Genomic DNA, 70762 nt, shown 5'->3' on the forward strand with positions numbered 1-70762 from the left:
GTGGCCCCACCAAATTTAAAATCCCGGCTACTGCCCTGTCTCCAAGCCAAGCCAGTGAAACAAAGCGCATATACAGGCACCAGTGTCAAGCATGCGGGTTCAATGACGAGTCGAATTTGATACAAAGACTACGTTTATTGATAGACCGATACTTTCTGTATAACAGGTTCTTGCAAGTAATACTGCCAATACATTGATACAATACTTTTAAGGCTTACTTCAAAAGGATTCCAAAGGAGGGGGTGCGGGGTAGCACTCACACATAAACTATCATAAATGTCTACATTCCCATAGTGTTATCAGGACTCTGTCCTTGCTTCCCCAGATGTCCTGTACTCCCTTACAAGAATGTATGGGAAGGTGCTGATTACTTCTTCTCATGTTTAGTTTCAGTTCTCATTAATTCTACTCTCAAGCAATAAAGCAAGACGGCGGGTGGGGGGGGGGAAGGAAAGAATAACAACGCTAACAGAGTTGGATCCTCCATGATACTTCACAGATCAGGTTTAGGCAGGATCCTATAACAATCAATTATCAATGGAATTTCACCATGCTTGACAACCAGATTTGGAATCTCTGATGTAAATCATCCTCTGAAACCTTTTTTGGCGAAACAGAGTGCAAATGCAGCAAATAAATAAATAAATATCTTTAAGGGGGCACCATCAACGTAGCTCAGTCAACGGCCCTTCTGCTTAGAGAAGCATCCCGTTTCCTTTTGCAGCCAAGTTCTGACCCTATTCCCGTTACAAGCAGGATGCTGGCAGTAAACTTCCGACCGAGCGCCCCGTTCACGTCAGTTCCTTCCAAAGAAGCCTTGACCTGTTTGCGGCACCGTCTTCCCGTAGTTACGCAGGTCCTCTCCTCAGCATTCCAAAAAGGAAGCCCAAATTGGCTTTGATATTCGGAAACGAACGCAATACTCCCTTGAGCAAAAGGGAAACAGCCAGGCGCTGAAATACCAGGTGGCTTCCTCAAGTCAAGCATCCTCCTCTCCCTCGCTCAGGTGCACATTCTGAACTCTGCAATGTGGAAATAATATCAAACTGCTTTACCGGTTGGTTGTGGAGAAATGGAAACGTGCGCAGAACTCCCCCACTCACTGGCTGATGAGACGGTTCCGGGGTTGCCATGTCCAGTTCAAGAAATAACTGGGGATTTTGGGGGTGGAGCCAGGAGACACTGGGGGTGGAGCCAGGTGCAAGGGTGTAACAAGCATCACTGAACTCCAAAGGGAGCTCTGGCTGGCCATCACACACCTTTTTAAATGCCTTTCTTTTTTTGGGACTCATACAATTGGACCCCCCCCCCCGGTCAAATCTTTTTGAAACTTGGAGGGTATTTTGGGGAGAGGCACTGGATGCTATGCTGAAAATATGGTGCCTCTACCTTAAAAAACAACCCCCCTAGAGCCCCAGATACCCACAGATAAATTCTCCATTATTTCCTATAGGAATAAGCTACCATAGGGAATTATAGAAAAAGAAGAAAAAGAAGATATTGAATTTATATCCCGCCCTCCACTCTGAAGAGCCTCAGAGCGGCTCACAATCTCCTTTACCTTCCTCCCCCACAACAGACACCCTGTGAGGTAGATGAAGATATTGGATTTATATCCCACCCTCCACTCCAAAGAGTCTCAGAGCGGCTCACAATCTCCTTTACCTTCCTCCCCCACAACAGACACCCTGTGAGGTAGATGAAGATATTGGATTTATATCCCGCCCTCCACTCCGAAGAGTCTCAGAGCGGCTCACAATCTCCTTTTCCTTCCTCCCCCACAACAGACACCCTGTGAGGTAGATGAAGATATTGGATTTATATCCCGCCCTCCACTCCGAAGAGTCTCAGAGCGGCTCACAACCTCCTTTCCCTTCCTCCCCCACAACAGACACCCTGTGAGGTAGATGAAGATATTGGATTTGTATCCCGCCCTCCACTCTGAAGAGTTTCAGAGTGGCTCACAATCTCCTTTACCTTCCCCCTCCCACAACAGACACTCTGTGAGGCAGAAGAAGATATTGGATTTATATCCCACTCTCCACTTTGAAGAGTCTCAGAGTGGGTCACAATCTCCTTTCCCTTCCTCCCCCACAACAGACACCCTGTGAGGTAGGCGGGGCTGAGAGAGCTCTCCCAGAAGCTGCCCTTTCAAGGACAGAGGCTCAGAGTGGCCTACAATCTCCTTTACCTTCCTCCCCCACAACAGACACCCTGTGAGGTGGGGGGGGGGGGCTGAGAGGGCTCTCACAGCAGCTGACCTTTCAAGGACAACCTCTGCCAGAGCTATGGCTGACCCAAGACCATGCTAGCAGCTGCAAGTGGAGGAGTGGGGAATCAAACCTGGTTCTCTCAGATAAGAGAGCTCTGGCTGACCCAAGGCCATTCCAGCAGCTGCAAGTGGAGGAGTGGGGAATCAAACCCAGTTCTCCCAGATAAGAGAGCTCTGGCTGACCCAAGGCCATTCCAGCGGCTGCAAGTGGAGGAGGGGGGAATCAGACCCGGTTCTCCCAGATAAGAGAGCTCTGGCTGACCCAAGGCCATTCCAGCGGCTGCAAGTGGAGGAGGGGGGAATCAGACCCGGTTCTCCCAGATAAGGGAGCTCTGGCTGACCCAAGGCCATTCCAGCAGCTGCAAGTGGAGGAGGGGGGAATCAAACCTGGTTCTCATAGATAAGAGAGCTCTGGCTGACCCAAGGCCATTCCAGCCGCTGCAAGTGGAGGAGTGGGGAATCAAACCCGGTTCTCCCAGATAAGAGAGCTCTGGCTGACCCAAGGCCATTCCACCGGCTGCAAGTGGAAGAATGGGGAATCAAACCCGGTTCTCCCAGATAAGAGAGCTCTGGCTGACCCAAGACCATTCCAGCGGCTGCAAGTGGAGGAGGGGGGAATCAGACCCGGTTCTCCCAGATAAGAGAGCTCTGGCTGACCCAAGGCCATTCCAGCAGCTGCAAGTGGAGGAGGGGGGAATCAAACCCGGTTCTCCCAGATAAGAGAGCTGTGGCTGACCCAAGGCCATTCCAGCAGCTGCAAGTGGAGGAGTGGGGAATCAGACCCGGTTCTCCCAGATAAGGGAGCTCTGGCTGACCCAAGGCCATTCCAGCAGCTGCAAGTGGAGGAGGGGGGAATCAAACCCGGTTCTCCCAGATAAGAGAGCTCTGGCTGACCCAAGGCCATTCCAGCCGCTGCAAGTGGAGGAGTGGGGAATCAAACCCGGTTCTCCCAGATAAGAGAGCTCTGGCTGACCCAAGGCCATTCCAGCAGGTGCAAGTGGAGGAGTGGGGGAATCAAACCCGGTTCTCCCAGATAAGAGGGCTATGGCTGACCCAAGGCCATTCCAGCCGCTGCAAGTGGAGGAGTGGGGAATCAAACCCGGTTCTCCCAGATAAGAGAGCTCTGGCTGACCCAAGGCCATTCCAGCAGGTGCAAGTGGAGGAGTGGGGGAATCCAACCCGGTTCTCCCAGATAAGAGAGCTCTGGCTGACCCAAGGCCATTCCAGCAGGTGCAAGTGGAGGAGTGGGGGAATCAAACCCGGTTCTCCCAGATAAGAGAGCTCTGGCTGACCCAAGGCCATTCCAGCAGGTGCAAGTGGAGGAGTGGGGAATCAAACCCGGTTCTCCCAGATAAGAGGGCTATGGCTGACCCAAGGCCATTCCAGCAGTTGCAAGTGGAGGAGTGGGGGAATCAAACCCGGTTCTACCAGATGTGAGCTATGGCTGACCCAAGGCCATTCCAGCAGCTGTAAGCTGAGGAGTGGGGAATCAAGTCCGGTTCTCCCAGATTAGAGTCCGCGCACTTAAGCACTACACAAAACTGGCTCTCCACACCAAACTGAGAGAGAAATGCCTTCCCCAACATGGCCGGTGGGGTGGGGTGGGATGGGGGCTTCAAGACCCACATATGGCTCCCAAGCCACAGTTTGGCCACCGCTGCTCTGGAGCCACCTCTGAATGTCGCCTCCCTGTTAAACCCCGATGGGCTGTATTTGTGAAATCTTTACACGTGCTCCTCCCCAAAGGTCCCTTGCGCAATTCAAGCTCTCCGTTTCTCCAAGGGGAGCCTTTGGCTAGTAAAAAAAGGACACCCACCAGTCTTTCCAGATCCTGAGCCATGCTGGAAGGCAGGGAAGGGGTAGCCTTTTTCGTCATCCGCCCAGTTTGACATAGTGCATTACATTTCTTTACTGATACTTCCGGACGTTCGGTCCTGTAAAAAGATTTACGGTCTTTTGATTCCTGCCCTTTTTTAACTAGTGAGAAAGTAAACAAAGGATGAGAAAGAGGTCAGGGCTTGTTCTCCGTCTCTTGCCAGGGACATGCAGATGGCAGGGTCTTCTCAGGTTGTTTTGGTGCCGGACGCGGGAATGCCAGATCTTGCAAATTAACATGGGGCTCAATCCACTGAGAAACTTGGACAAGCTTCTGAGACGTGAACAGAAGCTGCCATAGTGCTCTGATTTCGGCAGGGCGCGGGCAGGACAACGACGCCCCTTTGGTACACTACACCACGACGCAGACACCCTGTGAGGTAGGTGGGGCTGAGAGAGTTCTCCCGGAAGCTGCCCCTTCAAGGACAACTCTGCCAGAGCTATGGCTGACCCAAGGCCGTTCCAGCAGCTGCAATTCTACCAGAGAAGAGTCCTCGTCCTTAAAACCAAACTGGCGTAGCGGTTTTTTAAGTATGCAGACTCTTATCTGGGAGAATTGCAGCTGCTGCAATGGACTTGGGTCAGCCAGAGCTCTCGCAGAGTTGTCCTTAAATGGGTGAGCTTCTGGGAGAGCTCTCTCAGCCCCGCCCACCTCACAGGGTGTCTGTTGTGGGGGAGGAAGAGAAAGGAGACTGCAAGCCGCTGAGACTCTGAAATTCGAAATGGAGAGCAGGATATGAATCCAATATCTTATTAGGAGAGCCTGTCTGGTGTAGTGGTTAAGTGTGCGGACTCTTATCTGGGAGAACCGGGTTTGATTCCCCACTCCTCCACTTGCAGCTGCTGGAATGGCCTTGGGTCAGCCACAGCTCTCTTATCTGGGAGAACTGGGTTTGATTCCCCCACTTGCAGCTGCTGGAATGGCCTTGGGTCAGCCAGAGCTCTCACAGAACTGTCCTTGAAAGGCCAGCTTCTGTCAGAGCTCTCTCAGCCCCACCCACCTCACAGGGTGTCTGTTATGGGGGAGGAAGGGAAAGGAGACTGCAAGCCGCTCTGAGACTCTGAGTCAGAAAGAAGGGCAGGGAATAAATCTATAGTCTTCTTATTGGATCGATTGCACCCCTTAGGAGAAATCGCTGCTCTGCAAACTACAGCCTCGTTTAGCAACATATTTCCCCCACAATGTTATGCATCACAAGGGAGAGGTTTCCTGTTAGCGTTGCCAATCCCCAGGTGGGGGCAGGGGATCATCCGGTTTAGAGGCCCTCCCCCCGCTTCAAGGTCGTCAGAAAGCGGGGGGAGAGGAGGGAAATGCCTGCTGGGAACTCTATTATTCCCTATGGAGATTTATTCCCATAGAAAATCATGGAGAATTGATCCGGGGGTATCTAGGGATCTGGGGGGGGGCTGTTTTTTTGGGGGTAGAGGCACCAAATTTTCAGTATAGCATCTAGTGCTTCCCCCCAAAATACCCCCCAATTTTCAAAAAGATTGGACCAGGGGGTCCAATTCTATGAGCCCCAAAAGAAGGCGCCCCTATCCTTCATTATTTCCTATGGAAGGAAGGAATTGAAATGGTGTACCGTCCCTTTAAATATGATGGCCAGAGCTCCCTTTGGAGTTCAATTATGCATGTCACAGCCTTGATCTTGGCTCCACCCCTAATGTCTCCTGGCTCCACCCCCAAAGTCCCCAGATATTTCTTGAATTGGACTTGGCAACCCTATTTCCTGTACCGACACAGGAGTAAAATCTAAAGAATGATCTGACCCCAGTTACTTTCGGCCGATAGGTGAGATCATCAAATGAAGCCCTTTTCTGCGTATTCCCAGCCTCAGAGGTGAGAAGGGCAAGTACAGCAGCCAGGGCCTTTTTGGTGTTGGCTTCCAATTTCTAGAATCGTCTCTCCAGAGATTCACCTTCCACGTAATCTTTCGCATTTTAAGTACCAGGCAAGGATGTTCCTTTTCCTCACCAGGCTTTTAGATGGCTTTAGTGTTCCGGCTGACCTCACTGGGTATGTTTTTTTATACATTGTCTTTTCATGAAATCACATTCAGGTCGTGGAATGGAATGTTTACAGGGTGCGGTTTTGATGGTTGATATTTTATGACAGATGGCGTTTAGTAATTCTTTTTATGGCTGTTCTTAGACCATTTTATATTGCTGTAATTTTTGAAGATCTTTCTAGGCTGAGCGCGTGAGAACATCAGAAGAGCCCTGCTGGATCAGACCAGAAGTCCATCTGGTCCAGCTTCCTGTCTCACACAGTGGCCAACCAGTTCCTCTGGAGGGCCAACAACAGGGCAGAGACACTGAGGCCTTCCCCTGAGAAGAACCTCAGAAGAGCCCTGTTGGATCAGACCAGGGAAGGTCCATCTAGCCCAGCCTCCTGTCTCACACAGAGGCCAACCAATTCCTCTGGAGGGCCAACAACAGGGCAGAGACACTGAGGCCTTCCCCTGAGAAGAACCTCAGAAGAGCCCTGTTGGATCAGACCAGGGAAGGTCCATCTAGCCCAGCCTCCTGTCTCACACAGAGGCCAACCAATTCCTCTGGAGGGCCAACAACAGGGCAGAGACACTGAGGCCTTCCCCTGAGAAGAACCTCAGAAGAGCCCTGTTGGATCAGACCAGGGAAGGTCCATCTAGCCCAGCCTCCTGTCTCACACAGAGGCCAACCAATTCCTCTGGAGGGCCAACAACAGGGCAGAGACACTGAGGCCTTCCCCTGAGAAGAACCTCAGAAGAGCCCTGTTGGATCAGACCAGGGAGGGTCCATCTAGCCCAGCCTCCTGTCTCACACAGGGGCCAACCAATTCCTCTGGAGGGCCAACAACGGGGCAGAAACACTGAGGCCTTCCCCTGAGAAGAACCTCAGAAGAGCCCTGTTGGATCAGACCAGGGAAGGTCCATCTAGTCCAGCCTCCTGTCTCACACAGTGGCCAGCCAGTTCCTCTGGAGGGCCAACAACAGCGTAGAGAGTCTGAGACCTTCATAAGAAGAGCCCTGCTGGATCAGACCAGTGGTCATATGGACATATGGAGCTGCCTTATACTGAATCAGACCCTTGGTCCATCAACGTCAGTATTGTCTACTCAGACTGGCAGCGGCTCTCCAGGGTCTCAAGCTGAGGTTTTTCACACCTATTTGCCTGAACCCTTTTTTGGAGATGCCAGGGATTGAACCTGGGACCTTCTGCTTACCAAGCAGATGCTCTACCACTGAGCCACCGTCCCTCCATCTAGTCCAGCATCCTGTCTCACACAGCGGGCAACCAGTTCCTCTGGAGGGCCAACAACAGGGCAGAGAGGCTGAGTTCTTCATAAGAACATCAGAAGAGCTCTGCTGGATCAGACCAGTGGTCCATCTAGTCCAGCGTCCTGTCTCACACAGTGGCCAAGCAGTTCCTCTGGAGGGCCAACAACAGGGAAGAGAGGCCGAGGCCTTCCCCTGAGAAGAACATCAGAAGAGCCCTGCTGGACCAGACCAGAAGTCCATCTAGTCCAGCTTCCTGTTCCACACAGTGTCCAATCAGTTCCTCTGGAGAGCCAACAACAGAAGAGAGAGGCCGAGGCCTTCAGAAGAACATCAGAAGAGTTTTGCTGGGTGAGACCAGTGGACCATCTAGTCCAGCATCTTGGCCCACACAGCAGCCAACCAGTTCCTCTGGATGGCCCATGACAGGGCAGAGAGGCTGAGGCCTTCATAAGAACATCGGAAGAGCCCTGCTGGATCAGACCAGAGATCCATCTAGTCCAGCATCCTGTCTCACACAGTGGCCAACCAATTCCTCTGGACAGCCAACAGCAGGGCACAGAGGCCTAGGCCTTCCCCTGACAACCCAAGAAGAGCCCTGCTGGGTCAGATCAGTGGTCCATCTAGTCCAGAATCCTGACTCACACAGTGGCCAAGAAACAGGGCACAGAGACCAAGGCCTTCCCCCGATGCTGCCTCTTGGCACTAGGATTCAGAGGTTGACTGCTTCTAAAGAGCTAGTTTGGTGCAGTGGTTAAGTGAGCGGACTCTTACCTGGGAGAACCGGGTTTGATTCCCCACTCCTCCATTTGCCGCTGCTGGAATGGCCTTGGGTCAGTCATAGGTCTCTTATCTGGGAGAACCGGGTTTGATTCCCCCACTCCTCCACTTGCAGCTGCTGGAATGGCCTTGGGTCAGCCAGAGGTTGTCCTTGAAAGGGCAGCTTCTGGGAGAGCCCTCTCAGCCCCACCCACCTCACAGGGTGTCTGTTGTGGGGGAGAAGATATAGGAGATTGCAAGCTGCTCTGAGTCTCTGATTCAGAGAGAAGGGCGGGGTATAAATCTGCAGTCTTCTTCTTCTAAATACAGATGTTCTCGTTAGTCCTTATGGCTGGTAGCCACTGATACTTCACCTCCATGAATCTATGAAAGGTATTGGATTTTGGATTTATATCCCACCCTCCACTCTGAAGAGTCTCTTCGGAGTGGAGGGCAGGATATAAATCCAATATCTTCATCTAACTCACAGGGTGTCTGTTGTGGGGGAGGAAGGGAAAGGAGATTGTGAGCGGCTCTGAGACTCTTCGGAGTGGAGGGCGGGATATAAATCCAATATCTTCATCAACCTCACAGGGTGTCTGTTGTGGGGGAGGAAGGTAAAGGAGATTGTGAGCCGCTCTGAGACTCTTCGGAGTGGAGGGCGGGATATAAATCCAATACCTTCATCTACCTCACAGGGTGTCTGTTGTGGAGGAGGAAGGGAAAGGAGATTGTGAGCCGCTGTGAGACTCTTCGGAGTGGAGGGCGGGATATAAATCCAATACCTTCATCTACCTCACAGGGTGTCTGTTGTGGGGGAGGAAGGGAAAGGAGATTGTGAGCCGCTCTGAGACTCTTCGGAGTGGAGGGCGGGATATAAATCCAATATCTTCATATACCTCACAGGGTGTCTGTTGTGGGGGAGGAAGGTAAAGTTGATTGTGAGCCGCTCTGAGACTCTTCGGAGTGGAGGGTGGGATATAAATCCAATATCTTCATCTACCTCACAGGGTGTCTGTTGTGGGGGAGAAAGGGAAAGGAGATTGTGAGCCGCTCTGAGACTCTTCGGAGTGGAGGGCGGGATATAAATCCAGTAGTTTCATCTACCTCACAGGGTGTCTGTTGTGAGGGAGGATGGTAAAGTAGATTGTGAGCCGCTGAGACTCTTCGGAGTGGAGGGCGGGATATAAATCCAATATCTTCATCTACCTCACAGGGTGTCTGTTGAGGGAGGGAAGGGAAAGGAGATTGTGAGCCGCTCTGAGACTCTTCGGAGTGGAGGGCGGGATATAAATCCAGTAGTTTCATCTACCTCACAGGGTGTCTGTTGTGAGGGAGAATGGTAAAGGAGATTGTGAGCCGCTGAGACTCTTCGGAGTGGAGGGCGGGATATAAATCCAATATCTTCTTCTACCTCACAGGGTGTCTGTTGTGGGGGAGGAAGGGAAAGGAGATTGTGAGCCACTCTGAGACTCTTCGGCGTGGAGGGCGGGATATAAATCCAATATCTTCTTCTTCTTCCCACCTTGTTCATTGAATAGGAGGTGCAGCTGCATAACAACCTCTGGATGAGCTCCACCACCTATTTTTCTACAAAACGACCCCTGGTTAATAGGCTTATATTCCGCCCTTTCCCATAACGGGCTCAGGGCTGATCACAACATAAACTGAGCAATAAAAACCTACAATTCAGATTTAAAACGATACAATAAAAACCAAAGCAGCAGAACGATAAAACAAAAGGTGCATCACGGGCGGAAAAGGCGCCTTTCACAAAATACAACCGTTTTCGGCCCAAGAAGAAGTGATGGTGTTAATGATTATATTCAGCACCACAAGGCTGTCAAGCCTGATGACACAACGGAGGCCGATTGGTGGAATAGTTGTTGGAGCGGGACGCCCGCTGCCTCAACCAAAAGCCAGGCGGAACGGCTCCGTCTTACAGGCCCTACAAAAAGGCAGTAGCTCAGGTAAGGCCTGGGTCTCCACAGGGAGCTGATTCCACCAGGCAGGGGCCAGAGCTGAAAAGGCCTTGGCCCTGGCTGAGGCAAAAGGGTCATTCAAGGCCACCTTTGGGTTCTTCAAAATCCTTTCACACTTTTAAACAAAAAAATGATTAACTTCAATCCAGTTGAAGATTTTTGTTCTCAAAGAACCTCGTCCCGGCTTGGAATACTATAAAGGTTTGTTATAAAAGTGAGCAAACAGACATCCCAGAAGTCATGCGTGGCTTTGACTTTTTGCACAGATCCAGAGATATTGTTTAAATGTCAAGCGCCTCAGCTGGGTTTTGAAAAAGAGAAGAGATTGGATTTAAGACAACCGCCTTTTGCTACCCAAAGAAGTCTCAGCGTGGCTTACACATCTCCTTTCCCTTCCCCTCCCCACAACAGACACCCTGCGGGGTAGGTGGGGCTGAGAGAGCTCTGACAGAAGGTGCCCTTTAAAGGACAACTCCTACAAGAGCTACGGCTGACCCAAGGCCATTCCAGCAGCTACAGGTGGAGGAGTGAGGAATCAAACCCGATTCTCACAGATAAAAGTCTGCGCACTTAACCACTACACCAAACTGGCTCTCACAAGAAGACAGCAGATTTATGTCCCACCGTGTACTCTGAATCAGAGTCTCAGAGCGGTCCCAATCTCCTGTACCTTCCTTCCCCCATCACAACAGATACCCTGTGAGGTGGGTGGGGCTGAGAGAGCTCGGACAGAAGGAGCCCTATCAAGGACAACTCCTACAAGAGCTACGGCTGACCCAAGGCCATTCCAGCAGCTGCAAGTGGAGGAGGGGGGAATCAAACCAGGTTCTCCCAAATAAGAGTCCGCGCACTTAACCACCACACCAAACTGGCTCTCCGCAAAGCACTTTCTAGTCCTCATAACTGCAAAGACAAAACCGGCTTGCAGCATGACTCCCTCACATCGCAACAGAGTTTTCCCCATGTGACTTCAGTCTGCACACTTAGGTATGCAAATAGAGGCCACACCTGCACAGCACAGTAGCTGTGTGGCGCACTACTGGGGCTCTTTGGTCTACCGGCATTGTGTTAAATCAGGGCTTTGGTGTAGAATAGTGGGTGTCCCCCACTGCTCCATCAGCTGGCTTGGAGAAGGCATTTCTCTCTTTCAATGACTTTTCCGAATTCATTGGAGAATGCATTTAAAGTTGCTTTTCTTTCAACCTCTCCCTCCCCCCTCTATTTGCCTTCCTGCCTTGTCTTGCAGCTCTCAAACATCTGACGTCCACGTCTTGTGGCTCACAAACCTCTGACGTTTATTCTATGTGGCTCTTACGTTAAAGCAAGTTTGACCACCCCTTCTGAAGAATACCAGAGTCAAGCCACCCACTTTGCCCAGGCCCCGATCGGGGGGTTCCCCCCACTGCCCCTTCCCTCTGGGCACCAGAAGCCCCCTCTGCTCCTCCCAGCCCCACCTTTTTACTTAGAGTAACTCTGATTTAGGGTTGCCAAGTCCAATTCAAGAAATATCTGGGGACTTTGAGGGTGGAGCCAGGAGACATTGGGGTGGAGCCAGGAGATTTTGGGGGTGGAGCCAGGAGCAAGGTTGTGAGAAGCATAATTGAACTCCAAAGGGGGTATTGGCCATCACACTTTTGAAATGCCTTCCCTCCATTGCAAATAGTGAAGGATAGGGGCACCTTCTTTGGGGGGCTCATAGAATTGGACCCCCTGGTCCAATCCTTTTGAAATTCGGAGGGTGTTTTGAGGAGAGGCAACGGATGCTATGCTGAAAATTTGGTGCCTCTACCCCAAAAAACATCCCCCTAGAACCCCAGATACCCACAGATCAATTCTCCATTATCCCCTATGGGAATCGGTCTTAGGGTTGCCAAAAGTCTGGGGACTTTGGGGGTGGAGCCAGGAGACATTGGGGCGGAGCCAGAAGCCAGGGTGTGACAAGCATAACTGAACTCCAAGGGAGTTCTGGCCATCACATTTAATGGGACAGCACACCTTTTTAAATGCCTTCCTTCCATAGGAAATAATGAAGGACAGGGGCACCTTCTTTTGGGGCTCATAGAATCGGACCCCCAGGTCCAATCGTTTTGAAACTTGGGGAGTATTTTGGGGAGAGGCACTGGATGTTATACTGAAAATGTAGCACCACTACCTCAAAAATCATCCCCCCAGAGCCCCAGATACCCACAGATCAATTCTCCATTATCCCCTATGGGAATCGGTCTTAGGGTTGCTAAGTCCAATTCAAGAAATGTCTGGGGACTTTTGAGGTTGGAGCCAGCAGCAAGGTTGTGACAAGCATCATTGAACTCCCAAGGGAGTTCCGGCCATCACATTTAAAGGGGCAGCACACCTTTTAAAATGCCTTCCTTCCCTAGGAAATAATGAAGGATAGGGGCACCTTCTTTGGGGGCTGACAGAATCGGATCCCCTGGTCCAATCTTTTTGAAACTTGGAGGGGGAGGATGAGAAGAGGCATTGGATGCTATGCTGCAATATGGTGCCTCTACCTCAAAAGGCAGCCTCCCAGAGCCCCCGATACCCGCGGATCAATTCCCCATTATTCCCTATGGGAATCATTTCCCTCTTCATGATGACTCTGGGGGGGGGCTCCAGACCAGGGGATCCCCTGCCCCTACCTGGGGATTGGCAACCCTAACGAGGCTGGCCCCGATCCCTCATAGGGTTGCCAATCCCCAGGTGGGGGCAGGGGGTCCCCCGGTTTGGAGGCCCTCCCCCTGCTTCAAGGTCGTCAGAAAGTGGGGGGAGGGGAGGGAAAGGTCTGCTGGGAACTCTATTATTCCCTATGGAGATTTATTCCCATAGAAAATCATGGAGAATTGATCCGCGGGTATCTGGGGCTCTGGGGGGGGGGCTGTTTTTTGGGGTAGAGGCACCAAATTTTCAGCACAGCATCTAGTGCCTCTCCCCAAAATACCCCCCGAGTTTCAAAAAGATTGGCTCAGGGGGTCCAATTCTATGAGCCCCAAAAGAAGGTGCCCCATCCTTCATGATTTCCTATGGAAGGAAGGCATTGAAAAGGTGTGCGGTCCCTTTAAATGTGATGGCCAGAACTCCCTTTGGAGTTCAATGATGCTTGTCACAGGCTTGATCTTGGCTCCGCCCCTAATGTCTCCCGGCTCCACCTCCCAAGTCTCCTGGCTCCACCCCCAAAGTCTCCTGGCCCCACCCCAAAGTCTCCTAGCCCCACCCCAAAGTCTCCTAGCCCCCCACCCCCGAAATCTGCTGGCTACACCCCCAAAGTCTCCTGACCCCACCCCAAAGTCCTGTCTCCACCCAATGTCTCCTGTCTCCACCCCAAAGTCTCCTGGCCCCACCCCCAATGTCTCCTGGCCCCACCCCCCAAAGTCTCCTGGCCCCACCCCAATGGCCTGGCCCCACCCAATGTCTCCTGGCCCCACCCCCGAAATCTCCTGACCCCACCCCAAAGTCCTGTCTCCACCCAATGTCTCCTGTCTCCACCCCAAAGTCTCCTGGCCCCACCCCCAATGTCTCCTGGCCCCACCCCCGAAATCTCCTGGCTCCACCCCAAAGTCTCGTAGCCCCGCCCCAAAGTCTCCTGGCCCCGCCCCCAACGTCCCCAGACTTGGCGCCTCCCTGGGCGGTGCGGGATGGCGGCGTGTGCGCGGGCGGTGGGGCTGGTGCGGCTGGGGCGGGCGCGCTGGGCGGCGTCGCTGGGGGCGCAGGGGCGCTGCGTGGGGCTGCAGCGGGCCGAGGGGCCGGCGGGGCTGGCGGGGCGGCTGGTGGTGTGGGAGCCGGCGGGCCCGGTGTTCTCGGCGGGGCTGCGGCCGGGGCTGGCGGAGGGCGGCGAGGAGGCGCGGCGGCTGCGGGCCACGGGGGCGGCCCTGGAGCGCGTGCGGCGCGGCGGGCTGCTCACCTTCCACGGGCCCGGCCAGCTGGTGGCCTACCCGGTGCTCGACCTCCGCCGCCTGGCGCCCGCGCCCCTGCCCCTGCGCGCCTACGTGGCCGCCCTCGCCCGCCTCGCCCGCACCGCCGCCGCCGCCCTCGGCCTCCCGCAAGCCCGCGCCCGCCCCCCGCCCCACACCGGCCTCTGGCTCGGCGACAGCAAGCTCTGCGCCATCGGTGAGCTCCCTGCAGGCCGCGCTCTGCAGGCCCTGTAGGCCTCGGCCTCGACTCTCGAGGAGGCCCACTGGGAACAAGGCACGCGATTTCGCAGTTCCTTTACTGGGAACTCGGCCATTATTCCGGAGTAGACCCATTGGGAAGTCGGCCTTTACTCCCGAGTAGGCCCACTGGGAACTCGACCTTTACTCCCGAGTAGGCCCACTGGGAACTCGGCCTTTACTCTGGAGTAGACCCATTGGGAACTCGGCCTTTACTCTGGAGTAGGCCCACTGGGAACTCGGCCTTTACTCCCGAGTAGGCCCACTGGGAACTCGGCCTTTACTCTGGAGTAGACCCATTGGGAACTCGGCCTTTACTCTGGAGTAGGCCCACTGGGAACTCGGCCTTTACTCCCGAGTAGGCCCACTGGGAACTCGGCCTTTACTCCCGAGTAGGCCCACTGGGAACTCGGCCTTTACTCTGCAGTAGACCCATTGGGAACTCGGCCTTTACTCTGGAGTAGGCCCACTGGGAACTCGGCCTTTACTCCCGAGTAGGCCCACTGGGAACTCGGCCTTTACTCTGCAGTAGACCCACTGGGAACTCGGCCTTTACTCTGCAGTAAGCCCCTAGAGAACCAGGCACGCAATTCCGCAGTTCCTTTACTGGGAACTCGGCCTTTACTCCTGAGTAGGCCTACTGGGAACTCGGCCTTTACTCTGCAGTAGACCCACTGGGAACTCAGCCTTTACTCTGGAGTAAGCCCCTAGAGAACCAGGCACGCAATTCCGCAGTTCCTTTACTGGGAACTCAGCCTTTACTCCCGAGTAGGCCCACTGGGAACTCGGCCTTTACTCTGGATTAGACCCATTGGTAACTCGGCCTTTACTCTGGAGTCGGCTCATTGGGAACCAGGCACGGGAGGCCTCGGCCTTTACTCAGAAGTAGGGCCTTTGGGAACCAGGCACGGGAGTGCTCGGCCTTTACTCTGGAGTAGGCCCACTGGGAACTCTGGAGTAGGCCCACTGGGAACTCGGCCTTTACTCTGGAGTAGGCCCACTGGGAACCAGGCACGGGAAGCCTCGGCCTTTACTCAGAAGTAGGACCTTTGAGAACCAGGCACAGGTGCTCTGCAGGCCCTACAGGCCTCGGCCTTTACTTCAGAGGAGGCCCATTAGGAACCAGGCCCAAGAGCCCTGCTGCAGGCTCTAGGGGCCTAGGCCTCTACTCTTGAGTAGGCCCCCTGAGAACCAGGCACGGGAGGCCTCGGCCTTTACTCAGAAGTAGGCCCGTTGGGAACCAGGCACGAGGGTCCTGCTGCAGGCTGTAGAGGCCTTGGCCTCTACTCTCAAGTAGGCCCACTAAGAACCAGGCGCAGGAAGCCTCGGCCATTACTCTGGAGTAGGCCCACAGGGAACTTGGCCTTTACTCTGGAGTAGGCCCGTTGGGAACCAGACACAGGAGTTGCTCCACAGACTCTAGGGTCCCTGCCAACTCCAGCCTGGGGAATTCCTGGAGATTTGGGAAGGGACCTTTTGGAGGGTGGAATTTTGGGAAAGGATTTCACCTAAAAGCTGTGTTATCTCTGAAGCTGTCGTTTTTCTCCAGATCCTTGTAGTCTAGAGAGCAGATGCAGTGCCGGGTGAACTCCAGGCCCCACCTGGAGGTTGGCAACCTTCAGTGAGAATCTGATACGCAACGTACTAGGATTAGGATAACAGTAGTCTGAAACGAAAGTATTCATGCCGAAGCAAAGGCCTGAAATGAACGGGCTGGGGCTGCAGTCACTGGCTGCGTTCACACTATACTAATTGCAACTGGATTTTTACTGCGTAAAAAGAGCAAAAATCCGGTTGCTAATACATGCATTATTTAGTGTAGCGTGAGCACACCCACTGACTCTGCAGAGGATCAGACTGCAGAATTACTGCAGTCTGAGTGATTTCAATAGGCTCGGGCTGTGCACACAATATTCCACGTGTGGCCTGACCAATGCAGTGCACAGCAAGACAAGGGTATCTCGCTTCTTGTGCCTCTGTTGATACACCCCCAAGACGGCATTAGCCTTTCTTGTCACTGCATCATACTGGCTGCTCATCTTTAACTTACTGTCCCCCCATACGCCAAGGTCTTGTTCACACACACTACTACCTATAAGTGTATACCCCATCCAGTATGCATGTTGCTCATTGGGTAAATTAGTCTTGAGAGCATGTGAGTGACCCAGGGTCTCCCAGCAAGCTTTCCTGGCATGAATGGAGATTGCAACCAGGATCTCCCAAATTCTGGGAGAGCCATTGTAGAAGAAGAAGATATTGGATTTTTATCCTGCCCTATACTCTGAATCTCGGAGTCTCAGAGTGGTCACAATCTCCTTTACCTCCCCCCCCCGCCCACAACAGACACCCTGTGAGGTGGGTGGGGCTGAGAGAGCTCTGACAGAAGCTGCCCTTTCAAGGACAGCTCTGTGAGAGCTCTGGCTGATCCAAGGCCATTCCAGCAGCTGCAAGCGGAGGAGCGGGGAATCAAACCCGGTTCTCCCAGATGAGAGTCCCCACACTTACGTTCTTATCATGTGGAATTCACTGCCACAGGAGGTGGTGGTGGCCACAAGCATAGCCACCTTCAAGAAGGGTTTAGATAAAAATATGGAGCAGAGGTCCATCAGTGGCTATTAGCCACAATGTGTGTGTGTGTGTATATATATATATATATATAAATAAATTTTTGGCCACTGTGTGATACAGAGTGTTGGACTGGATGGGCCATTGGCCTGATCTAACATGGCTTCTCTTATGTTCTTACGTTCTTAACCACTAAACCAAACTGTAACATGTCTCTTGTAACTTGCTCTCCAGGTGTCCACTGTGGGCAGCACATAACATCACACGGACTGGCTCTGAACTGCTGCACCGATTTGTCGTGGTTTGACCACATCGTCCCCTGCGGGCTGGAAGGCACGGGGGTCACCTCGCTAAGCCAAGAGCTCGGAAGACATGTCTCCGTGGAAGAAGCCACCGGGCCTTTCTTGGATGCTTTTCAAGAGGAGTTTAACTGCACTTTAACGGACTGCGAAGTGCCTTGAAGCTAGAAAAGATTTCAACAGGCCACATTTCAGAGGAAAAAAACTGGCCTTATGACAGTGCTCAAACTGCTTTTTTCTACAGAAGACACAAAAACTTAAAGGCAACGTATGCATTATGTAGGAGGGTACATTTTTCTGTGTCAGAACATTGGGCCCACTTGCATCCTGGGAACTCTGTGGAGACGGAAGTTTAAGGGACAGAAAATACTGAGTTCCTTCAATAAAACTACAGTTCCCAGGTATCCTTGCCTAACTGCTGAAGACCAGAGGTGGACTATGGATGAAAAGACACTTATTTTTTCATGTTTAATATGTGTAAAAATGAGTCTGTGCACCTTTAAATATAAATTGCATTCAAACACCGCTCCCTTTGTGTGACCTGAATATTGGGAGGTGGGGGGAAACAATGAGGAAAGAGAAATCTTTTGGAGATTGCTTTTGGGGTCCAGGTTTGGAAATAGCTAGAGATTTGGGGGTGGAGAAGAAGAAGAAGACGGCAGATTTATATCCTGCCCTTCTCTCTGAACTCGGAGGCTCAGAGCGGTTTACAATCTCCTATATCTTCTCCCCCCACAACAGACACCCTGTGAGGTGGGTGGGGCTGAGAGAGCTCTTACAGCAGCTGCCCTTTCAAGGACAACTCCTACGAGAGCTCTGGCTGACCCAAGGCCATTCCAGCAGCTGCAACTGGAGGAGTGGGGAATCACATCCGGTTCTCCCAGATAGAGAGCTCTGGCTGACCCAAGGCCATTCCAGCAGGTGCAAGTGGAGGAGTGGGGAATCAAACCCGGTTCTCCCAGATAAGAGAGCTCTGGCTGACCCAAGGCCATTCCAGCAGGTGCAAGTGGAGGAGTGGAAAGTCAAACCCGGTTCTCCCAGATAAGAGCTCTGGCTGACCCAAGGCCATTCCAGCAGCTGCAAGCGGAGGAGTGGGGAATCAAACCCGGTTCTCCCAGATAAGAGAGCTCTGGCTGACCCAAGGCCATTCCAGCAGCTGCAAGCGGAGGAGTGGGGAATCAAACCCGGTTCTCCCAGATAAGAGAGCTATGGCTGACCCAAGGCCATTCCAGCAGCTGCAAGTGGAGGAGTGGGGAATCAAACCTGGTTCTCCCAGATAAGAGAGCTGTGGCTGACCCAAGGCCATTCCAGCAGCTGCAAGTGGAGGAGTGGGGAATCAAACCCCGTTCTCCCAGATAAGAGAGCTATGGCTGACCCAAGGCCATTCCAGCAGCTGCAAGTGGAGGAGTGGGGAATCAAACTCGGTTCTCCCAGATAAGAGAGCTATGGCTGACCCAAGACTGGGCGTCTCTTCTTACAGTGTGCATGCAGCCCAAAGGGGAACACGGGGTGTTCTAGAACAGGAATTCCCAGTGCTGTGCCCACGGACTCCCCAGTGACTGACGGTGCCTCTCCTGCCAAGTCTTTCTGGATCGGGGGTGGGGTCAGTTGAGGTTTTGGCCAGGAAGGCTCCTGTTTGGCCATCAGACATTTGATTGGCTGTGCGGGTTTTTGAAAACGGAGCTATTCTGCCCGGCTTTTGGTTGAGGCAAGCAGATGTCTTTCCATCCTACTATCTGTACCAAGGGTGTCAAACATCTGGCCTCGGGGCTGAATCAGGCCCTCGGAGGGCTCCTATCAAGCCCCTGAGCAACTGGCCGTCATCTGCTCCCTTCTCCCTCTCTCTTGCTGCCTTCTGCATCACAGCTTGCTTTGCCAGGCTTGCTCAATCGCACAGGAGCTACAGAGTGACCCCTCTATTTTCTCCATTGGCTGAGGCTTCTCCCTTGGGGAGGAGGAGGGCGACGGAAGAGCTTGCGTTGCCAGGTTATCACAATCACACAGCACAGCTACTGAGCCAAACTTCCTTCTATTGGCTGAGGCTCCTCCCCCTTTTGTCCCCCCCCCCCCCCCCGGGAAGGAAGGAAAGAGCCAGAGCTTCCTTTGCCCAGTTCCCTGGATCCCATGGGAGAAATACAAAGAATAATAAATGGGAGTGACAGTTTAAAACAGTTTGTGAGAAACCCGATACGTAGGCAAACAATATTCTAATATTAATTATATTATGAAATAATTGAATCCAACGCAGTGGTCTTATAGCCTAGTTCCAAACGAAGGTCCTAGGTGTCGCACAACAGCAGAATACCACCGCTTAAGTTACATACAATTGACATCCTGGATATAAAATAATTGAAGAGCCGTAACCACTGTGGAAGAAAAAATTGAAACAGTAAAAAAAATACCATCAAGCAACTGAAAAGTGGCAAGGCAGCGGGAGTTGATGGAATTCCACCAGAGATCTGGAAGCATGGGGGCACAGTACTACATAGCTCACTTCACAAAGTACTTGTCACCTGCTGGGAACAAGGCAAATTACCACAGGACTTTCGCGATGCAATCATCATCACCCTATACAAGAACAAAGGGGAAAAGTCAGACTGCTCCAACTACCGGGGGATAACCCTGCTCTCCATCGCAGGCAAAATCCTTGCCAGAATACTCCTGAACAGACTGGTGCCCACCATTGCAGAAGAACTCCTCCCAGAGAGCCAGTGCGGCTTCAGAGCTAACAGGAGCACCACCGACATGGTATTTGTTCTCAGGCAGCTCCAAGAGAAATGCAGGGAACAGAACAAGGCTCTGTATGTGACTTTTGTCGACCTTACCAAAGCTTTCAATACCGTTAGCAGGAAAGGCCTGTGGCAAATCTTGGAACGTTTAGGATGTCCCCCAAGGTTCCTCAGCATGATCATCCAGCTACACGAAGACCAGCGAGGCCAAGTCAGACACTGCAACGACCTCTCGGAGCCCTTCCCAATAGGCACAGGTGTAAAGCAAGGCTGCGTTCTCGCGCCAACTCTCTTTACGATCTTTAGCATGATGCTTCAAAGAGCCGCAGTAGATCTAGATGAGGACGATGGTGTCTACATCCGCTATCGCACCGATGGCAGCCTGTTCAACCTGAGGCGACTAAAGGCACACTCCAAGACAATGGAAAAACTCATCCGAGAGCTACTGTTTGCTGATGATGCTGCACTCGTCTCCCACTCGGTATCAGCTCTGCAGCATATGACGTCCTGCTTTGCAGAGGCTGCCAAGCTATTCGGCCTAGAAGTTAGTCTGAAGAAGACAGAAGTTCTCCACCAGCCTGCACCCCAGGAAGATTATCACCCTCCCTGCATCACTGTGGGTGAATCAGTTCTGAAGACAGTCCAGCAGTTCAGCTACCTGGGGTGCATCATCTCCTCAGATGCCAAGATCAACAAGGAGATTGACAACAGGCTGGCAAAGGCAAACCGTGCATTTGGCCGACTGCACAAAAGAGTGTGGAGCAACAAGCATCTGAAAAAAGGCACAAAGATCAATGTTTACAAAGCGGTTGTGATGACAACCCTCATCTACGGCTCCGAATCGTGGGTTTTATACCGTCATCACCTGCGACTCCTTGAGCGCTTTCATCAGCGCTGCCTTCGCACCATCCTCAACATCCACTGGAGTGACTTTGTGACCAACACTGAAGTCCTCAAGCGGGCGGAGGTTACCAGCATCGAGGCACTGCTGTTGAAGACGCAGCTGCGCTGGGCAGGGCATATTTCTAGGATGGAAAACCACCGCCTTCCCAAGATTGCCCTGTATGGCGAACTCTCCACCGGCCATCGAAATAGAGGGGCACCAAAGAAGAGGTACAAGGACTCCTTGAAGAAATCCCTTAGCACCTGTCACATCAACCATCACCAGTGGTCTGACCTAGCCTCAGATCGCAAAGCATGGAGGCACACCATCCACCAGGCTGTCTCTTCCTTTGAGAACGCACGCATAGCTGGTCTTGAGGACAAAAGGAGATTGAGGAAGAATCGCACTGCTACAGGACCAACCCTAAATCAGACTTTTCCCTGCAGCCGCTGTGGCCGGACCTGCCTGTCCCACATTGGTCTTGTCAGCCACCAGCGAGCCTGCAGCAAACGTGGACTATTGCACCCTTCTTAAATCTTCGTTCGCGAAGCCAAGCCGAGAGAGAGAGAGAGAGAGAGAGAGTTAAAACCAAATTCTGTCCCAAATTTCCAGAACAGTGGGGGAGAACCGCCCCCCCGCCCCCCCCAAGGGTCCCTGGTTCAAATTTTGCTCGGGGGGGGGGGGGGGCTGCCGGTCTCTGTCGCGTTCTCAGGGCGCAGGCAAGACACCAAAGCAAAATCGCAAACCGAAATCAGAAGTCAATGTCCAAAAGCCAAAGGGTCAAATATGCATTTAAAATATGCATTTCACTGTTACTTTGTATCAGTTTCAATACCTCGCTCAATAGAAGCAGGTGGATTATCAATAAACCATACTTTGTTTCACCTCAAGGACTGGTTACTTTGAAACCTGCTTGCTTGACACAGGGTGCCAAGGAATTCGAGCAGGTCAGGGTCTGGAATCAGGAAGGAGCGTGGATGCAAGCCAGAGAATAGACTTGTTGCTTCCACAAGGTTACCAGCTCCTGGGTGGGAGTTATATGGGAGCCTCCATCAGCCTGCTCCCTGGGTGGCAGGTATGGTTGCCAAGTCCAATTCAAGAAATATCTGGGGACTTTGGGGGTGGAGCCAGGAGACATTGGGGGCGGAGCCAGGTGCCAGGGTGTGACAAGCATCACTGAACTCCGAAGGGAGTTCTGACCTTCACATTTAAAGGGACGGCACACCTTTTTAAATGCCTTCCTTCCCTAGGAAAGAATGAAGGATAAGGGGCGCCTTCTTTTGGGACTCACAAAATTGGACCCCCTGTTGCAATCGTTTTGAAACTTGGGGTGTGTTTTGGGGAGAGGCACTAGATGCTATGCTGAAACTTTGGTACCTCTACCTCAAAAAACAGCCTCCCCCCGAGCCCCTGATACCCACGGATCAATTCCCCATTATTCCCTATGGGAATCGTTCTCCATAGGGAATAATTGCCCAGTAGACACCTCCCCCCCCCCGTTTTCTGATGACCCTAAAGCTTTCTGATGACCCTAAAGGGGGGAGGGCCTCCAAACCTGGGGATTGGCAACGCTCTTTCTGTCACACACACGCACACACACTTACTGGGTCTGGTTCCTCCACAAGGATGTCTGAAAAGAATAGGGGTTACACTGCTCTCTCTTTCACACACACACTCTCTCTCTTAGTTGCTCTGAAAGGAAAGCAAAACAAACCGAGGAACTGCGTTGCTGACCCTTCCCATGAAGTACTTCCTGCTCAGCTTTAAAGGCACGCACGCATTTTGAAATGGACCTGTTTGCAGGTTTCTAAACCTGCCCAAGATCTAAATCTGCATGGTGGCTGTGGGGACGGGGCTTCCCCCCGCTGGCCAGCTGGCTGGGGGTGGGGGTGGAGAGCCTCTAAAACCGGGGAACCCAGGTCCAACCGGGGAACCGCTTGGACCTGGGGACTGGGAAGCCTAGTGGCAGCGACTCTGCTAGAACTCAGGGCTGAGAGATCTGAAGCCTCAGCGCGCCTCGTGTCTTCGCTCTGAAAGTTCTTTCTGGAGCCTGCTTCGAACTCTTGAGATGGGAGAGGGGGATAGCTTGGAGGAGATGGACTGTCAATAACTGACACTGAATGTAGGGAGAGTGACTGATGGGCCAGCTGCTGGTTGTTTGGCTGAGGAGCTGGCTGGCAACTCTTCCAGGTCTGTTAACCCTTCCAGCTCCCCCTCATCAGGGCTCGTGACAGTCTCCAGGATTTACAATTTATCTCTAGACTTCAGAGATCTGCTCCCCCACAGAAACTGGCTACTTTGTAGGCTGGACTCTGGGGCATTATATCCTCTCCTCTCTAAAGCATGACTTCCCCAGGATCCACCCCCAAATCTCCAGGAATACCCCACTGTCTCACCTGTAGACTTTCTTGCCTATAAGCTCTTGTCTGCAAAACAGCAGTAATAATAACTATGTGTATGTAATTTATGCGGCAGTTTTACAGATTGCAAGAGCCCCAGGGTGCAGAGTGGTAAAGCTGCTGTGCTGCAGTTTGAGCTCTCTTCTCACAACCTGAGTTCGATCCCGGCGGAAGCTGGGTTCAGGTAGCCAGCTCTAGGTTGACTCAGCCTTCCATCCTTCCGAGGTCGGTCAAATGAGTCCCCAGCTTGCTGGGGGGAAAGCGTAGATGACCGGGGAAGGCAATGGCAAACCCGTAAAAAAAAAAATCTGCCGTGAAAACGTTGCGAAAGCAACGTCACCCCAGAGTCGAAAACGACTGGTGCTTGCACAGGGGACGACCTTAACCTTTGCCTTTACAGATTGCAAGAGAATAATTTGTCCTGACAGTTTTTAACCCCACAAGGAATCTACAAACCGTGAGCATTGTTCTGAAAATAGCACACGAAACACAATGTCCCCGAAGCCTGAACAGCTTTTCTCTGGTTCCCTCCAGCCCAACCCACCTCTCCGCAGATGAGTAACCACTGCAAGGGATTTCTAGGCTCGGCTGGAGACCGTCTTGAGACCGTCTATGGGAAACTCCCGCACGCCCTGTGTAATGTGTGTTTGGTAAATGTCGGGAGTCCTTGGAAGCAGGTCTGCACAGAAGCCAATCCCATGCGTGTCCAATATTATTTATTTCATTGATACCCCACTGTTCAGACCTGTCTTCTGTCAGAGCGATACTTTGCTGCCCTGCCTTCCATTGTCTTTCTGAAAACTGACAGGGCTATATTATCTCTTGGGATGGCCCGAAATTTATGACTTCAAGAGATTGAAATCTGAGCGGCTCTGGGTGAGGTCCAGCCCACAGCCAGAACATTCTGCACCCAGTACAGGGCCTAGTCCTTCGCCAACGGACATCTTTTGACCTTTCCTCCCTCAGGAGAGTTCATACACTCCAGGGCTGCCTCCGCTTCTCCTTCCTTGGAACCGTGAACAAGACACAATGCGCCGCTCGATCCCCTTGTGCTGGAAGGCCAGGAGGCCTGGAGAGAGATGAGGGCACCAGCGTTCCCTCTAAGCTGAGTTAGCGTGAGCTAGCTCACAGATTTTTAGCCTCCAGCTCACACATTTTTGTTTTACCTCAGGAAGGATGGCCCCTGACCAGTGTTCCCTCTAAGCTGAGTTAGCGTGAGCCAGCTCACAGATTTTTAGCCTCCAGCTCACACATTTTTGTTTTACCTCAGGAAGGATGGCCCCTGACCAGTGTTCCCTCTAAGCTGAATTAGCGTGAGCTAGCTCACAGATTTTTAGCCTCCAGCTCACACATTTTTGTTTTACCTCACGAAGGATGGTCCCTAACCAGTGTTCCCTCTAAGCTGAGTTAGTGTGAGCCAGCTCACAGATTTTTAGCCTCCAGCTCACACATTTTTGTTTTACCTCAGGAAGGATGGCCGCTGACCAGTGTTCCCTCTAAGCTGAGTTAGCGTGAGCTAGCTCACAGATTTTTAGCCTCCAGCTCACACATTTTTGTTTTACCTCAGGAAGGATGGCCTCAACCAGTGTTCCCTCTAAGCTGAGTTAGCGTGAGCCAGCTCACAGATTTTTAGCCTCCAGCTCACACATTTTTGTTTTACCTCAGGAAGGATGGCCTCTGACCAGTGTTCCCTCTAAGCTGAGTTAGCGTGAGCTAGCTCACAGATTTTTAGCCTCCAGCTCACACATTTTTGTTTTACCTCAGGAAGGATGGCCTCAACCAGTGTTCCCTCTAAGCTGAGTTAGCGTGAGCCAGCTCACAGATTTTTAGCCTCCAGCTCACACATTTTTGTTTTACCTCAGGAAGGATGGCCGCTGACCAGTGTTCCCTCTAAGCTGAGTTAGCGTGAGCTAGCTCACAGATTTTTAGCCTCCAGCTCACACATTTTTGTTTTACCTCAGGAAGGATGGCCTCAACCAGTGTTCCCTCTAAGCTGAGTTAGCGTGAGCCAGCTCACAGATTTTTAGCCTCCAGCTCACACATTTTTGTTTTACCTCAGGAAGGATGGCCTCAACCAGTGTTCCCTCTAAGCTGAGTTAGCGTGAGCCAGCTCACAGATTTTTAGCCTCCAGATCATACATTTTTGTTTTACCTCAGGAAGAATGGTCCCTGACCAGTGTTCCCTCTAAGCTGAGTTAGCGTGAGCTAGCTCACAGATTTTAAGCCTCCAGCTCACACATTTTTGTTTTACCTCAGGAAGGATGGCCCCCGACCAGTGTTCCCTCTAAGCTCAGTTAGCGTGAGCTACCTCACAGATTTTTAGCCTCCAACTCACACATTTTTGTTTTGCCTCAGGAAGGATGGCCCCCGACCAGTGTTCCCTCTAAGCTGAGTTAGCGTGAGCCAGCTCACAGATTTTTAGCCTCCGGCTCACACATTTTTGCCTTCGCTCAGGAAGGATGACCCCAGAGCACGCTCATTGATGCAGTAGCTCACAACTTTAATGCCAGGAGCTCACAAAGTAGAATTTTTGCTCACAAGACTCTGCAGCTGAAAGGAAACATTGGAGGGCACCCATGACATGGCTCACAGAGGCACACAAACTTGTTGATCATGTGGGATTTGGGGATGGAGCCTGGGGAGGTGAGGGACTGATTCCACCAACCAATCCTCCAAGAGCTTACAATAGGACTTGTAAGAAAAGCCCTGTAAGTTTTTGGAAGATTGGCTACATAAGAGGGGTGTGGCCTAATTATTTCTTTCCACCTCTTTCTCCCTCCTCCATCCCCCATTTATTTCCTTCCTTCCTTCCTTCCTTCCTTCCTTCCTTCCTTCCTTCCTTCCTTCCTTCCTTCCTTCCTTCCTTGTGGCTCTCAAACATCTGACATTCATGTCACTCACTCACACAGAAATCTCATAGAAAGGTCAGCTGGCTACAACTGGAGGTTCCACTTTTTCATTGACAGAGCTCCTATGTCTGCAACAACAGTGTGATGAACAGAAAAGTTTCAGATTCCTTTCTCCCCAGAATCAATTCTATTAAATTTATGGAGAAGGGAAGAGATGCCAAGTCATAAAGCAGACTTGACGTCTCTCCTTATATTAGTAGCTAAAATTTTAATAGCGCATCACTGGAAGTCAAAGGTAATGCCTACAAAAAGACAATGGTTCCTGAAGGTCTGGGACATAATAGCAATGGATAAGATAGCAAACACAATTCGGCAATCAGAAGTTTTAGAAAACGGAAAAGACAATGACACGTTTGTGGAAAAATGGTATCATTTCTTTAAGTTTGTACAAGAACAACAAAATGTTTCATGTCAACTGCCAGAAAAATATATAGACTTTGTATTCTATTAAGTCTCTCTACATAATATTGTAAGCATAATGGGATGGCTAAAGTTATAGATATTGTAATAGTTGTATGTGTTGGATTGTTATTGTTATATTAATATTAATAAATTTATTTAAAATTGGAAAAAAAATGGAAAGAAAGAAAGAAAGAAAGAAAGAAAGAAAGAAAGAAAGAAAGAAAGAAAGAAAGAAAGAGAAAGAATGAAATGGAAGGAAAGGAAAAGAAAGACATGGAAAGAAAGAACATAAGAGAAGCCATGTTGGATCAGACCAGTGGACCATCCAGTCCAACACTCTGTGTCACACAGTGGCCAATATAGGTGTGTGTGTGTATATATACACGCAAACACACATACATACATACATATATATATATATACACACACACACACACACACACACACACACACACACAAGGAAAGAAAGAACATAAGAGCATAAGAGAAGCCATGTTGGATCAGACCAGTGGACCATACAGTCCAAAATTCTCTCATACAATGCGCAAAAAGCACCAGAATGTCCACCAGTGGGGCCAGGGCACTAGAAGCCCTCCCGCTGTTGCTTCCCCACCCCAGCACCAAGAATACAGATGGAGCATTCCTTGCAGAAGAAGAAGAAGAAGATATTGGATTTATATCCCGCCCTCCACTCCGAAGAGTCTCAGAGCGGCTCACAATCTCCTTTACCTTCCTCCCCCACAACAAACACCCTGTGAGGTGGGTGGGGCTGGAGAGGGCTCTCACAGCAGCTGCCCTTTCAAGGACAACCTCTGCCAGAGCTATGGCTGACCCAAGGCCATTCCAGCAGGTGCAAGTGGAGGAGTGGGGAATCAAACCCGGTTCTCCCAGATAAGAGTCCACACACTTAACCACTACACCAAACTGGCTCTCCAGATGGAAAAAGAAAGAAGGGGGGACAAAGGGGGAAAAGCCTTACTCACCGTCAGATTACCCCAGCCAGCAACCATTCTGCCCAGGTGTTGTTTGGTAAAAAAAATAGCTACTGGAATGCCCACTCTCCACCCCTCCCAGCTGAAAAAAAACAAACACCCCTCTTTGCCACCCAGGTCTCCCGGGGAAATCTCCCCAAAAGAACATACTGCAAGGCATATGAAAGCTCATACCTTGAAGATCGTTTCATGGATCTAAACTGCCAGTGGATGCCAGCTTTTCTCTCAAACATTGGGAAAGGGGGAGAACGAAGGAGAGGCAGCCCAGCTCCTCTCTGCACAACACAGAGACCGGGGAAAGAAGGAAGCCAAACAGAGCTCAGGCTTTGCAGCCTGTGTCAGTCTTCAAGGCTAGCTTTTTTCTGCACAACACAGAGACAGAGTAAGGAAGGAAACCAAATGGAGCTCAGGCTTTGCAGCCTGTGTCAGTCTTCAAGGCTAGCTTTTCTCTGCACAACAGAGAGATGGTGGAAGGAAGGAAGCAGAGCATAGGTCATGCTTTGCTGGGAGCGGGGCTAGCTTTGGATTTTCTTGTGACCCGGTAGTGAGGCTTCCATGGCCCGGTACTGGGTCCCGACCCTGCAAATGGGAAACAGTGATATAGAGGATGGTGTGGAATTGTTTTCTGTGGCCTCGGAAGGTAGGACCAGAACCAATGGGTTGAAATTAAATCAAAAGAGTTTCCGGCTCAACATTAGGAAGAACTTCCTGACCGTTAGAGCGATTCCTCAGTGGAACAGGCTTCCTCGGGAGGTGGTGGGCTCTCCTTCCTTGGAGGTTTTTCAACAGAGGCTAGATGGCCATCTGACAGCAATGAAGATCCTGTGAATTTAGAGGGAGTGTTTGTGAGTTTCCTGCATTGTGCAGGGGGTTGGACTAGATGACTCTGGAGGTCTCTTCCAACTCTGGGATTCTATGATTCTCCTTCCTTGGAGGTTTTTCAACAGAGGCTAGAGGGCCATCTGACAGCACTGAAGATCCTGTGAATTTAGGGGGAGTGTTTGTGAGTTTCCTGCATTGTGCAGGGGGTTGGACTAGATGACCCTAGAGATCCCTTTCAATTCTATGATTCTATGAACTGTGGCAGGTCCCTATGAACTGAGGGCATTCCACAAAGTGGGGGCTATTACTGAGAATGCTCAGACCCTGAACGTAGCACTCTCTGGGGTACGTATGGCGAAAGGCGGTCCTGAAGGTAGACAGGTCCCAGGCCATATAGGGCTTTAAAGGTTATAACCAGCACCTTGAAGCGAATCCGGAACGCCACAGGCAACCAGTGTAACGCTTTCAGCACAGGTTGAATGTGCTCCCATACAGGTAGCCCCATTAACAACCTAGCTGCTGCGTTTTGCACCAGTCCCAGCCTCTGAAGTTGAGTCAAGGGCAGCCCCACGTAGAGGGCGTTACAGAAGTCTATTCTTGAGGCGACCGTTGCATGGATCACTGTTGCCCAGTCATCGCGCTCCAGGTATGGAACCAACTGCCTTATCCGCCTAAGATGGTAGAATGGTATTATTAGGAAGGGAATTGAAAACAATTCAGCCAGTATCATAATGCCCCTGTATAAATCGATGTGCGGTCTCATTTGGAGTACTGTGTGCAGTTCTGGTCGCTGCACCTCAAAAAGGACATTATAGCATTGGAAAAAGTGCAGAAAAGGGCAACTAGAAGAATGGTTGAAACGCTTGGGACTCTTTAGCTTGGAGAAACGTCGACTGCGGGGTGACATGAGAGAGGTTTACAAGATTATGCCTGGGATGGAGAAGGTAGAGAAAGAAGTACTTTTCTCCGTTTCTCACAATACAAGAACTCGTGGGCATTCAATGAAATTGCTGAGCAGTCAGGTTAGAACGGATAAAAGGAGGTACTTCTTCATCCAAAGGGTAATTAACATGTGGAATTCACTGCCACAAGAGGTGGTGGCGGCTACAGGCATAGCCAGCTTCAAGAGGGCGTTAGATAAAAATATGGAGCAGAGGTCCATCAGTGGCTATTAGCCACAGTGTGTTTATATATATAATAATATATATATATATTATTGGTCACTGTGTAATACAGAGTGTTGGACTGGATGGGCCGTTGGCCTGATCCAACATGGCTTCTCTTATGTTCTTATGTTCTTAATGCGGATTTGGCAGCGGCTGCTAGCTGGTCCTCCGTTGTCAGCGAAGATAGATCGAGCTGGGTGTCATCCGCATACTGGTGACAACCCAGCCCATATCTCCGGACAATCTGGGCAGATGTTAAATAACATCGGTGAGAGGACCGCCCCCTGAGGGACCCCACATGTAAGAGGATACCTCTGGGACGTTTGCAGCGGAGATGGCCGTTCCTTCCAACCCCTCCCCTTACAAAGTCAGTGGCTAGAGCATGGGCGTCAAACTCATTTGTTATGAGGGCCGGATCTGACCTAAATGAGATCTTGCTGGGCCAGGCCATGTCAGGCTGGGCCATGTGTGTTCCTATTTAAGATTAAGTAGCAGAGATATAAACTTTATAAAGGACACAGACAAACACAAGTAAAGATTTTTTTTTTAAAAAAACATTACAATAAAACATGCTTAAAACATTAGCACTTGTTGGCCTTTTAAGGTGCTTTCTTTATATATCTCCCGTGTAATCCAGGGGACTCAGCAAAGGAAGCTCTGGCTCTTTCCTTCCTTCCCCAGCGGACCAGGAGGGGGAGGAGCCTCAGCCAATAGAAGAGAGGCTTGGCTCAGTAGCTCTGCTGTGCAATTGAGAGAGTCTGACAAAGCAAGCTCTCCCTCCCTCCCTCCGTCCTCTTCAGCCAATGGAGAAAACACAAGCTTTGCTCTGTAGCTCCTGTGTGAATGAAGAAGATGAAGAAGATGATATTGGATTTATATCCCGCCCTCTGCTCCGAAGAGTCTCAGAGCGGTTCACAATCTCCTTTCCCTTCCTCCCCCACAACAGACACCCTGTGAGGTAGATGAAGATATTGGATTTATATCCCGCCCTCCACTCCGAAGAGTCTCAGAGCAGCTCACAATCTCCTTTCCCTTCCTCCCCCACAACAGACACCCTGTGAGGTAGATGAAGATATTGGATTTATATCCCGCCCTCCACTCCGAAGAGTCTCAGAGCAGCTCACAATCTCCTTTCCCTTCCTCCCCCACAACAGACACCCTGTGAGGTAGATGAAGATATTGGATTTATATCCCGCCCTCCCCTCCGAAGAGTCTCAGAGCGGCTCACAATCTCCTTTCCCTTCCTCCCCCACAACCAACACCCTATGAGGTGGGTGGGGCTGAGAGGGCTCTCACAGCAGCTGCCCTTTCAAGGACAACCTCTGCCAGAGCTATGGCTGACCCAAGGCCATTCTAGCAGGTGCAAGTGGAGGAGTGGGGAATCAAACCCGGCTCTCCCAGCTAAGAGTCCGCACACTTAACCACTACACCAAACTGGCTCTCCAGTTTAGAGGCTGCCTTTGACAAAAACTGCTGAGAAATTTCATTTGTCCCAGGATACGGCAGCCAAGTTTTTTCTCAGGGGCTGGAGACAGGGACTTTATCACCTCTCTACGCTGGCTGGCTGTCTCTTTCTGGGCACAATTCGGACTGCTGGTTCTTACCTTTAAGACCTTCATTGACTTGTGCCAGGGGGACTTGAAGGTCTGTCTCCTCCTATACTGTCCAGCCTACCAGCTGAGATCCTTCTTTCAAGTCTTGCTCCCCGTGCTGCCACCTTCAGAGCTGAGGCAAGTGGCTCTCCCAGCAGCTGCCCTTTCAAGGACAACTCCTGTAAGAGCTATGGCTGACCCAAGGCCATGCTAGCAGGTGCAAGTGGAGGAGTGGGCAATCAAACCCGGATAAGAGTCCGCACACTTAACCACTACACCAAACTGGCTCTCCGAGCAAGCCTTGCAAAGAAAGCCGTGAGGCAGAAGGAAGCAAGAGAGGGGGAGAAGGAAGAAGTTGCTCAGGGGTCTGATAGGAGCTCTCTGGGGGCCTGATTCGGCCCCCAGGCCACAGGTGTGACACCCCTGAGCTACAGAAAAAAAGCAGGGCCCATGATGCATATGATATGCTGAGGAATGCACTTTTCAGTCCTTGCGCATGCCAAGGAAGCACGGACAGGGCGTGGGTGTGCGCAAATACCTGTGTGATCAAACAGCGAGAGGCAAGGAATGATTTACTCGAGGGTTTCGTCTTCCGCCTGTGTTGCTATTGCAGCAGGTGCTGATAAAAGCCGCCGCCCAAATATTGCAAAATCAGGGTCAGTCTCTATTTGGCCACGTGGGCTCCTTCTTCCCGCGTGCTGTTTTATGACCAACGACATCCTGTCCGGGTCCTGCGTCTCTTTGCAATCCACGCTGCAGTTTCTCACACTGTTCCTCTTCTGTAGCCACCCACCTGGCTGTCTCTAAACCAGCTCGTGCGAGCCTACAAGCTGGGTTGCCAACTCTGGGTTCGGAAGTACCGGGAGATTTGAGGGTTGGGCCTCAGTGAGTGGGGCCAGGTATGTTCTTGGAGGACTGGCTACGTAAGAGGGAAGAAGAAGAAGAAGAATATATTGGATTTATATCCCGCCCTCCACTCCGAAGAGTCTCAGAGCAGCTCACAATCTCCTTTACCTTCCTCCCCCACAACAGACACCCTGTGAGGTGGGTGGAGCTAGAGAGGGCTCTCACAGCAGCTGCCCTTTCAAGGACAACCTCTGCCAGAGCTATGGCTGACCCAAGGCCATGCTAGCAGGTGCAAGTAGGGGAGTGGGGAATCAAACCCGGTTCTCCCAGATAAGAGAGCTCTGGCTGACCCAAGGACATTCCAGCAGCTGCAGGTGGAGGAGTGGGGAATCGAACCCGGTTCTCCCAGATAAGAGAGCTATGATTAACCCAAGGCCATTCCAGCAGCTGCAAGTGGAGGAGTGGGGGATCAAACCCGGTTCTCCCAGGTAAGAGAGCTCTGGCTGACCCAAGGCCATTCCAGCAGCTGCAAATGGAGGAGTGGGGAATCAAACCCAGTTCTCCCAAATAAGAGAGCTCTGGCTGACCCAAGGCCATTCCAGCAGCTGCAAGTGGAGGAGTGGGGAATCAACCCCGGTTCTCCCAGATAAGAGAGCTATGATTAACCCAAGGCCATTCCAGCAGCTGCAAGTGGAGGAGTGGGGGATCAAACCTGGTTCTTCCAGATAAGAGAGCTCTGGCTGACCCAAAGGCATTCCAGCAGCTGAAAGTGGAGGAGTGGGGAATCGAACCTGGTTCTCCCAGATAAGAGTCCCCACACTTAACCACTACACCAAGCTGTTGGAGACCATCAGAGTAGCTCCTGCAAACTATTTTCTCTTTTGGAATAACTGAAATGCTTTATAAAACCCTTCTCTTCGCTCAAAATATATAGGACGAAAGAAAGCTGAAGACTTTTTTAATGCTTCCTGTGGAAAAATTGGAAAATATGGGGGGAACAATGGAAAAAACCCCTCTGATCTCCCTCCTACTTTAATAATGAATGAAATATTTTAAAAGCAAGGCTTTACTCAAAATTGGTAGTAGGAAATCTTTTTGAACATATGAACATATGAAGCTGCCTTCTACTGAATCAGACCCTTGGTACATCAAAGTCAGTCTTGTCTACTCAGACTGGCAGCGGCTCTCCTGGGTCTCAAGCTAAGTTTTTTCACACCTATTTGCCTGGACCCTTTTTAGTTGGAGATGCTGGGGATTGAACCTGGGACCTTCTGCTTACCAAGCAGATGCTCTGTCACTGAGCCACAGCCCCATTCATGGCTCTCCAGCTGAGGTTCTTCATGCCTACTTGCCTGGACCCTTTTTAGTTGGAGATGCCGGGGATTGAACCTGGGACCTTCTGCTTCCCAAGCAGATGCTCTGCCACTCAGCCACCATCCCTCATTGTCCCTTTATTATATATAATAAACCCACAGAAATAGAAAATGATTCCCACAAGTGCATGTGCAAGCTTGTTGTTGTTTAAACATGGATAGTTTCAGCAACAATTAATGTGCTAGAATGCATTTGATGATGACATATTATTTAAAAGTTGTGTTTTAACTTCCTAGCCCGACCAAGTGTGGCTATTTAAGAGTCTTCCTGTCCATCACACTCTTCCTTTTGTTTACTACAAAGCTTATTTTCTATCATTTTTTTTGTTTTTTCCTACCCCTCAGATCGCAATATTCCTTGCTTAAGGCAGGAGGCTGTAGCAGTTTGCAATCCTCTATCAGATCGTGGATTTTGGGAACTTCTCCTTTGCTGTCAGGGCTGCCGACTCTTCCCTGGGAAATCCCTGGAGGGTTGCGGCCAGTGCCTGGGAAGCGGCTTCCATTTCACCTAGACAACGAGGGGAGGGGGGTGGCCAAACTGTGGCTCGGGAGCCGCACGTGGCTCTTCCACACATATTGTGTGGCTCTCAAAGCTCCCTTCAACCCATTGGCCAGCTTGGAGAAGGCATTTCTCTCTTTAAACCACTTCTCCGAGCCAAGACAGTTAAAGTTGCTTTTTTACCACCTCCCTTTCCTCTCCCTCTCCTTCCTTCCTTCCTTCCTTCCTTCCTTCCTTCCTTCCTTCTTTCTTTCTCTTTCTTTCTTTCTTTCTTTCTTTCTCCCCCCTTCCTTTCTCCCTCCATCTCTTCCTTCCTATTTCTTTCCTTCCTTCCTTTCCTTCCCTCCCTTCCTCCCTATTTCCTTCCTTCCTTCCTTCCCTCCCTCCCTATTTCCTCCCTTCCTCCCTATTTCCTTCCTTCCCTCCCTATTTCCTTCCTCCCTTTTCTTTCCTTCCTTCCTTCCTTTCCTTCCCCTTCTCCCTTCCTTCCTTCCTTCCCTCCCCATTCCCTTCTTCCCTCCCTCCCTATTTCCTTCCTTCCTTCCTTCCTTCCTTCCTTCCTTCCTTCCTTCCTTCCTTCCTTCCTTCCTTCCTTCCCCTTCCTCCCTATTTTCTTCTTTCCCCTTCTTCCTTCCTTCCCTCTCTTCTTATTTCCATCCTTCCTTCCTCCCATTTCTTTCTTTCCTTCCTTTCTCCAATTTCTTTCCTTCCTTCTCTCCCTCCCTCCCTATTTCCATCCTTTCTTCCTCTCATTTCTTTCCTTCCTTCCTTCCCTCCCTCTCTCCCTATTTCCATCCTTCCTCCCTCCCATTTACTTCCTTCCTTCCTTCCTTCCTTCCTTCCTTCCTTCCTTCCTTCCTTCCTTCCTTCCTTCCTTCCTTCCTTCCGCATTTGACGTGCATTCGATGTGGTTCTTACATGAAGGGAGTCTGGCCGCCCCTGCAGCAGAGTGCCCTCCGCCCCCCGCTCCAGAGCAGCCCTCTTCTCTCCAGGAGGACGGATTGCTCGGGTCTGGAGCTCAGCTGGGATTCCGGGAGGCCTCCAGGCCGCGGCGGGAGCTCTTGGGGCCAGGCTGCCTCCAGAAGGCGACGCCGGGGGAGGAGCGGGCTGGGCAGGGCAGGGCGGGCAGGGCAAGGCAAGGCAAGGCAGGCCCGCCCTCCCCGCCGGGAAGGCCCGGCGGCGCTGAGCGTGGAGCAGCGGCGGAGCTGGGGGGCGCCGGGGCGGCTGCTGCAGAGAGGTGAGTGGGAGCGGCGCGGGGAGCCGGCGGGAGGGGGAGCCCCTTGCCCGGCGGAATCCCTCGCAAGCGCGCCCCGGGGTGGCCGCCTCTCGTCCTGGCGCTGCTGCGCTCTGGTGGGGCTCCGGGGCGCGTGCAGAGGGCGAAGAAGTCCCCCGCCCCGCCCGGGAAAGCAGGCGGCGTGGCGGGGGAGAACCTCGGGCCCTGCCGCCCCCGTCTGAACGAGAGGGGGAAGTCTGGCATCCTCCAGGACCCACCGCCTCGCTTGACCCCCATCCCGGCGTGGGAACGCGAGTCGGGTTTCCTGGGGGGGGGGATTCCGGGGGATCTCCAGGTCCCACCGGGAGATTGGCAGCCCGGCCACGCCAAGGCAAGTTCCCCTCCCCAAGAGCTGGAGACCTTCCTCTGGCTGGCAGGAGTGGGGCTGTGGCTGAAACCCCCAATCCCAGAGGGACGCGCTGGAAAGAACCTCTACTACACGCCTCCGGTGGTCTCGTGTGAATCCGCGGACTCGCCAGGCAATGCGCGCCCCGCACCTGGGCATTGGGGGGACCATCGCTCCACCGTCCCTCTGTGAATGCTAGGGAGAGAGAAAGAGCTTGCGGGAGCGGGAAACTTGCCCTGGAGGAGCAGTGCTGCCAATCTCCCGGAGGGAGCTGGAGATCCCGGGGGAATCACAGCTGACCTCCAGACCTCCCCTGGAGGAAATGGCCGCTTTGGCGGATGGGCTCTTGGGCGATTCTACCCTGCCGAAGTCCCTTCCTTCCCCAAACCTTGTTCTCTTTCAGGCTTTGCCTCCATATCTCCATCTGGAGTTGGCAGCTCTCGGGGGTATAGCCTGGAATGCAAAACATGGACCAATTTCGCACTAGGCTTTTAATCCTGGCTTGACTCCGTTCCCATACTGACTTTCTACACTAGAATCAGAGAAACCAACTTTTTTTTTTAATTAATCAGATTTTTTTATTAATAGATATTCAGTTGATGATAGAGAACGCTGTAATCTGTCACCTCAGATAATGCAGCCTTAGTGAGGATATAGTAAACACATTTAAAAAAAAACCAAGAAAAAGAAAGAGTAAGCCATAAAATAGGGAACCAAGGAGCAGTGATTGACATGTGGAATTCACAGCCACAGGAGGTGGTGGCGGCTACAAGCATAGCCAGCTTCAAGAGGGGATTGGATAAAAATATGGAGCAGAGGTCCATCAGTGGCTATTAGCCACGGTATATATATGTGTGTGTGTGTGTGTGTGTATACACATTATATAGCATGTTACTTGTGGATCAAATTAATGACATTTACGCTTAGAAATATGTTGCGTTTATGTCCAGTATACACAGCTATTGACTGTCATTATCCAGTGTTGTAGATTGTTTTGTGTGGAAATTGTACACTATCTGAGCAAGCAAATCTTTGTTTTAGAAGACATTTCACTCATTGCAAAAAAGAAAAATATTTCATGTTTTAACAGTTTTTATGGTTAAGTTTTCAGTTACAGGGAGGGAAAGAAGGAACATGCGGGCCGAGGAAAGAGGGGGTGGAGAGAGTACATATCTTTTCCATTTCCATTTTTCTTTCATTTTATCACTTAATATTGACTATTATTCCATAATCTTTATAACATTTATGTTTATATTTGTTCTTCATCTCTTATATCATTCAAACCTTTTGTTAATGCTCGTTTTATAATCCACGTTGTCATCTTTCTTATACTCACACCTTACAGGTTGCCGCTATTAACAATACATTCTGTCAACCTCTTATCTCATAGGGGTCCCCAAATTTTCCACTGGAATTTTTTCCCTTTAAAACATATTATAAAGACTTTTAAAGGAAAAAAATTCCAGTGGAAAAACTGGAAAATGGGGACCCCTATAAGAGGTTGACAGAATGTATTGTAATAGTAGCAACCTGAATACGATGGAAGAGCCCCGTGACGCAGAGTGGTAAAGCTGCAGTACTGCAGTCGGAGCCCTCTGCTCACGAACTGAGTTCTATCCCCGGTGGAAGCTGGGTTTTCAGGTAGCCGGCTCCAGGTTGACTCAGCCTTCCATCCTTCCGAGGTCGGTAAAAGGAGTCCCCAGCTTGCTGGGGGGGGGGGGGGAAGTGTAGATGACTGGGGAAGGCAATGGCAAATCACCCCGTCAAAAGTCTGCCTTGAAAACGTGAAAGCAACGTCACCCCAGAGTCGAAAATGAGCGGTGCTTGCACAGGGGACTACCTTTACCTTTACAGGTATTTATTCCACTCCATGGCAATTAAAAATGTGAAAATACACAGCGAATGAAATACAACCAGGCTGCAGTCGGGAGCAGCGGAACACAGATTGAGTCCAGTCGCACCTTTTAAGACCAACCAAGTTTTATTCTGGGCGGAAGCTTTTGCATAGATGCATGCACGCTTTTTCAAGTCTCTCAAACACTTATATCGGGGTGGCCAAAATTGCTTAACATAAGAGCCACATAGAATAAATGTCAGATGTTTGAGAGCTGCAAGACATGAAGAAGGAAGGAAGGAAGGAAAATAGATGGGGAGAGAGGGGTGGAAAGAAAGCAACTTTAAATGAATTCTCCGAGCCTCTAGCTGACTTGGCTTGGAGAAGTGATTTAAAGAGACAGATGCCTTCTCCAAGATGGGATGGGGGGGGGACTTCCAGCAGCCACACAATAAGTGTGAAAGAGCCACATGTAGCTCCTGAGCCACAGTTTGGCCACCCCTGTAAGACTGCGGGGGCAGGGCCTGTAAGACGGTGCTCTTCCACCGGGCATTTTGTAAATTAAGATCACAGGCTACAACAGACTCCGGAACAACTGGGTCACCTTGAACATGAACCTACGATCGGCCTTTCCAGAGAACACCCAGCTGGAACAATGGAATAGGAAGATGCAAAGATTTTTATAGCACTTGAAATGGTTGGGTTTTTATGTTTTTATGTCTTCATGTGATTTCATGTTCCATGTATATACATGGGCGTGTAAGCCGCCCGGAGCCTGCGTTCGCTGGGAGGGTGGGATATAAATTGAATAAATAAATAAGTAAATAATTAAACTCGGGTGGTCTTAAAGGTGCCACTGGACCCCTGATTTTGTTCTATGGGAAACAGACCCGGCTTTGCATTTGTGTTATTCTATCTCTCTCTCTCTCTCTCAGCTTGACTTCGCGAACGAAGATTTAAGAAGGGTGCAATAGTCCACGTCTGCTGCAGGCTCGCTGGTGGCTGACAAGCCCAATGCGGGACAGGCAGGTCCGGCCACAGTGGCTGCAGGGAAAAGTCTGATTCGGGGTTGGTCCTGTAGCAGTGCGATTCTTCCTCAATCTCCTTTTGTCCTCAAGACCAGCTATGCGTGCGTTCTCAAAGGAAGAGACAGCCTGGTGGATGGTGTGCCTCCATGCTTTGCGATCTGAGGCTAGGTCAGACCACTGGTGATGGTTGATGCGACAGGTGCAAAGGGATTTCTTCAAGGAGTCCTTGTACCTCTTCTTTGGTGCCCCTCTATTTCGATGGCCGGTGGAGAGTTCGCCATACAGAGCAAACTTGGGAAGGCGGTGGTTTTCCATCCTAGAAATATGCCCTGCACAGCGCAGCTGCGTCTTCAACAGCAGTGCTTCGATGCGTGTAACCTTCGCCCTCTTGAGGACTTATTCTATTCTATCTGGCTTAGTGATTTTGGAAGGGATTGGTTCAGGACTTTTTTGGTAGAAAAAACCCAGCAGGAACTAACTTGCATATTAGGCCACACCCCCTGATGGCACCATTGTTCTGCACAGGGCTTTTCTGGCGAAAAAGCCCAGCAGGAACTCATTTGCATATTAGGCCACACCCCTGATGGCGGCATTGTTCCGCACAGGGCTTTTCTGGCGAAAAAGCCCAGCAGGAACTCATTTGCATATTAGGCCACACACACCCCGATGGCACAATTGTTCTGCATGGGGCTTTTCTGTCGGAAAGGTCCAGCAGGAACTCATTTGCATATTAGGCCACACCCCCTGATGGCACCATTGTTCTGCACAGGGCTTTTCTGTCAAAAAAGCCCAGCAGGAACTCATTTGCATATTAGGCCACACACCCCTGACACCAAGCCAGCTGGAACTGCGTTTCTGTGTGTTCCTGATTAAAAATAAATAAATAAATCTGGATCTCTTCAACTTTCCCGTTGTCAGCTCTATATTTGTGGCAACTGGGTTTGTGGGTGGATTCCAATACGCGTTGCCATCCTCCAGGTGAGGCCTGGAGTTCCCCCTGAATTACAACTGGTTTCCGGACTACAGAGATCGGGTCCCCTGGAGAAAAGGCCTCCCTCAGAAGGTGGACTTCCCAGCATTACACCTTGCTGATGCCCCCCCCCCCTAAACTCGGTCCTCCCCAGCACCCACCCCCAAATCTCCAGGAATTTCCCAACCCAGAGTTGGCGACCCTGTATATCCAACAGTTTTCTCCCCCGTCAGACTTGGAGTCTTTTGTGGTAAGTGTCTCATAGTGTTATTGTGTGCAAACATCAGTTACCTGGAGATCTGTATTTCATGATGCTGTGTTTGATTTTTGGACAGGAGACACTCCTGTGGAAGGAAGTCGCACCCCTAGGCTGGGAAAACTGTACCTGAATCGCAGTGGATTGTGATTGCTCAGGGGTGAGTCACAAGCACTTTGCACATGCTCAGAAGGCATCGTTTATATGCTAAGAGGTCAGGTTCGTCCTGTTCACTGTTAAGCCGTGAAAGGAGGTACTTCTTCACCCAAAGGGTGATTAACATGTGGAATTCGCTGCCACAGGAGGTAGCGGCGGCTACAAGCATAGCCAGCTTCAAGAGGGGATTGGATAACCATATGGAGTAGAGGTCCATCAGTGGCTATTAGCCACAGCTTATCATTGGAACTCTCTGTCTGGGGCAGAGATGCTCTGTATTTTTGGTGCTTGGGTGGGGGCAACAGTGGGAGGGCTTCTAGTGTGCTGGCCCCACTGGTGGACCTCCCGATGGCACCTGTGTGACACAGTGTTAGACTGGATGGGACATTGGCCTGATCCAACATGGCTTCTGTTATGTTCTTATGATCTCTTAAAGAGATAATTAGGGAGGAGAGGTGGTAACTAGCTGTGACGTCTAAGGAGAACCTCCATGTTCTGAGGCAGCCAGTCTCTGAATCCCAGTGCCAGGAAGCAATATTGGGAGAAGGCCTCAGCCTCTCTGTCCTGTTGCTGGAACTCCAGAAGAACTGGCTGGCCTCTGTGTGAGACAGGAGGCTGGACTAGATGGACCCTCCCTGGTCTGATCCAGCAGGGCTCTTCTGAAGTTCTTCTCAGGGGAAGGCCCCAGCCTCTTTGCCCTGTTGTTGGCCCTCCAGAGGAACTGGTTGGCCTCTGTGTGAGACAGGAGGCTGGACTAGGTGGACCCTCCCTGGTCTGATCCAGCAGGGCTCATCTGATGTTCTTCTCAGGGGAAGGCCTCAGCCTCTCTGCCCTGTTGTTGGCCCTCCAGAGGAACTGGTTGGCCTCTGTGTGAGATAGGAGGCTGGACTAGGTGGACCCTCCCTGGTCTGATCCAGCAGGGCTCTTCTGATGTTTGCTATCATGCCCCTGTTCTCAACAGGTACAAAACCACGGTGATGTTGCCCACCCGTTGAATCTTGTTGCGCTGCTGCCAACATGCAGAAGTCTTGTTTGCAGGTTATGTGAAAGCTTTGGAATCTAGCAGCACATGCAGACTCCCAAGTTACACAGAACAATTTAATTGGCCAGAGGGTAATTATCACATGGCACAGATTTCATACATGTGTTGCGAGGAACATAAGAGAAGCCATGTTGGATCAGGCCAGTGGCCCCTCCAGTCCAACACTCTGTGTCACAGAAGAACATAAGAGAAGCCATGTAGGATCAGGCCAGTGGCCCCTCCAGTCCAGCACTCTGTGTCACATAAGAACATAAGAGAAGCCATGTAGGATCAGGCCAATGGCCCCTCCAGTCCAACACTCTGTGTCACATAAGAACATAAGAGAAGCCATGTTGGATCAAGCCAATGGCTCCTCCAGTCCAACACTCTATGTCACATAAGAACATAAGAGAAGCCCTGTTGGATCAGGCCAGTGGCCCCTCCAGTCCAACACTCCGTGTCACATAAGAACATAAGAGAAGCCATGTTGGATCAGGCCAGTGGCCCCTCCAGTCCAACACTCTGTGTCACAGAACAACATAAGAGAAGCCATGTTGGATCAGGCCAATGGCCCCTCCAGTCCAACACTCTGTGTCACATAAGAACATAAGAGAAGCCATGTTGGATCAGGCCAATGGCCCCTCCAGTCCAACACTCTGTGTCACATAAGAATATAAGAGAAGTCATGTTGGATCAGGCCAATGGCCCCTCCAGTCCAACACTCTGTGTCTCAGTGGCCAAAAAACCCAGGTGCCATCAGGAGGTCCAGCAACCATGCCAGAACTCCAGAAGCCTTTCTAGTGTTGTCCCCCTCCAAGCACCAAGGATACAGAGCATCACTGCCCCAGATAGTTCCAATAATATGCTGTGGCTAATAGCCACTGATGGACCTCTGCTCCAGATGTTGATCCAATCCCCTCTTAAAGCTGGCTATGCTTTTAGCTGCCACCGCCTCCTGTGGCAGTGAATTCCACATGTTAATCACCCTTTGGGTGCAGAAGGGCTTCCTTTTATCCGTTTTAACCCGACTGCTCAGCAATTTCATTGAGTGCCCACGAGTTCTTGTATTGTGAGAAAGGGAGAAAAGGACTTCTTTCTCTACTTTCTCTAGTCAGCCACTAGAACTAGAACTTCTCTAGAATGGCTTCTAGTCGGAGCTAAGATGCACATGCGAGTATTTTATGCTTTGTTGGTGGTGTTTCTGTCCACACTACGCATCCATTTGAGGTGGCTCTCCATGCCCACCCCTCTTACTGTTCTGAAAAAGAATAGCCATTAAAGCTGTTTATTTATATATAACAAGAGTTTCTAACCTTTTAAAAAAAAATTAACCATTTATCGCATTTTCATGACATAAACATAACAGTTTGATATAGTGGTTAAGTGTGCGGACACTTATCTGGGAGAACCAGGTTTGATTCCCAACTGCTCCACCTGCAGCTGCTGGAATGGCCTTGGGTCAGCCATAGCTCTCGCAGAGCTTTCCTTGAAAGGACAGTTTTTGTCAGAGCTCTCTCAGCCCCACCCACCTCACAGGGTATCTGTTGTGGGGGGAGATGGTAATGAAGATTGTGATAAGGCAGGATATAAATCCAATATCATCATCAACAAAATAAAATAATATAGTATAGTACAATAGTTATAAATTAATGGACAGTAATAAAAATCCCCCGTGGCAGAGTGTTAAAGCTGCAGTACTGCAGTCCTAAGCTCTGCTCACGACCTGAGTTCGATCCTGGCGGAAGCTGGGTTCAGGTAGCCGGCTCGAGGTTGACTCAGCCTTCCATCCTTCCGAGGTTGGTAAAATTCTCATCGTCTCACCTCTCATCTTCCACAGAACTCGTGGGCATTCAATGAAATTGCTGAGCAGTCGGGTTAGGACGGATAAAAGGAGGTACTTCTTCACCCAAAGGGTGATTAACATGTGGAATTCACTGCCACAGGAGGTGGTGGTGGCTACAAGCATAGCCAGCTTAGATAAAAATATGGAGCAGAGGTCCATCAGTGGCTATTAGCCACAGTGTGTATATATATATATATATATATATATATATATATATATATATATATATATAAAAATTTTTGGCCACTGTGTGATACAGAGTGTTGGACTGGATGGGCCATTGGCCTGATCCAACATGGCTTCTCTTATGTTCTTATGTGACACAGAGTGTTGGACTGGATGGGCCATTGGCCTGATCCAACATGACTTCTCTTATGTTCTTATGTGACACAGAGTGTTGGACTGGATGGGCCACTGGCCTGATCCAACATGGCTTCTCTTATGTTCTTATGAGTCCCCAGCTTGCTGGGGGGAAGGCGTAGATGACTGGGGAAGGCAATGGCAAACCACCCCGTAAAAAGTCTGCCATGAAAACGTGAAGGTAAAATGAGTCCGCAGCTTAATTGTTTCAGATGCTTTCAGTAAAGAGTCTGTAGTCTAAGGAATTCAAAATCTAACCTTTTTGAGCCTGTGGGCATCTTTGGAATTCTGACACAGGGTGGTGGTCACAGCTGCAAAATGGCTGTTGCAGGAGGCGGGGCCAAACACACAGAAGAAGCCCAAGCTCAGGGGAGCAGAGGGGCAATTGAAGAAATATCTTGGAGGCACTTGCGGCTTCTGCCACTGGGCAAAGGGCCCAGACGGAGTTTGCAAATGTGCGGCTCAAAGGCAGTGCGCGTCGGAGCGTGTCCCTCTTGCCACAGGTGGAACGAAACAGGATATCTCTGTTTGCGCAAATCAGGAAAAGCACACAATGCCGTTAGCCCTTGAAATATGCAATTAATTCCCTTGTGTAAATAACCGAGATAAGAGGGCAGGGGAGGGAAGATCCTGGATTTTGAAGATCCTGGATTCTGAAGACGGAGAGGAGCTGGCTGAGGAAGATAGGGGTCAATAGGGGAGCAGGGGTGATAGCTGAGAATTTCCTGTGTTGTGCAGGGGTCTGGACTAGGTGACATGAGAGAGGTTTCCAAGATTATGCATGGGATAAAGAAGGTAGAGAAAGAAGGACTTTTCTCCCTTTCTCACAGTACAAGAACTCGGGGGCATTGCATGAAATTGCTGAGGAGTTGGTACAGAATGGATAAAAAAAGTACTTCTTCACCCAAAGGGTGATTAACCCGTGGAATTCACTGCCACAGGAAGCAATGGTGGCTACAGGCACAGAAACCTTCAAGAGGGGATTGAATAAACATATGTAGCTGAGGTCCATCTGTGGCTGTTGGCTACCAGGTCGAGAGTGAACACAGTGTCTGGGGCGGTGATGCTTTTTTCTTGGTGTTTGGGAGGCAAGACTGAGAGGGCTTCTGGAGTTCTGGCCCTGCTGGTGGACCTCCTAATGGTCCCTGGGTTCTAGCCACTGTGCGACACAGGGTGTTGGACTGGATGGGTCACTGGCCTGATCCAATATGGCTTCTCTTATGTTCTTATGTCTGGGGCAGTGATGCTCTGTAATCTGGGTGCTTGGAGGGACACAATGGGAGGGCTTCTAGGGTCCTGGCCACAATGGTGGACCTCCTGATGGCACCTGGATTTTGGCCACTGCGTGACCCAGAGTGTTGGACTGGATGGGCCATTGGCCTGATCCAATATGGCTTCTCTTATGTTCTTATGTCTGGGGCAGTAATGCTCTGTAATCTGGGTGCTTGGGGGGGCACAATGGAAGGGCTTCTAGTATCCTGGCCCCACTGGTGGACCTCCTGATGGCACCTGGGTTTTGGCCACTGCGTGACACAGAGTGTTGGACTGGATGGGCCATTGGCCTGATCCAACATGGCTTCTCTTATGTTCTTATGTCTGAGGCAGTGATGCTCTGTATACTTGGTGCTTGGGGGGGGGCACAGTGGGAGGGGCTTCTAGTGTCTTGGCCCCACTGGTGGACCTCCTTATGGCAATTGGGTTTTGGCCACTGTGTGACACAGAGTGTTGGACTGGATGGGCCATTGGCCTGAGCCAACATGGCTTCTCTTATGTTCTTATGTCTGAGGCAGTGATGCTTTGTATTCTTGGTGCTTGAGGGGGGCATAGTGGGTGGGGCTTCTAGTGTCCTGACCCCACTGGTGGGCCTCCTGATGGCACCTGGATTTTGGCCACTGTGTGACACAGAGTGTTGGACTGGAGGGGCCATTGGCCTGATCCAACATGGCTTCTCTTATGTTCTTATGTGACACAGAGTGTTGGACTGGATGGGCCATTGGCCTGATCCAACATGGCTCCTCTTCTGTTCTTATGATCCTTGAAGTGCCTTCCAGCTCTCTCTTTCCATCTGTTCAGCAGTCTATTCAGGCCAGCCGGTCCTCCTCAAGCAGCAGAGTGGAAACTGAGCTTTTGGAACTCCCCTTTGCACTCAACAGTTGCATTCGTGTGGAGGGAGGAGAGGCACCCAAACAAACCGGGAAGTGGTTTCTTGTTTATGGCTCAGCAGCTGCAAAAGGAAGGATGGCGGGAGACATCTGGTACGTCAAGGGCAGCTTGGCTCAGTGACTGAGCGGTTGGCGGGGCTCAGGTAATCTGGTGTAGCTTGAACAATAGGGGCATTCACAAAACGCAAAGCGGGAGGTGGGGGATGCTTGATAAGCCAGGATGAGGAAATAGAAGGATGTTTGCTGGAGCGCGGTATGATCTGGCTGGCAGCAAAAGAGTCCCCTGCTGCTTTCCCATGGGCATTTGGTGCGAGAATGCCAGGCCGAGAGGGGACTTCAGGAAGGCCTTCCTTGCAGGATCGGTGTGCAAGCAGTGGCGGACTGGCCAAGGTGGGCCGCCTTAAACATTAGGCAATATGTTAAAAAATGTTAATGGCCTTTTAGTAGCTTGAAAATATAATAGAAGTTCCAGTACTATTACTGTAATGCAACTAAAATGTATGTTGCATTTAGTGTTGCCAGCCTCCAGGTGGGGCCTGGGGATAATCTCACTTCTACAGCTGATCTCTGGTTGGTGCAGATAAGAAAAGAAGAACATAAGAGAAGCCCTGTTGGATCAGGCCAGTGGCCCCTCCAGTCCAACACTCTGTGTCACATAAGAACATAAGAGAAGCCCTGTTGGATCAGGCCAGTGGCCCATCCAGTCCAGCACTCTGTGTCACATAAGAACATAAGAGAAGCCATGTTGGATCAGGCCAATGGCCCATCCAGTCCAACACTCTGTGTCACATAAGAGAAGGCATGTTGGATCAGGCCAATGGCCCCTCCAGTCCAGCACTCTGTGTCACATAAGGACATAAGAGAAGCCATGCTGGATCAGGCCAGTGGCCCCTCCAGTCCAACACTGTGTCACATAAGAACATAAGAGAAGCCCTCTTGGATCAGGCCAAAGATCCTGTGAATTTAGGGGGAGGTTTTTGTGAGTTTCCAGCATTGTGCAGGGGGTTGGACTAGACAGCATCTATGTCCCTTTCCAACTCAGTGATTCTGTGCTGGCAGAACAGCTACCCAAAAGCTGTGTCATGGATTCTGATACACCACTGCAAGTTACTCTGCTCTGGTAAGACCTCACCTGGAGTATTGTGCTCAGTTTTGGGCACCACATTTTAAGAAGGATCTAGACAAGATGGGTCTAGAGGAGGGCGATGAGGACGGTGAGGGGTCTGGAGACCAAATCCTATGAGGAAAGGGTGAAGGAGCTGGGGATGAAAGGGAGAAATTGTTTTCGGTGGTCCTGGAAGGTAGGACCAGAACCAGTGGGTTGAAATTGAATCAAAAGAGTTTCCAGCTCAACATTAGGAAGAACTTCCTGTTAGAGTAATTCCTCAGTGGAAAAGGCTTCCTCGGGAGGTGGTGGGCTCTCCTTCCTTGGAGGTTTTAAAACAGAGGTTGGATGGCCATCTGACAGCAATGCAGATCCTGTGAATTTAGGGGGAGGTGTTTGTGAGTTTCCTGCATTGCGCAGGGGGTTGGACTAGATGACCCTGGTGGTCCCTTCCGACTCTATGATTCTGATTCTATGATTTGTAGCAAAGACAGACCTTCTGGTGAGAACACTGCAGGGCTCCAGCTTTTTCCGAAATGTTGTCTCTTCTTCTGTCTACCCTCAGCATCTCCCAGCAGAGACCATGTTGGCCCCCAACTTGACCGACCCCTGGTTCCACCGCCTGGACTCCGTCCTGAGGGCCTTGAACCAGACTCTCCAGCACCCCGAGCCATGTGCCCAAGAGAAGAACCTCGGCAGAGACGACGAGGATGAGAAAAACGCCTACATGTACATTCTCTTTGTGATGATCCTATTCGCGATAACGGTCGGGAGTTTGATCCTGGGCTATACCCGGTCCCGGAAGGAAGAGGATAAGCAGAGTGATCCGTACCGAGTCTATATCCAGGAGCGGGTCTCCATGATATGACGAGGAGAGTGGCCCGGAGAGAGAAATGATGACATAAGAACATAAGAGAAGCCATGTTGGATCAGGCCAATGGCCCCTCCAGTCCAACACTCTATGTCACACAGGGGCCAAAATATCTATCTATCTATATACACACTGTGGCTAATAGCCACTGATGGACCTCTGCTCCATATTTTTATCCAGTCCCCTCTTGAAGCTGGCTATGCTTGTAGCTGCTACCACCTCCTGTGGCAGTGAATTCCACACGTTAATCACCCTTTGGGTGAAGAAGGAGTTCCTTTTATCCATTTTAACGTGACTGCTCAGCAATTTCATTGAATGCCCACGAGTTCTTGTATTGTGAGAAAGGTAGAAAAGTACTTCTTTCTCTACTTTCTCCATCTGATGCATAATCTTGTCAACCTCTCTCATGTTACCCCGCAGTCGACGTTTCTCCAAGCGTTTTAACCTTTCTTCATAGGGAAAGTGTTCCAACTCTTCAATCATTCTAGTTGCCCTTTTCTGGACTTTCTGCAATGATATAATATCCTTTTTGAGGTGCGGCGACCAGAATTGCACACAGTACTCCAGATAAGACCGCACCATCGATTTATACAGGGGCATTATGACAGCTGCCTTGGATTTACTTAGCCGCTTCCTCATCGAAAGGAACGTCTTTGTTGGATCCTGCGGCATTCTTCCTTCATGGTCTGGGACTCCCCCCATCCCGCCGGCTGAAAGACAATTCGGGATGAAAGGAAACTAGGGGCAGGGTGCTGAGAGATTTTGGACCGGTTTAATCTTTTTAAAAAAAACAATTTTAATATTGATTTTTTTTCCATCCACCTTGGTATACAATAAACACGTTGCAGTTTGTGGGTGGATTGAGATACTCCTGTGCTTGAGTGGAGAAATCCAAAAGAGAGCCTCTTTCTGGTAATAAATGTGGGCAGGGCTCGTTTTGTAGGAAAATAAGTGGTGGGGCTCATTAGCGTAACTCATTAGCATATGCCACCCCCCCCAGCCAAAAGCAACCCAATGTAAGAAAGGAGAGCCCCGGGCCAGCGAGGCCTGCTAGGTCTGGCTGGATCTCTAGCCACTCCCCTCACCAGCCAAAAGCAACCTGATGCAAGAAAGGAGAGCCCCGGGCGAGCGAGGCCTGCTTCGGCTGGCCTGAGGTCTAGCCAGCCCAAGCAGGCCTTGCTCTCCTGGGTCACCCACCTTCATAGTCAAAAGGCCAGCAAGCTACCCACCACCCCAAATCACCTAAGAAGTGGAGAAACCTGGGGTTTGTTCACTGTGAGACACAGAGTGTTGGACTGGATGGGATATTAGCCTAATCCAATTGGAAAGAGCTCCACCCAAGAGCAGGATTGGTTACCCTGGAAAGCGGCGGCTGGTCGAAGTAAGCAGTACTTCTCTCGATGGACCAAGGGTCTGATTCAGTTTAAGACAGCTGTGTTTGTGCACATTCTCGCTCCATTCCCTTTTCTTTCTATTGGCCTGCAAAGGGGGAACTTTTCATCCGGAATGAGCACCTTTCTGAGGGTTCCCCCTCTTCCTCCCCACCTACCTTGTCCATTGAATAGTAGGTGCAGCTGCATAACAATCCCTGGATGAGGAGAGCGGGCAGCCAGCCAGCCAGCCACCAGGGGCTTTGCCACACCCCCAGCAGCCATCATTAACCCCTGGAGAAGCCCACGCCACCCTTTTTCTAGCTGTTATGCAGAGAAGAAGAAGAAGATATTGGATTTATATCCTGCCCTCCACTCCGAAGAGTCTCAGAGTGGCTCACAATCTCCTTTACCTTCCCCCCACCCCGCAACAGACACCCTGTGAGGTAGATGAAGATATTGGATTTATATCCCACCATCCACTCCGAAGAGTCTCAGAGCGGCTCACAAACTCCTTTCCCTTCCTCCCCCACAACAGACACACCGTGAGGTAGATGAAGATATCGGATTTATATCCCGCCCTCCACTTCGAAGAGTCTCAGAGCGGCTCACAATCTCCATTACCTCCCCCCCCCCACAACAGACACCCTGTGAGGTAGATGAAGATATTGGATTTATATCCCGCCCTCCACTCCGAAGAGTCTCAGAGCGGCTCACAATCTCCTTTCTCTTCCTCCCCCGCAACAGACACCCTGTGAGGTAGATGAAGATATTGGATTTATATCCCGCCCTCCACTCCGAAGAGTCTCAGAGCGGCTCACAATCTCCTTTCCCTTCCTCCCCCACAACAGACACCCTGTGAGGTAGATGAAGATATTGGATTTATATCCCGCCCTCCACTCTGAAGAGTCTCAGAGCGGCTCACAATCTCTGTTCCCTTCCTCCCCCACAACAGACACCCTGTGAGGTAGATGAAGATATTGGATTTATATCCCGCCCTCCACTCCAAAGAGTCTCAGAGCGGCTCACAATCTCCTTTACCTCCCCCCCCCCCAACAGACACCCTGTGAGGTAGATGAAGATATTGGATTTATATCCCGCCCTCCCCTCCGAAGAGTCTCAGAGCGGCTCACAATCTCCTTTCCCTTCCTCCCCCACAACAGACACCCTGTGAGGTAGAAGAAGATATTGGATTTATTTCCCACCATCCACTCCGAAGAGTCTCAGAGTGGCTCACAATCTCCTTTCCCTTCCTCCCCCACAACAGACACCCTGTGAGGTAGATGAAGATATTGGATTTATATCCCGCCCTCCACTCCAAAGAGTCTCGGAGCGGCTCACAATCTCCTTTCCCTTCCTCCCCCGCTACAGACAGTCTGTGAGGTAGATGAAGATATTGGATTTATATCCCGCCCTCCACTCTGAAGAGTCTCAGTGCGGCTCACAATCTCCTTTACCTTCCCCCCCCCCCCACAACAGACACCCTGTGAGGTGGGTGGGGCTGAGAGGGCTCTCACAGCAGCTGCCCTTTCAAGGACAACCTCTGCCAGAGTTGTGGCTGACCCATGGCCATTCCAGCAGGTGCAGGTGGAGGAGTGGGGAATCAAACCCGGTTCTCCAAGATAAGAGAGCTCTGGCTGACCCAAGGCCATGCTAGCAGCGGCAAGTGGAGGAGTGGGGAATCAAACCTGGTTCTCCCAGATAAGAGAGCTCTGGCTGACCCAAGGCCATTCCGGCAGGTGCAAGTGGAGGAGTGGGGAATCAAACCCGGTTCTCCCAGATAAGAGAGCTCTGGCTGACTCAAGGCCATTCCAGCAGCTGCAAGTGGAGGAGTGGGGAATCAAACCCGGTTCTCCCAGATAAGAGTCCTCACACTTAACCGCAACACAAAACTGGCTCTCAAATAAAGGAACTCTTTTTGTGACAGCGTTGCCAATTCCCAGTGGAGCAGGGTAAAGGTACAAAAACCTCCACGAAAACCAGCCTCAACAGTGAAGAAATTTAAGTGTAATTTACAAAAAATACTTATAACAATAATAAACATATCAAAAGTGAAGTAAATCACATTTTAAAGTGACAGAACACTGACCACACCCGTATCCACAGTACTTAAGTCTTTGAACATGAAATTCCTTGAACTGAAGATCCGGGCTGTGGTGAAAAAGGTCACTAGTCAAACGGAGGACAACGCTCCAATCTTTTTGGTGAACAGATGAGTAGAATGATGCAATGCAGGAAGGCATCAGAACGCGACAGTGTGGAGCTATTCTGCTTCACATAGTGCTTCAACGAGAAACCTTCAAGAATACATTCATAAAATTCTTTCCTAGGAGAGCAACGCTTCAATATTCTTAGTGACAGAATCCACACTTTGCCGCGTAGCATCCGGTGCCTCTCCTTAAAACACCCCCCACGTTTCAAAAAGACTGGACCACGGCGTCCAATTCCATGAGCCCCAAAAGAAGGTGCCCCAATCGTTCATTATTTCCTATGGAGGGAAGGCATTGAAAAGGTGTGCGGTCCCTTTAGATACGAGTTGGGAGTTCAATTATGCTTCTCACAACTTTGCTTCTGGCTCCACCCCCAAAGTCTCCTGGCTCCACCCCCAAAGTCTTTTCTTCAAATTAAGGAAGAGTTTCAAACTGCCTTCAAAGTGCCAACCTGGCTGAGAAAATCAGCTCTCTCGTTCCGGAGGTCTAAAACTTTGCTTTGGTTGTTCTCATCAGCCAACAGAAATGTGCATATTAGGCCATACCCCCTGATGTCACCCTTGGCTTGCGCAGAAACTCATTTTGCATATTAGGCCACACCCCCTGACACCAAGCCAGCCGGAACTCTGTTCCTGTGCGTTCCTGCTCAAAAATAGCCCCGTGTCATGGGTGCTGGGGACCCTGCAGAGGAAGTTGAGCCTGCAGAAGAAACTGTGCCCCTGCCACCTGCACCAGTGCCCCTGCCTCCTCCTGGAGAAGATCCCAGCCCCCCTGCCTCGCCCTCTCGGGTGGCGCGTGTGCGTGACCGCCTCCGTCAGGACCTCAGGGATCGGAGGAGGGCGGCACGCTCACAAGCAAGATGCTCCCTGAGCCCTGAGTTTTGAGAGGATTCTGGCCCTTCTAAGAGCAAGGATGCTTGAGTTGTAACAGGATCCTGGCTGCCTCTCTGAGCCAGCAATTAGCCCAAATGGGCAACAGCCAGCAGAGGGCTATATAGCTGTAGGCTTTGGGAGGAGGCTTTGTGGAAGCAAGTAGTCATCTCCCTGACGTTCTAGCATCCACTCCGGCTTGACTGGTTTCTGGACTCCCTGACTTTGGCTTGTGACTTCTGGACTCCCTCACCTTGGCTTCTGGACCTCGGACCTGTGATACTTGTACAGTGATTCGGATTTGGTGCCTCGGACCCTCCTGCTTACTGGCTACAGACCTCAGACTGCCCCTGGACTTTGCCTGACCCGGCCCCAGCCGTGACACCCTGGTGGGTTCAATGCAATGAAAATTTAAATAAATTTACAGATGATACGAAATCAGGAGGGGGTGCAAACACAGAAGACAGACAGAAACAGGATACAGGGTGACCTCGATAGGCTGGAAAACTGGGCTAAAACCAATCAAATGAATTTTAACGGGGATAAATGTAAAGTTCTGCATTTAGGTAGGAAAAATCCAATGCATGGTTATAGGATGGGGGAGACTTGTCTTAACAGTAGTATGTGTGAAAAGGATCTAAGGGTCTTAGTGGATCATACGTTGAACGTGAGTCAACAGTGTGATGCGGTGGCTAAAAAGGCAAATGCAATTTGGGGCTGTATCAACAGAAGTCTAGTGTCCAGAACACGTGATGTGATGGTATTGCTTTACTCTGCTCTGGTAAGACCTCACCTGGAATCTTGTGTTCAGTTTTGGGCACCACATCTTAAGAAGGATATAGACAAGCTGGAAGGGGTCCAGAGGAGGGCGACGAAGATGGTGAGGGCTCTGGAGACCAAGTCCTAGGAGGAAAGGTTGAAGGAGCTGGGGATGTTTAGCCTGGAGAGGAGGCGGCTGAGAGGTGATAGGATCACCATCTTCAAGTCCTTGAAGGGCTGTCCTATAGAGGATGGTGTGGAATTGTTTTCTGTGGCCCCAGAAGGTAGGACCAGAACCAATGGGTTGAAATTAAATCAAAAGAGTTTCCGGCTCAACATTAGGAAGAATTTCCTGACAGAGCAATTCCTCAGTGCAATAGGCTTCCTCTGGAGGTGGTGGGCTCTCCTTCCTTGAAGGTTTTTCAACAGAGGCTAGATGGCCATCTGACAGCAATGAAGATCCTGTGAATTTAGGGGGAGGTGTTTGTGAGTTTCCTGCACTGTGCAGGGGGTTGGACTAGATGACCCTGGAGGTCCCTTCCAACTCTATGATTCCACAGGAGGTGGTGGGCTCTCCTTCCTTGAAGGTTTCTAAACAGAGGCTAGATGGCCATCTGACAGCAATGAAGATCCTGTGAATTTAGGGGGAGGTGTTTGTGAGTTTCCTGCATTGTGCAGGGGGTTGGACTAGATGACCCTGGAGGTCCCTTCCAACTCTATGATTCCTTGGGAGGTGGTGGGCTCTCCTTCCTTGAAGGTTTCTAAACAGAGGCTAGATGGCCATCTGACAGCAATGAAGATCCTGTGAATTTAGGGGGAGGTGTTTGTGAGTTTCCTGCATTGTGCAGGGGGTTGGACTAGATGACCCTGGAGGTCCCTTCCAACTCTATGATTCCTTGGGAGGTGGTGGGCTCTCCTTCCTTGAAGGTTTCTAAACAGAGGCTAGATGGCCATCTGACAGCAATGAAGATCGTGTGAATCTAGGGGGAAGTGTTTGTGAGTTTCCTGCATTGTGCAGGGGGTTGGACTAGATGACCCTTGAAGTCCCTTCCAACTCTATGATTCCTCGGGAGGTGGTGGGCTCTCCTTCCTTGGAGGTTTTTCAACAGAGGCTAGATGGCCATCTGACAGCGATGAAGATCCTGTGAATGTAGGGGGAGGCGTTTGTGAGTTTCCTGCATTGTGCAGGGGGTTGGACTAGATGATCCTAGAGGTCCCTTCCAACTCCATGATTCTAAGACGCGAGGTGGTAGTGATCATAGCTCTTTTTAAACGTACAGCATAGTACAGGGCTGCACAAAAGACTGAGGAACTGGGCCAACTATATACACTTCAAGGTTCCTGTGCTAGCACGCCATTGGGTCATTCAAACCGGCCAGGGCCTCCTGATTGGAGCAGGGCGACAGGTTTTTGGATCCTGCTTTCCAGTCCTTATGATTCCAATGAGCCAGGCAGGAACACCCAGAATAGTCTTCACTTTGGTCTGCACACACAACAGTAGAATAGCTCTCTTGGTGCAGTCGGTTTTGCAGAGTTCCCTGACCTTCTCGGGCAGGCTGTTCCCTAGCAGGTGTCTGGGGGGCAGTTGATCTTGAACATATGAACATATGAAGCTGCCTTCTACTGAATCAGACCCTTGGTCCATCAAAGTCAGTATTGTCTGCTCAGACTGGCAGCGGCTCTCCAGGGTCTCAAGCTGAGGTTATTCACGCCTACTTGTCTGGACCCTTTCTAGTTGGAGATGGCGGGGATTGAACCTGGGACCTTCTGCTTACCAAGCAGATGCTCTAGCACTGAGCCACAGCCCCATTCATGGCTCTTCAGGGTCTCAAGCTGAGGTTATTCACGCCTACTTGCCTGGACCCTTTTTAGTTGGAGATGCCGGGGATTGAACCTGGGACCTTCTGCTTCCCAAGCAGATGCTCTACCACTGAGCCACAGCCCCATTCATGGCTCTCCAGGGTCTCCAGCTGAGGTTATTCACGCCTACTTGCCTGGACCCTTTTCAGTTGGAGATGCCGGGGATTGAACCTGGGACCTTCTGCTTCCCAAGCAGATCCTCTAGCACTGAGCCACAGCCCCATTCATGGCTCTTCAGGGTCTCTAGCTGAGGTTATTCATGCCTATTTGCCTTGACCTTTTTTAGTTGGAGATGCCGGGGATTGAACCTGGGACCTTCTGCTTACCAAGCAGATGCTCTACCACTGAACGACAGCCCCATTCATGGCTCTTCAGGGTCTCAAGCTGAGGTTATTCACGCCTACTTGCCTGGACCCTTTTCAGTTGGAGATGCCGGGGATTGAACCAGGGACCTTCTGCTTCCCAAGCAGATGCTCTACCACTGAGCCACAGCCCCATTCATGGCTCTTGAGGGTCTCGAGCTGAGGTTATTCACGCCTACTTGCCTGGACCCTTTTCAGTTGGAGATGCCGGGGATTGAACCTGGGACCTTCTGCTTCCCAAGCAGATGCTCTACCACTGAGCCACCGTCCCTCCCCTTGCCCATTTGCAGGCTGGCACCTGCGGAAGACCTCATGCAGGGGAGTGCAGCTGTTGTAGTGGCGCACGAGGGAGAGGCTGTCTGGCAAATACGAGTGTCCAGGGCCGTGAAGGGCTCTCTATGCAACAGCCAATGCTTTAAATTGGGTCTGGGAACTGAGAGCAAGTCCATGGAGAGGCTGCGGAATGGGAATCCTTTGCAGGCTCCATTAAAAAGAGCCGAGCTGTGGCCTTCCGTCCCTGCTGGAGTTCCTGAATTGATTTTGAGGGGAGACCAATCTCTGAGCCCAAGTGAGAGGCAGACCCCATCCAATTGGAGGCAGGCGGGAGATATAGAATCCTAGAGTTGGAAGGGACCTCCAGGGTCATCTAGTCCAACCCCCTGCACAATGCAAGAAGCTCACAAACACCTCCCCCTAAATTCACAGGATCCTCATTGCTGTCAGCTGGCCATCTAGCCTGTTGAAAAGCATCCAAGGAAGGAGAGCCCACCACCTCCTGAGTTGGAAGGGACCCCCCAGGGTCATCTAGTCCAACCCCCTGCACAATGCAGGAAACTCACAAACACCTCCCCCAAAATTCACAAGATCCTCATTGCTGTCCGATGGCCATCTAGCCTCTGTTGAAAAACTTCCAAGGAAGGAGAGCCCTCCACCTCCCGAGGATGCCTGTTCCACCGAGGAACCACTCTAATGGTCAGGAAGTTGATGTTGAGCCAGAAACTCTTTTGATTTATTTTCAACCCACTGGTTCTGGTCCTACTCTCTGGTCCTTCTCTCTGCAGGGAGGCCTTGTATGTTTTCTCCCCAGGCCTCGTCCCCTGGGTGGTGATTGGTCGCCAATTCCGCCCCAGTCCAATCACAGGGCTCCAAAGGCACCTGTGAAAGGTAGGCCTCCTTGAAACTTTACTCCAGGCCTCAGAGGCCTCCTGGAAGGCTGTAGGCCTCACTGAGCCTTTTGCCTGAGGCCTGGGTACGGTTGCCAGGTGTGACCCAAGGAATATTTGGGGACTTTGGGGGTGGAGCCAGGAGCAACGTTGTGGCAACCGCAATTGAACTCCAAAAGGGAGTTCTGGCCGTCCCATTTGAAGGGACCGCACACCTTTTAAATGTCTTCCCTCCATTTGGAAACAATGAAGGATAGCGACAGCTTCTTTGGGGGCTCATAGAATTTGACCCCCTGGTCCAGACTTTGGGGGTGGAGCCAGGAGACATTAGGGGTGGAGCCAAGATCAAGGCTGTGACAAGCATAATTGAACTCCAAAGGGAGTTCTGGCCACCTTTTCAATGCCTTCCTTCCATAGGAAATCATGAAGGATAGGGGCACCTTCTTTTGGGGCTCATAGAATTGGACCCCCTGGTCCAATCTTTTTGAAACTTGGGGGGTATTTTGGGGAGAGGCACTAGATGCTTTACTGAAAATTTGGTGCCTCTACCCCCCAAAATAGCCCCCCCAGAGCCCCAGATACCCGCGGATCAATTCTCCACGATTTTCTATGGGAATAAATCTCCATAGGGAATAATAGAGTTCCCAGCAGACATTCCCCTCCCTCCCCCCCGCTTTCTGACAACCCTGAAGCGGGGGCGGGGGGGGCGGGGCTCCAAACCAGGGGATCCCCTGCCCCCACCTGGGGATTGGCAACCCTATTGAGGCTGCATCCAGACTGCACCGTTGCTACGCTCTAGTCTAGGCCAGCCTCAATTACTAATGCACTGGGGGATGAGGAAATGAAGACGGTATTCAGGGGAACGGCACTGCCATAGTTTTATTTAAAGAAAAATGTAATAGTCTACAAAAATCTATATAAGGGAGTATACAGTGTAAATAATACAGTGTGGAGTTCAGTTGTGGTTGCTCCTTGCTCCACCCCCAAAGTCTCCTGGCTGCACTCCAAAGTCGCCAGAGATTTGAGTCGGACTTGGCAACCCTAATCCTGAACATATGAAGAGAGACTGTGTGGTTCTGGGTCAGAAGATGAAGGAGCTGGGAGCTCAGGTTGTGTTTTTGACACGCTTCCTGTTGAAGGCTGAAGCTTAGGATGGGAAAGAACAATGCTTTAAATAAATGACTGGCTGCATCGATGATGTCATCGGGAAAGATTTGGATTTCTGGACCGTGGCTTACGTTTTCAGGAAAGATTTGGATTTCTGGGCCATGGCTTATGTTTTCAAGATGGTGGACTTCTGTCAGGAGATGGTTTGCACCTTACGAAGGTAGGAAAAAGGGTGTTTGGTAAGAGCCTTGTTAACCTAATAAGGAACTAAATTGTATGGGGAAGTGAGACAATAATTCAAAGCCTAGTAAGGTACCAGTAACTGAAGACAAGAACGTTAAAGCTTTGAAGAGAGTTGCGCATACGCTAGGTAACATTAACTTGCAGATATGTACAGAAACGAAACCCTCAAGAGCATAAAGCATGGATTTCGATGTCTCTGCATTAATGCAGAGTACGGGAAACAAACAGGAGGAATTGGAAGTCCTAATACAGAAAGGGAATTACGACATAGTAGGCCTCACTGAAACTTGGTGGGATGACACAAACTCGTTTGCGCAGAAAAATAGAGTAAATAGCAAATTAGAACCTCCAGTTTCCCGGTGTTAGTCTGAAGAACTTGGTTGAGTATACAGCATTCAACAACTCCCATAGTGAGTCCATTGCCCCGGTGAGACCACGAAGTGTGTGAGTCCAATCTGTGTCCAGGATTGCCACATCCAGTTCAAGAAATATCTGGGGACTTTGGGGGTGGAGCCAGGAGACATTGGGGGTGGAGCCAGGAGCAAGGGTGTGGCAAGCATCATTGAACTCCAAAGGGAGTTCTGGCCATCACATTTAAAGAGACTTCACACCTTTTAAATGCCTTCCCTCCACTGGAAATAGTGAAGGATTGGGGCACCTTCTTTTGGGGCTCATAGAACTAAACTCCCTGGTCCAATCCTTTTTAAACTTGGTGGGTATTTTGGGGAGAGTCACTGGATGCTATACTGAAAAAATTTGGTGCCTCTGTCTCAAAAATTAGCCCTCCTGAGCCCCAGATACCCAGCAATCAATTCTCTATTATATCCTACAGGAATCGGTCTCCATAAGGAATAATGGAGTGCCCAGCAGACATTTCCCTCCCCCCCACTTTTTGCTGACCCTGAAGTAGTGGGGGGGGGCCTCCAAACTGGGGATCCCTTGCCCCCAACTGGGAACTGGCCATCCTGTGTTTATTTTGGCTGCTGTGTGTGTGTGTGAGAGAGAGAGAGAGAGAAGTGAAAGTGCAGCCAGCTGCTGGGGAATGAGGAAATGAAGACTGTATTCAGGGGAATGCGACTGCTGAATTTTCATTTATTTATTTCAGGGAATGGGAAAGTCTCCTGGCTCCACCCCCAATGTCTCTCAACTGCACTCCCAAAGTCCCCAGGTATTTTCTGAGTTAGACTGGGCAACCCTACCTAGAATCTAAGGTTACTCTTAAGTCTGCCCTCCAAAGAAGCCATTTCCTCCAGGGAAGCTGATCTCTGTGTTCTGGTGTTCAGTTGCAATCTTGGGAGAAATCCTGGTCCCACCTGGAGGCTGGCAACTCTACCCAAGTCCTCATCCTTGCATTGATCTATTCAGGGCTTTTTGGGTAGCAGGAACTCCTCTGCATATTAGGCCACACCCCCTGATGTAGCCAATCCCTCAAGAGCTTACAGGGCTCTTAGCACAGGGCCTACTGTAAGCTCCAGGAGGATTGGCTGCATCAGGGGCATGCGGCCAAATATCAGGCTTTTTTGGTAGCAGGGACTCCTTTGCATATTAGGCGACACCCCCTGATGTAGCCAATCCCTCGAGAGCTTACAGGGCTCTTAGTACAGGGCTGTAAGCTCTTGGAAGATTGGCTACATCCGGGGGTGTGGCCTAATATGCAAAGAAGTTCTTTCATAGTGGATGACGTGGTCTCCTTCTTGAAGTGCACGTTCAGCCACAGCTGATTTTTCTGGCTGAAACAAGCGACAGCGTCTCTTGTGTTCGGTGAGGCGGGTGTTGATACTGCGTTGGGTAGTGCCAATGTAGACTGCACCACAGGAGCAGGGTATTTTGTAGACTCCAGGGGTTGAATTTTTTTTTTTTTATGATATGATAATGTCAGGCCGTAGAAAGGACTTAAGTTCTTTCATTAAAAAGCAGCGGTTTATTTCTAGTGTTTGCTAATCAGTACACGGCAGTTTCCGGTTTGCCCAATGCTCAGGTGGGGGCAGGGGATCCCCCGGTTTGGAGGCCCTCCCCCCCCCCCCCCGCTTCAGGGTCATCTGAAAGTTGGGGTAGGAAATGTCTTCTGAGCACCCATTATTCCCTATGGAGACCAATTCCCATAGGGTAGAATGAAGAATGGATCTGTGGGTATCTTGGGCTCTGGGGGGGGGTAGGGTTGCCAAGTCCAATTCAAGAAATATCTGGGAACTTTGGGGGGTGGAGCCAGGAGACTTTGGGGGTGGAGCCAAGAGACATTGGGGGGCAGATCCATAAGCAAAGTTGTGACAAGCACAATTGAACTCCAAAGGGTGCTCTGGCCATCGCATTTAAGGGGACCACATACCTTTTTAATGCCTTCTCTACATTAGAAATAATGGATAGGGGCACCTCCTTTTGGGGCTCATAAAATTGGACCCCCTGGTCCAATCTTTTTGAAACTGAGAGAGCATTTTGAGGAGACTCCTCATTTGCTACGCTGAAAATTTGGTAGCTCTACCTCAGAAAACCGCCCCTCAAGAGCCTCAGATACCCCGGGATTAATTCTCCCTTATACCCTATGACAGACATTTCTCTCCCTCCCCCCGCCCACCCCGCCAGCCGTTTTTTATGACCCTGAAGCCCCAGAGGGCCTCCAAAGCGGGGATCCGCTGCCCCCACCTGTGGGTTGGGACGCCTAGAGTATCAAAGTGAAAGTCTGAAACCAAGCAAAGACTGTGAAATAGGGCGTTTTCGCACAGGGCTTACCCCGGAGCGACGTCCCTCTTCACCGCGCAGCGTCTGCGCGGATTTCACACCAACTGCTCCGCAGAACCCGGAAGAGCCGCGAAGTACCGCAGTTTTTGCGTCGCAAATGTAAACCGCCAAAAACCAGTTTACATTTGCGACGCAAAAGCCGCGGCTCTTCGTGGCTCTTCCGGGTTCTGCGGAGCAGTTGGTGCGAAATCCGCGCAGACGCTGCGCGGTGAAGAGGGACGTCGCTCCGGGGTAACCCCTGTGCGAAAACGCCCATAATTAACAAAAAACCCCGAATACACCACTTAATAACCTTATTGCGAAATATTGCAAAGACAAAAACTTATTAACTAAATAACAACTACTTACAGATATGCAACACAAGAAATCATAATATCAAAAAATTAATCCTAATTACGAGCAAGTGACAACTGACAGTACCATCAAAGTTTCATTCGTTCGTTTATTCAGGTCCTTTGGATAACATCAGTTTCCAGCTTCTTAAAAACTCACGCCGATTCGCCCCTTTCAACAGGCTGAACTGAAGTGCTGGTACTCCTGATATAATTCCACAGGCAAAGTTTCCGTGTTTTCAAGATGCTCATTCAGTCTTGCCAAACGCCAGGCTTCCGATATTCATACAAGAACTTTTCAAATGTGAAGTTGAAGTGGGTGTACAGCAAGCCTCTGACAGAAATGCGCCTTTACTTCTGTTTCTGGGAAAAACCCTTCCTCACAATGCTCCAATCATGGCAAGGCACTTCTCACTAAGATCTAGAGCTTCAGTTTTTTACAGTGCCGGAGAAGTTACTAACTTGTGCAACAAATGGAGGGTCTGGCCTCCTTTCACAGCCACGTTGTTCTGCCTCCTCACCCCGCCCCACCTCCCAGCTCCCCTTCAGCCTTAAAGACGCAGACACACCATCCAAGGAAGAAGACTTTCTCAAGTAGAGACTGAAGCTTCCGGAGGTGGAAAGGCACCTGATGGCTGTGGGGGCGGCTTCCCCTGCCGGCCAGCTGACTGGGGGCGGGAAGGAGCCTGGGAAAATTGGGAGACCCCGCCCCCCAGCACCTGAGGATTGGCAAGCCTGGGGGGGCTGTTTTTTTTGAGGAAAAGGCACCAGATTTACAGCACAGCGTCCAGCGCCTCTCCTCAACCCCCCCGCCAAAGTTTCAAAAGGATTGGACCAGGGGGTCCAATTCTATGAGCCCACAAAGAAGGTGCCCCTATCCTTCATTCTTTCCAATGGAGAGAAGACATTGAAAAGGTGCGCAGTCCCTTTAAATGCAATGGCCAGAGCTCCCTTTGAACTTCAGTGATGCTGGTCACAACCTTGCTCCTGGCCCCGCCCCCAAAGTCTCCTGGCTCCACCCCCAGTGTCTCCTGGCTCCACCCCCAAAGTCTCCAGGTATTTCTTGAATTGGACTTGGCAACCCTACTCGGTGCCAGCTAGACGTGGCCAGATGTGGGCAGAGCCGTCCTTCTTCCTCTTGGCTAGGCCACACTTACTTAGAGGACACTTGGCAATGTTATCTCTAATGGCACCTGGCAAAGTTATCTCAAACCCATCGCATCCTGCAATACTAGAACGGGTTCTTTTATGAGGCCATCACAACAGAATCGATTGTTCCTGCCAGCCGACGTTGCCCGGTTGGCTTTGCTTTTCCCACACAGCAAAGTGTTTGCTCAGTAACGTTTCGTAACAAGAAGCCTGCAAGCTTCCTTGAGAACCAGTTCGGTTAAGTGCATGGACTCTTATCTGGGAGAACTGGATTGGATTCCCCACTCCTCTACTTGCAGCTGCTGGAATGGGGCAGCCATAACTCTCGTAGGAGTTGTCCTTGAAAGGGCAGTTTCTGTCAGGGCTCTCTCAGCCCCACCCACCTCACAGGGTGCCTGTTGGGAGTGGGGGGGGGAAGGTAAAGGCGATTGTGACTGCTCTGAGACTCTTCAGAGTATAGGGCAGGATATAAATCCAATATCATCATCTTCTTTTTCTTCCTCCTCCTGTCAAGTCTGCAGATTCAATAACGAGTCGATGTAGATACAAAGAAACTAGTTTATTGATACTGGATGCTTGCGGCCTAAGCCAAGGCTTGAAGAGACTGAAACCATACAGTAAATACGTTGCATATAAAGAGCAAAAGCATTCCTACAGGCGGGGAAGTTGTGCGGGGGACATTCACACATAGATGTTACTAATACATTCTCATGTTGATTAGGCGTAGTGGCCTTGATGTTTTACCAGGCTCCTAGGACTCCCCCGGGCCTGGGCTGAGAAGGTTCAGATAAGACTTTTCACACATCACCATTTCAAAGCGGGGGGAGTTTCTAAGAAAGGGAGGGGGGAACAGCACAGAGGCACGAGCAGCATTTGGTTCTACCCAGCATGCTCTCTGGTTGAGCCAGAGTTCTATTCAGACTCGACACCTCCTCTTCCTCCTTTGTATTTATTTCCCTCTTACAACCTGAAGGCTACTCCGTTGGAGTTCAGCGGCACCTTTAAGCAGGGGTCAGGTTGTAGAAAAAGAGGTGCTGAAGCTCATTAGCACAACTCATTTGCATATGCCACACGCCCTTGAAATCACCGGAAGGTGGACTCAATTCTATCAGCTCAGCATCGACCTTGGAGAGCCAGTTTGGTATAGTGGTTAAGGGTGCGGACCTTGGGTCAGCCAGAGCTCTCTTATCTAGAAGAACCAGGTTTGATTCTCCACTCCTCCACTTGCAGCTGCTGGAATGGCCTTGGGTCAGCCATAGCTCTCTTATCTGGGAGAACCGGGTTTGATTCCCCACTCCTCCACTTGCAGCTGCTGGAATGGCCTTGGGTCAGCCAGAGCTCTCTTCTCTGGGAGAACCGAGTTTGATTCCCCACTCCTCCACTTGCAGCTGCTGGAATGGCCTTGGGTCAGCCATAGTTCTCTTATCTGGGAGTACCGGGTTTGATTCCCCACTCCTCCACTTGCAGATGCTGGAATGGCCTTGGGTCAGCCATAGTTCTCTTATCTGGGAGTACCGGGTTTGATTCCCCACTCCTCCACTTGCAGCTGCTGGAATGGCCATGGGTCAGCCAGAGCTCTCTTATCTGGGGAGAACCGGGTTTGATTCCCCACTCCTCCACTTGCAACTGCTGGAATAGCCTTGGGTCAGCCAGAGCTCTCTTATCTGGCAGAACACATACATATATATACACACTGTGGCTAATAGCCATTGATGGACCTCTGCTCCATATTTTTATCTAACCCCCTCTTGAAGGTGGCCATGCTTGTGGCCGCCACCACCTCCTGTGGCAGTGAATTCCCCATATTAATCACCCTTTGGGTGAAGAAGTACTTCCTTTTATCCGTTTTAACCTGGCTGCTCAGCAATTTCATGGAATGCCCACGAGTTCTTGTATTGTGATAAAGGGAGAAAAGTACTTCTTTCTCTACTTTCTCCATCCCATGCATTATCTTGTAAACCTCTCTCATGTCACCCCGCAGTCGACGTTTCTCCAAGCTAAAGAGTCCCAAGCGTTTCAACCTTTCTTCATAGGGAAAGTGTTCCAGCCCTTTAGACCTAGATATCAATCGCAATTCCAGGAGAACTCTAGGTGCCGCCTGGAAGTTGGCAACCCCATTTGAAGCCTTATAAGAGAAAAGAAAAACCGCAGGCAAAGAAACGTTTGCAGAACGAGTCCGTTTTGTTTATTATTGACCAAAATCAAGCGTGCAAATTAAGTAATGTTCAGAGAGAGGTTTTATTTCTGTGCTTAAATGGGGTTCCAGATTTCAGCAGAATGCCCTTTTCAGCTCTACTGGCATATGACTGCATTTATTTATATCATGGGACATCTTCTGATTGCATGTTGAAAAATCAGTAACGTGAAATAAGAAGAGGAGGGGGATCCTGGAAGGGTTTTAACCATCTTCTGAGTGCAGAATAGGGGTCATTGGGTGGGTGTATGGGGAGGAGGTGTTTGTGAAATTCCTGCGTTGCGCAGGGGATTGGACTAGATGACCCTGAAGGGCCCTTCCCAAACTATGATTCAAGGAATGCTGATGACTAGCCCCGCTTTCTCTTCCCGTGGAGAGAAAGGGTGGCAGAATAGGCTATTTCTCTTTGGGAGGAACACCACCCTTCAAAGAACGTCAGCCAACATTTTCTAGGCCGGGCTCGTTCGACCGCGGTGATGAAGTACTCGCAGCTGTCTATCACGGAGTGCTTAGCCAAGGGGCACGCCAGATGTTCCAGGTAGATAGCAACAAGGAAAGGACGAAATGTCCTGGCAGGGCGACTCCGATCCAGCCAAGGGGAGGATTTTGACTTCGCACTCCCTGTCTGAGATGTTCCTTCCTGCCTGTTCAGACAAATCCTTCCAGCAAGAGAGCAGCATTGCACTTCCCTGTATACTGTGGTGGAACTATAGAGGAGACCAAAGATCAGCTTTACGTGTTTATTAATGGAGTCCAAGCGAATGAGGGGTCTCTGAAGAATCTTTTTTTGAGCAGGAATGTCGTTCTGGCTGACTTGGCATCAGGGGGTGTGGTCTAATATGCAAATGAGTTATTGTTGAGCTTTTTCTCCCCCAAAAGTCCCACGTGAAACAATGACGATGCCAGGGGGTGTGGCCTAATATGCAAATGAGTTATTGTTGAGCTTTTTCTCCCCCAAAAGTCCCACGTGAGACAATGACGATGCCAGGGGGTGTGGCCTAATATGCAAATGAGTTATTGTTGAGCTTTTTCTCCCCCAAAAGTCCCACGTGAAACAATGACGATGCCAGGGGGTGTGGCCTAATATGCAAATGGGTTATTGTTGAGCTAGTTTGGTGTAGTGGTTAAGTGTGTGGACTCTTATCTGGGAGAACCGGGTTTGATTCCCCACTCCTCCATTTGCACCTGCTGGAATGGCCTTGGGTTAGCCAGAGCCCTGGCAGAGGTTGTCCTTGAAAGGGCAGCTGCTGTAAGAGCTCTCTTAGCCCCACCCACCTCACAGGGTGTCTGTTGTGGGGGAGGAAGGGAAAGGAGATTGTGAGCCGCTCTGAGACTCTTCGGAGTGGGGGGCGGGATATAAATCCAATATCTTCTTCTTCATCTTCTTCTTCTTTTTCTCCCCCAAAAGTCCCATGTGAAACAATGACGATACCAGGGGGTGTGGCCTAATATGCAAATGAGTCATTGTTGAGCTTTTTGTCCCCCAAAAGTCCCACGTGAAACAATGACGATGCCAGGGGTGTGTGGCCTAATATGCAAATGAGTTCCTGCTGAACTTCTTCTACAGCAAGCCGCATGTGAAACAATGGTGATGATAGGGGTGTGGCCTAATATGCAAATGAGTTCCTGCTGGGCTTCTTCTACAAAAAGCCACACAAAACACTGGTGACATCAGGGGGTGTGGCCTAATATGCAAATAAGTCCCTGCTGGGCTTTTCCTACAAAAAGCCGCATGAAACAATGGTGACATCAGGAGGTGTGGCTTAATATGTAAATTAGTACCTGCTGGGCTTTTTCTTACAAAAAACCCTGTGTGAAACAATGGTGGTGTGTCAGGGGGTTTGGCCTAACAACATACAAATGAGTTCTATTATTATTATTTTCTACAAAAAAAGCCCCGATTCAGTAGGGTTGCCACTTCTTGGTTGGGGCATTCCTGGAGATTTGGGGGTGGAGCCTGGGAAAAAGAAGGATCTCGGAGGAGCAAAATAGCATAGAATCAAGTTCCCAAAGCAGCCATTTTCTCCAGTGGAACATCTCTGTAGATGAGCTGTAATTCCAAAAGAACTCCAGACCTCACCTGGAGGTTGGTAACTGTAGGAATCAGGGGGTGGAAGAATAAATGAAAGAGACATTGACTCCTATGCCTAGGGCTCCCAAGTCTGACCACCTCCTGGCGTGGGAATTTGGAGGGAGTCCGTGAAGGGGCAGGGTGTCCCCAAAGTGATGATGTCATGTCCAGGATGCAGCCCCACCCCGAACCACCCCCCTTTTCTTCCCCTCCTGCAAGATTTAAATGGCCCTAAAGCCAAAAGGGGGAGTCCGTTTGGTGTAGTAGTTAAGTGTGCGGACTCTTATCTGGGAGAACCGGGTTTGATTCCCCACTCCTCCACTTGCACCTGCTGGAATGGCCTTGGGTCAGCCAGAGCTCTCTTATCTGGGAGAACAGGGTTTGATTCCCCACTCCTCCACTTGCACCTGCTGGAATGGCCTTGGGTCAGCCAGAGCTCTCTTATCTGGGAGAACCGGGTTTGATTCCCCACTCCTCCACTTGCAGCTGCTCGAATGGCCTTGGGTCAGCCAGAGCTCTCTTATCTGGGAGAACTGGGATTGATTCCCCACTCCTCCACTTGCAGCTGCTCGAATGGCCTTGGGTCAGCCAGAGCTCTCTTATCTGGGAGAACAAGGTTTGATTCCCCACTCCTCCACTCGCACCTGCTGGCATGGCCTTGGGTCAGCCATAGCTCTCTTATCTGGGAGAACCGGGTTTGATTCCCCACTCCTCCACTTGCAGCTGCTGGAATGGCCTTGGGTCAGCCATAGCTCTCTTATCTGGGAGAACTGGGTTTGATTCCCCACTCCTCCACTTGCACTTGCTGCTGTAATGGCCTTGGGTCAGCCATGGCTTTCACAGAGCTTTCCTTGAAAGGGCAGCTTCTTTCAGAGCTTTCTCAGCCCCACCCGCCTCACAGGGTGTCTGTTGTGGGGGAGGAAGGGAAAAGAGATTGTCAGAGGCTCTGAGACTCTGTCCTTGAAAGGGCAGCTGCTGTGAGAGTCCTCTCAGCCCCACCCACCTCACAGGGTGTCTGTTGTGGGGGAGGAAGGGAAGGGAGATTGTGAGCCGCTCTGAGACTCTGTCCTTGAAAGGGCAGCTTCTGGGAGAGCTCTCTCAGCCCCACGCATCTCACAGGGTGTCTGTTGTGGGGAAGGAAGATAAAGGAGATTGTGAGCCGCTCTGAGACTCTGGGATTGAGTGGAAGGCGAGATATAAATCCAATATCTTCTTCATCTTCTTCGTGTGGCCCTCCTATCAGTTAGTGGGTTCTTTAAATCTGGCATGAGGAGAAGTCACTGTTGGGAGAAGTCTTCTCCACTAGCGCTCCTCTTCTAGGATTTTCTAAGGATTCTGTAAGTTCTCTAGATGATTTTCTTTCCCCTTTTCTCCCCTTTCTGGCTCTCAGCAGCTCTCCGATTCCATGCCTCCTCGAGCACGCTCAGTTCTCAAGAGGCTGTTTCCGACTCCCTCAGTTCAATGTCGTGTATTTCTGCCCAGTTGGGAGCTCTCCAAGTGCTCAAAGCGAGCTGCCTTGTCTGGCGGGGGTGGGCAAGGACTTTTTGAGACTGGAATGGGGCCTGACCGGTTTTGTACTAAGATATAGTGATGATGGATTGAAGGAATTGCTGCGAATGTCCTTAATGGCAAACAGGCTTAGTTAACAGACCATCTAACCCTCCCCAGCTTCCGGCTCGCAGAAGGTACACACAAGTTCTTCATGGGCTCCTTTCAGAGCCAACTAAGAACATAAGAGAAGCCATGTTGGATCAGGCCAATGGCCCATCTAGTCCAAAACTCTGTGTCACACAGTGACCAACCCCCCCCCAAAAAACAGGTGCCATCAGGAGGTCCATCGGTGGGGGCAGGACACTAGAAGCCCTCCCACTGTTGCCACTCCGAAGCACCAAGAATACAAAGCATCACTTGCCTCAGACATGAGAACATAAGTGAAGCTATGTTGGATCAGGCCAATGGCCCATCCAGTCCAAAACTCTGTGTCACATAAGAATATGAGAAGCCATGTTGGATCAGGCCAATGGCCCATCCAGTCCAAAACTCTGTGTCACACAGTAGCCCCCCCCCAAAAAAAAAACAGGTGCCATCAGGAGGTCCATCGGTGGGGGCAGGACACTAGAAGCCCTCCCACTGTTGCCTCTCCCAAGCACCAAGAATACAAAGCATCACTTGCCTCAGACATGAGAACATAAGTGAAGCCATGTTGGATCAGGCCAATGGCCCATCCAGTCCAAAACTCTGTGTCACATAAGAATATGAGAAGCCATGTTGGATCAGGCCAATGGCCCCTCCAGTCCAACACTCTGTGTCACACAGTAGCCAACCCCGCCCCCCCCCAGGTGCCATCAGAAGGTTCATCGGTGGGGCCAGGACACTAGAAGCCCTCCCACTGTTGCCACTCCGAAGCACCAAGAATACAGAGCATCACTTACCTCAGACATGAGAACATACAAGAAGCCATGCTGGATCAGGCCAATGGTCCATCCAGTCCAACACTCTGTGTCACATAAGAACATAAGAGAAGCCCTGTTGGATCAGGCCAATGGCCCCTGCAGTCCAACACTCTGTGTCACACAGGTGGCATCAAGAGGTCTATTGGGGAGGGACGGTGGGAGGGACGGTGGCTCAGTGGTAGAGCATCTGCTTGGGAAGCAGAAGGTCCCAGGTTCAATCCCCGGCATCTCCAAAAAAAGGGTCCAGGCAAATAGGTGTGAAAAACCTCAGTTTGAGACCCTGGAGAGCCGCTGCCAGTCTGAGAAGACAATACTGACTTTGATGGACCAAAGGTCTGATTCAGTATAAGGCAGCTTCATATGTTCATATGTTCATTGGTGCGGCCAGGACACTAGAAGCCCTCCCACTGTTGCCGCCCCCCCCCCCCCCCCGCCAAGCACCAAGAATACAGAGCATCACTGCCCCAGACAGAAAGTTTCAACAATACTCTATGGCTAATAGAAATAGAAATTTTTCCAAAGCAAGACAGAACATTACTTTGGTACATGCTTTCAGCTGCAGGGACATTGTATGCGCAGTTGTGGAAGCAAAATAAAATTCCAGAAAAATGGGATTGGGTTATGAAAACTATGCACTGGAGTGAAATGGGCAAATTAACAAGAACACTAAAGGAACCTGATATGGAAAAATTTAATAGTGAATGGCGAAAGTTTCAGAACTACGTGGAAGAACATTGGAGAGTGAAAGGACACTTGGTGATATTTGATAATGGATAACTTGTTTATTAGCGATTTTTAATTTACTGAGACAAGAATGATAGCTAAATCGAGAGTATGAGAAAATATTTTGTTCTTTCTTAAAAGATGATAATAAGATAGATAATATGACTTAATTTAGTAATATATTGGATCATTAATCGAATGAGGTAATAACCATAAAGAAATATAAGTTCCTTTTTTCTTTTTAAACAGTTTTTTTTAAAATGTTAAATTACCTTTATTGCTTTTATATTGTAAGTAACACCGGGGAAGTCTTGAAAAGGAGGAGGGGAGAAGGAAAATGTGACGCAACGTATTGATTTTTATTTGAGAGAAGTAAATGAAATAGTGATATAATATGTTGTAGAATAATAAAAATTGTTTTTACAAAAAGAACACAATACTCTATGGCTAATAGCCACTGATGGACCTCTGCTCCATATGTTGATCCAATCCCCCCTTGAAGCCGTCTAGGCTTGCAACCACCGCCACCTCCTGTGGCAGTAAATTCCACGTGTTAATCACCCTTTGGGTGAAGGACTCCCTTTTATCCATTCTATTCCGACTGCTCAGCAATTTCATTGAATGCCCACGAGTTCTTGTATTGCGAGAAAGGGAGAAAAGGACTTCTTTCTCTACCTTCTCCATCCCATGCATAATCTTGTCAACCTCTATCATGTCACCCCCGCAGTCGACGTTTCTCCAAGCTAAAGAGCCCCAAGCGTTTTAACCTTTCTTCATAGGGAAAGTGTTCCAAACCTGTAATCATTCTAGTGCTATAACATTTTTATCCAATCCCCTCGTGAAGCTGGCTATGCTTGTAGCCACCACCACCTCCTGTGGCAGTGAATTCCACATGTTAATCATCCTTTGGGTGAAGAAGTACTTCCTTTTATCCGTTCTAATCCGACTGCTCAGCAATTTCATTGAATGCCCACGAGTTCTTGTATTGTGAGAAAGGGAGAAAAGTCCTTCTTCCTCTACCTTCTCTATCTTATGGTGGCCCTTGTAGGGTTTTCAAGGCAAGAGACGGACCGAGGTGGTCTGTGCTTGCCTGCCTCTGCGTAACAATCTTGGACTTCCTTGGTGGTCCCCCATCCATGTACTCACCAGGGCTGATTACAGCCCCCTGATCTTAACCACTACACCAAACTGGGAGGAAGGGCTGAGAGGACAGTCAAGGCGGTAGGAAGAAGCCACAGAGATATACGTGCGGGCGGACATGTGAAATTAGTAGAAGCTTTATTTAAAAATGCAATTAAGAATCGACACGGTGTCCTGGGACGTCCTGCTGTTCCTTGGAACTGCTCCTGGGGAAGGGAGAGAAGCAGCCGGTTAAGAACATAAGAGAAGCCATGTTGGATCAGGCCAGTGGCCCCTCCAGTCCAACACTCTGTGTCACATAAGAACATAAGAGAAGCCCTGTTGGATCAGGCCAGTGGCCCCTCCAGTCCAAACACTCTGTGTCACATAAGAACATCAGAGAAGCCCTGTTGGATCAGGCCAGTGGCCCCTCCAGTCCAACACTCTGTGTCACATAAGAACATAAGAGAAGCCCTGTTGGATCAGGCCAGTGGCCCCTCCAGAACAACATTCTGTTTCACATAAGAACATAAGAGAAGCCCTGTTGGATCAGGCCAGTGGCCCCTCCAGTCCAACACTCTGTGTCACATAAGAACATAAGAGAAGCCCTGTTGGATCAGGCCAGTGGCCCCTCCAGTCCAACACTCTGTGTCACATAAGAACATAAGAGAAGCCCTGTTGGATCAGGCCAATGGCCCATCCAGTCCAACACTCTGTGTCACAGAAGAACATAAGAGAAGCCCTGTTGGATCAGGCCAGTGGCCCCTCCAGTCCAACACTCTGTGTCACATAAGAACATAAGAGAAGCCATGTTGGATCAGGCCAATGGCCCCTCCAGTCCAACACTCTGTGTCACAGAAGAACATAAGAGAAGCCCTGTTGGATCAGGCCAATGGCCCCTCCAGTCCAACACTCTGCGTCACATAAGAACATAAGAGAAGCCATGTTGGATCCGGCCAATGGCCCCTCCAGTCCAACACTCTGTGTCACAGAAGAACATAAGAGAAGCCCTGTTGGATCAGGCCAATGGCCCCTGCAGCCCAACACTCTG

General features: G+C 50.5%; 2 protein-coding genes across 2 annotated transcripts; both read left to right on the top strand.

The window, feature by feature from the left end:
* The first annotated feature begins 13777 nt into the window (after positions 1–13777).
* Positions 13778–17679, top strand: LIPT2 (lipoyl(octanoyl) transferase 2). Its single transcript, XM_060235357.1, has 2 exons — positions 13778–14249; positions 17090–17679. The coding sequence occupies exons 1-2, from the start codon at positions 13778–13780 to the stop codon at positions 17314–17316; spliced, it is 699 nt and encodes a 232-aa protein (XP_060091340.1). The 3' UTR covers positions 17317–17679.
* A 27429-nt stretch (positions 17680–45108) lies between these two features.
* LOC132569031 (potassium voltage-gated channel subfamily E member 3-like) lies at positions 45109–47006 on the top strand. Its single transcript, XM_060235214.1, has 2 exons — positions 45109–45158; positions 46686–47006. The coding sequence occupies exon 2, from the start codon at positions 46704–46706 to the stop codon at positions 46986–46988; it is 285 nt and encodes a 94-aa protein (XP_060091197.1). The 5' UTR covers positions 45109–45158; positions 46686–46703; the 3' UTR covers positions 46989–47006.
* The last annotated feature ends 23756 nt before the right edge of the window (positions 47007–70762 follow it).

The sequence above is a fragment of the Heteronotia binoei genome, chromosome 3, assembly GCF_032191835.1.
Source record: "Heteronotia binoei isolate CCM8104 ecotype False Entrance Well chromosome 3, APGP_CSIRO_Hbin_v1, whole genome shotgun sequence".
NCBI lineage: Eukaryota > Metazoa > Chordata > Lepidosauria > Squamata > Gekkonidae > Heteronotia > Heteronotia binoei.

Bases quoted from the DNA above. Each gene is read 5' to 3' on its own strand.
- LIPT2 (XM_060235357.1), top strand. From the start codon at position 13,778: ATGGCGGCGTGTGCGCGGGCGGTGGGGCTGGTGCGGCTGGGGCGGGCG. The intron at 14,250-17,089 runs GTGAGCTCCCTG...CTTGCTCTCCAG, and splicing joins CAGCAAGCTCTGCGCCATCG to GTGTCCACTGTGGGCAGCAC.
- LOC132569031 (XM_060235214.1), top strand. From the start codon at position 46,704: ATGTTGGCCCCCAACTTGACCGACCCCTGGTTCCACCGCCTGGACTCC.